Here is a 72089-nt window from a genome sequence, read left to right on the forward strand (position 1 = left end):
TGCGAATATAAGTAATATGTGTTGTTATCTTTATTTAATAAAATACGTAATTGATGACAATACGTTAGTTAATTTTTCCTTCCGTCTTTGTTTTAGATCCTTATTTTATTAAAAAATATCTGAGAGACCGAGCTTTGCCCGGAAAACATATAAAAACTCAAAAATGCGCGGGTTCCCAGAGATAAGACCTAGCTAGATCGATTTTTCGCCCGGCAAACTCCCGTATAGTAAATTTCATCGAAATCGTTAGAGTAGTTTCCGAGATACCCGGAATATATAAATACAAGAATTGCTCGTTTAAAGGTATAAGATAATCATCTGCAAACTCTGCTATTGACAATGTAATTTAATGTGTTTATAAAAAATACAAATGTGTCTGAATCCCGATTCTAATCGCATATTGATAATAAGTACTGTATGAGTGTTGGTGTCATTTAGTTTGTGTATAAGTAGATAAGATACCAACCTACTAGTTCTAAGTTTGTATTTAAGTATAATAAATAGCGTTCTAATGAAATATATTGCGTTTTCATTATGCAGATAAACATTACTCGTTAAGGTTACATTTGAGTTGCGAATGCAACAGCGGGAAATAGATGAGATAATTTACACTACCAATTTTCTTGATAAATTGAGTGCTGGAGTTACGTTCCATTCACGACAGCAATACTGTCAGCGCCAGGACGGCGGATGAAACTAGGGAATTTCAACAAAATATTTATGATCATAAATTATAAAAAAAAACGGTCAACCGATATAGTCCAGTGTTTGAGTGATTTTTTATGGCATTTGCCCTTGATTAAAACGTGTAAAAATGCAATATAAAAACTGCATTTTTGCGATAGCCCCTAATAATAATATAGTCTCTCAAACCATTTTCGTCAGTAGATAAAAGCGGCAAATTACAAAAAAACTTGGCGCAGTGGGTTATCGTCCAATAGAAAATTTGAATTTCGCGCCTTTTTCTAGTGACAGTATTTTGACAGACTATATATCAATACATTTTACTTACTATATTACAATCTATAAGTTGTATATACAGATGTTCATTGAGTAATTAATAAAATATACAATTTACAGCCATTAGTTATGTTAAATGACAGTGGTTATATATGCGGCGTAGTGCGTTCAGCATACGAGACGGGTGAGTACCCACAATGTTACTCTTAAACGCATTTTCCTCTCTAGATAATAATATTCACATTAAGGATAGGAAATTGTTATGCTTATACAGTTTGATTTATACATATACACCGTGTTTCTTTTTAAACTCCGTTAATTTCAAGGGTGCATTCCTGAGCTTATATTAAGTTATTGTCCCAAAGACTTATCGACTTATAGACAAAGATATTCTAATTAACTTAATTTTAGATTTATCTAAAATCTTATAAATTTTTGACTAGTTTTGAGTCATTACTCCTACATTTGCACTATAGATAGAATTATAAGACAAACGGCTATCGGTTCTTCAATCTTTTAGCAGCATTTTGATCTGCCGGATTTAGAAAGAAATTAACACTTAATTTGTTATATATTTTTTTTAAACATTGTCTACAAAACTCATTTTTCATTACTTGATTGCTGTGAAAGATTGTACATATGCGAAATCTACACATTTGGGTTCGTCTTTGACGTCTCTAAAAACTGGTCAGAGATTTTAATTTTAAACTCATTAACACAAAGATATGGCCAGTAAACCAGTTTTTTGGCTTAAAATTGGTCAACTTTGATGCCAAATACCTCGGAGACAGTGAACTTTGAAGTAAATATGTGACACTATACTGCTTATAGCCGTTGCTGTTAATATGATAAGGTACAGAAAACATTAGAAAATTAAGAGATTCAGATCGAAGGTCAGTAAGAACAAAAAGTTGAGAGTTCCGAACAATTAACTAACATGCCGATACCGTCCGGCGGACTGTTCATCAGTGGGCTCCTTAACTCTTATGATTGGTAGTGCAGACCGCTCAATTCTTTTAGTGTTTTGGATGGGAATCGTAGAATATATTAACTCTCATCAAACGGCGATGGAGCAATGATTGTAAATAATATTTGACCTTGAAGTTAAAAATGCAAAGTAACCGACTAAAAATAACTGAGGCCGAGGTTCTGATTTTGAGACAATAGGTATTAAATGAAAATCTATTAACACGCACCAAATCGCTTTAATTTAATTTTTCACGTTATACGTAGAATGTTAAATTTTTACAAGTTTTACAAGAAGTTGATTAGGTAGTGATAGTAGTCCAAGTTCAATTGAACAAGTTACCGTAAAAAAAAAAAAAAATTAAATTAGCACCCATTTACATAATTGCCTACTGTACGTTTTTTCCTTAGCATGTCTATTAAAGTACTCCTCGAGGTCTCGAGGAGGAGTTCCTTTGGCTATCTTCCGTCTCCGACTGCATCATCAGAGAGAGCTATTGGATTGGCCGGGGATTAAAAAAGTGGCTGTGACATAATCGGACAGACAGACGGACATGACGAATCTATAAGGGTTCCGTTTTTTGCCATTTGGCTACGGAACCCTAAAAATGGCTAACCGCGTGGCCTGAGTATTGCGTCATATGCGTAGTTATTTTAGTTTTAGAGAAAATTTACTTGTTTATATTTATCTCCTAATCACTGAAGTTGGGAAATTTGGTATTAAACTGATAAAAATTATGTCTGGTATTACAGACAATACGTGAAGAATAGATTCTGCATTTTTTTATTGTCAACCAGAAATATTCCCCGGTCGATAAGTAATGCTTATGAAGGAATTAAAGTAAATTATTTTTCTGATTTTTTGACATACCTAAACAAAATTTACCCAACGGTTGTTATGATTTATTAAGATGATAAGGCAGTAATCACTGAAGTCGGGAAATACGGCATTAAACTGATAAGAATTTATATCTAGCGTATAAACATGTGTGAGAAATATAAATTGAACAAATTTAAGCATATTTTTAATAATATATACTTGCAGACGCTTGATAAAAGTTTGAGTACGTCATAGCATAGCCCAAGTATGTGCCCACAGTAGTAGATTGTATCCACAGACATATTATTATATGTAAGCCGGCAGATTTGTATTGAGTTCTTAAACCCACACAAAGCACAAGTAATTGCAAAGACAAAGCACGCACATATCTAGAGCACTCACACTTGTAAACCGACGCTCGTTTTGCATAATTCACCATAATACACGCGCATCATTTCCATGTCTGTGTGCATGCGAACGAGCAGCGAGTCGTGTTAGCATGCGCGCACACAAAGATAATGACAGAGACTAGGCCGGAGACATCGTGATGTCGATATTAAACTATTTTCGATAAAATAATAAAAATATTCAATTACATATTCCGATTCATCGTTAATAATTATTTAAATCGATGTATTTAAGTATTTATATATTATATATATATCGTTGTCTAAGTACCCTCAACACTCAAGTCCTATAATTATTATTATTATTCCCTTTATTCATTTATTATTATTATTTATATGTCTTTTCCCATCACGGAACAATGGTGTTCCGGACCTTTGGGAGGCGTGCGCGGACCCGAAGCCAACAGGATTACGAGTATTAGCGGATTTATTAAAATATTTAAATTTATTTTATTATTTTTATTTTATTTATTTAAGGTTCACCAACAATTGTTGACATCGATACATTCAAAACGTACAAGCTAATACATGTAAGGAGTGGTGTCACAATTACTTACAGGTAAACACGGCATGCGAAACAAATATAAGTAAACAACTATAGAAGTACCAAAATTATAACTTAAATTCTAATTACTTATGTTTAAAAAAATATTTTCGGACAGATTTTATAAATTTATTTAGTAGGTCATAGTGCATATTTTTATATGAATATATGGATGAAAGTAGGAATATTACGTTGGATTCGTTGTTTTATTAGAAATTAATGGTTTTTATCGTATTTAGTTGTGAAAAGTGATCCCATCGGTATGGAAATTAATCAAGTCACTACGATGTTTGCAGGAAACTATTGCACAACTCCGCATTTTGGAAGAAAAACGGAATGTTCTGTGTCTCAACATTAGCGCATACTCGGTAAAAACTGACGGTGAACAAGGGGCAGTGTATGCGCAATGAGCCAACATCTGCGACACGGCCGCCCGGCGGCTTGTCCTCTCTCTACTAATCTATGCCCCTGAGATTGTGTCAGAAGGGAGCAAAATGACATATTTACGGGGTAGGCGTACATTGAATCCTGTACGAAGCGAAACCCAGCAAAGCAAGGGATTCTGACATTGAATCCTGAGCTTAGTGAGGGATTCAAATGTTAACGCCTAAGTTGGAAATAATTTTGCTTCCAAGTGACACATAATGCTTCTCACATCACCCATGAGGAAATTATTATGTTTCAAAATATTATTTAAGCTTAAATCAATCAGAATCGATCTTTCGCAAAGATCGATCAGCGCCCTACAGGTCTAGTTTAACAATGCCTTCAGGATGCTGTTTCGTCTGCCGCGCTTTTGCAGCGCGTCAGGTTTGTTCGCGGACGCGCAGGTAGACGGTTTCTTTACCACAGTAAAAAAGCGCGCCGCCGCGACGCGTCGCGGAGTGCTTAACAGTAGCAACAGGGGGCCTACCGCTAAAACCAAAATTTGCAAATTACGGGGATCTTTCTCTTTTGTTCTCACTAAGACGTAATTACAGTGACAGAGAAAATGCCCGCAATTGGTGAACTTCGATTTTCGCGGTTATAGCCCAGTATTCTGCCCGAGTTCCTGAGTGTGATAGCGGGTAGGCTCGATAGTCGCTATAAGCAGCACTGGTCGAATCTGTATCATTCCTTAGTTTCATATGAAATGTAAGAGATATGAGAAATGTTACCAACTACTAAACTTTTATGGATTTCTGTGGTCTGAAATAAATAATATTTATTATTAAAAAGTAGTTTGCTAAAAAAAACACTGTCCTAGAACAGAAAGGTGCCACTTTGATCCCTCCTTATTAGCTGGGTAGAAAAAGCTCTATTCCGAAAAGGTGATGTGAAAAGGCCTATTTTTAACTCACCTTACATTAGCATCGTACAATTTAAGAACGCAATTTACAAAAGGAAACAACCCAACAAGGAAACGATTCAATGAACTTCACAACAATTAAACCATCGGTAGATTGCTATATTTCAGCTTGATAACAGATAACAATCGGAATATTTTTATTAATTCATTCGCAATCTAAATTGCAGGACTAACTCGATTAAGGAAGGTTGTCTATAATCGTCCATGCGTAAGTAGTAGATATGCCAGATTATTAAGTTAATTGCAAAGAAGATATATACATTTTTAGAACACAAAGTGATTTTAATAATTTTAAAGTGATTAAAATATGACTGATACGGGCACAGGCAATATTAGAAAAGATCTTTTAGATGAAATAGTGAATAGGAAGCGAATGGGAGACAAGAAGTTCCATTCGGAGACTTCTTTGCAGCATTTTGAGGAGCCAGAAGATGAACCTGATTATGACGTGGAAGCTGACAGGGATCCGGGGGTGTGTATATATTTTTTATTGTACAAGTAACTACATATAATGCGTATGTTCAGCGGCAGATTTCTGATTTCAAATTCAATTTTTTTTAACGCGGAGAGAGTGGTTGTTTCGGATTGATTATTGAATGAATAGTGACAATGGATCGCTGGCCAGCGGAGCAGAGTGCATATGCTATTGATGCATATCGTACCCAAAGGCTAACTTTGTACCGCAAGGCAGGGTTGCAATAATTTCGCAATATGCGGAAAAGGTTGGAGTGCTTACATGGCAGTAGTCTACATTTAGGAAATGTGATTTTCAAAAATGGAATCCATATTCATTTTCTCTTTATAAAAATAAATAGTTTACCTTTTTATATTTTTTTTTTAATCGGAAATCTGCCGCCAGGAAGTTCCCCGTATTTAGCTGGATTGGCTTCTTAATTTGCTTTTTGGTATCCGATTGAGTTAAAATTTGTTATACCTACTTGTAAAAATCTTGTGACAATGCAACATTATGATGACATTCAGCTAATATGATGACGACCGATGCCGATGGAGTCCGGAGGTGGCCATAGGAATACTGTGATGCCTCGATGAGTGATGATTGGATGACTGTTGTAAGAAGAGTACAGTCGACGATAAAATCTCGTATTTTATTGATAAGAAATTGATTTTAGAATTGTTTTTGATAATGAATTTGACGACAACTGAAGTATGGGGATCATTTTTGTTGATTTTCACATATTGAATATGTGAAAATCAACAAAATAAACGGCTCGAATCCCTACAGCACAGTGCATTAGCATGCTTGAATTTGACTTAAACAAAAAAGTAAGTCGGCCTTGAACATTCAGTTGATGTAATTATGTATATAAAAATCTAAGAATCTTAACTTAGCGGAGCTTCTTTTTTGTACGCTAAATGATTCGTTTTACTTGTTTTTTAGTGTATGTATTCAAATTTAAACTCATTATACATGATACAAGTATAATTTCAATACAGTAGCAGACTATAGTACTAACTTATAGTACTTAAAGCCTAAAAGTAGCGATAACTTAAAAAAATAAAAATCCCACTAAATCACAATTTGTCCCAATAAATCAAAATTCGTTTTTTTAGGTTGTAAATACATCAGTAAATGGCTCTTCGGGGGAAGAAATCTCCGCGCGGCGGCGCACCATGTCCCAGCCGGGCCCGGTGTCGGGGAACTTCCTGACAGCCAGCGCCGCCCGCGCAGCCCGCCGCCGCCCGCAGCGCAACGTCAACTACGCAGCTGACATTGAGAGGAATGTGAGTAACGTAATCATCATAATATATATCAGTATATCACACATAAGATGTTCAATACTGGACATATAAACTTTATTTATTAATTTATTTAAACTTTATTGCACAATAAAAATAAGTACAAATGGCGGACTTAATGCCTTAAGTCATTTTCTACCAGTCAACCATAGGGCAAAATAGAAATTCTCGAATGTGGGTGCAGTGTGAAAAATAATTCAGAAAATGTATAAGCAATTTTGAATAACTATTTACAATTTTGGACATTAACAACATTATTTACAATGTTACACAAATGATATTACATATTAATACATATGTATATAGACATAATGCTATATGAAGTTTCTAAAATATTACTAAAATAAACCAAATGTGACCATGACTAACTCAGCTAAAGCTAGAGCTAAACCTCATCGTGGACATTTTATATGAAACACGGCTCAGGAGCTTCGTCCACCATCCTATTTCGTCACCTTCTAAACTTGTCATTATTGTCATATGGACCACTGTTCTGATTCGTCAACATTCCTATATCGTCACTTTCCTATCTTGTCCACATCATTGTATGGTCCACAGTGTAACTCGTCCGTATTTGGTCCACAGTGCTGGCATTGGTGGAGGTTGAAATGTCCAGCCAAGAACACTTTTCAGTTGAAAAGAAGCAATGCAAAAGTAATTGAAAAGTGCCGATGTTCTCTTATTTATAGAAGGCAGTAGGATTATGGATTGTGCAATAATATTGACGAGCTAGCAATGTGGTCAAAATAGGAATGTAGACAATCTGGGACTGTAGTCAAAATGGTAATGTGGAGGATTTAGGAAGGTCACAAAATAGGTATTGTATGCTGGCGACATGGCATTGTGGACGATTTAAAAAGGCGACGAAATAGGATTGTGGACGAAGCGGTCCTGGTGACCAACCGCGAAAACCGGAATTCACAAATTGCGGGGATCTTTATCTTTTACTCTCACTAAGACGTAATTAGAGTGACAGAGAAAAATGCCCGCAATTGACTAACTTCGATTTTCGCGGTTATAGCCCTGAGCCTAAAATACTACCTACTTATTCTGTGATATTCTCTTGCGTCATAAAAACGTGTGACAGATCGTGAATTCGTTTTTTGCTGCCGTATCATCATCTCATTGTAATATATATATAGAAAGAAAAAAATACATTTATTTAGCACAACATTAAATAAAATGATAATCACCTATATTATATAAATGTATAACATACTAAACACCTTCTTAATTTTATCGAATAGAAGGTGTGCAAATCACACTCTTTGATCATCGTTTTTATTATAAATTAAACAGGTTAAACGTCGCCAATGTCATAAACTTTTCACTCAGTTGATATATTTACTAATACAGGATAATTAATTTTGTATACATGTATAAACTTTATGCTACGTACGGCATTTACGAGTACCTACTTAAGTGGTACATAAGTACATGGAAATTACACATCTGTTTCATGTTTTTTTGTATTCCTGTGCTTCTTATTTCTAGCTTTAATAATTCGGTTTGGTAATATACTTAGGTACACATATGTAGGTACTACCGTAATATTTATTACGTAAACCTATCTCGTGGATGGTATGGATATGTTAACAAGACCGATTACATCATTATTGAATATCGATATTGAATGAACAGACTATTATTCAACGAGGGAAACAAAATGTCAATAATGACAAATTTAATTTATCCAAGCGTTAATCACAGATAACGACCTAATTAATTACGATTAACTACGTGTTGTCATCATCCGATAAATACGTCATATCATAGTCAAGAATGATTTATACCTGTCCAACCATTAAGTATACTATTTTTTTGTAACTAAAACGTTTTTTTAAATCAATAATTATTTAAATAGTTACTAGTAGAAAACAATTATAAAGAAAAGTATACATAGAGAACGCTGATATCACGAACAAGACGCAATAAAAACAAAAATTTTCATAGGTAGCTCAGGTAGCTGTGATTTTATAGTCATTTTAGAAAGAACGATAAGAAACAAAATATTACATTACGATACAAGTGCGAAAAATAGGAAATTCGAAACGAGTGGCGATAAATTAAAACATGACCGAAGGGAGTGTTTTAAATCGACACGAGTTGCGAATTACCTATTCGCACAAGTATCGTACAACGTTTTACAGTACATATGGCTCTTTAAATGTTCGACACAGTAACGTAATATGCTAATTTTCGCACTAGTGCGGTAACGTAGCATATCTTAAACCGAACTAAAAATAATTTCACTAAAAGAATAGTTGCGCCAGTAGATGGACTAGGTAGCACTCTGTAAATCTTAGAGCATAAAGTAACTGTAGTAGCCTTATGTGTCGTATTTCCGTACAAAAATGTCTGCCCAATTTTACGGAGAGGTGAAGTAATAACACATGCAAAAGAAATTTGTTAGATAAAATTTTCGATATTTTTATTTTCTTGTATAATAATAATAAAAAATAATTGAGTATTTTTTTCCCATTCTGATAATTCCATTGACCTAAATTTTATAATTTACGTGTTTCCTGTTGGGGTATTTGTTATTGCTTTATTAATGTTTATGTAATAAAAATATTCAGTATCCTTTTTTCCGATATAAAACTTTATACTTTCCGTGAAAATTATTTAGAATAGGATCGGTTGAGACATTAGACATGATTTATAAAAAAAAAACTCATTTTATTAAACGGATGTAATTTCCGCGAGGGTACGCCCGTTTGCTTGTATGGCTTTTTCATATCATATGAAGGTACAGAGCCTTCATTATGCGTGGAAAATTTGCATATTTTGGCAGCAAAATATGTATATAAATGAAACTTTGCTTTTTATCTTTATCTTGGCACTAGAAATGAGAATCTGCCGTGTCCTAGAAACATTTAGTGACCACCTTTAAAATTCACCTCCGTAAATTCATACTTTACACCTAACTGCACCACCTGTGTGCGTGACACCGCTGTACTGGCCCCATTCTTATTTCCCGTAAGGCCCGTCCTTAGATACATGTCAATGGTGAAAACGCTCTAACATGCATATAAGTCAATCCTTAGCACTGTTACAAATAAGTACAATACTTTAACATTTTTTAATAGCGTGTTAAGAAAACAAATTTTATCATTAGATATAACAAATTTTATTTCTGCTAAGCCAAAATTTACATTACGAAATTAGTGTCATGCATGTTCAAATCAGTTTCACGAAATTAGTTTTGATATAAGTATGCAAAAGTAACTTTGTAAAATAATTAGTGTCGGTTATCGCAGTGATTTTTGCACAGCGCAGGCAATTTGGCTACACTAGTTTTGACGCCGTATTTCCACTATGAAATTTAATTAGATACATGCCACAAATTTTACCAAAAAATTGCGCAGGGCACTAAAATGACTTGTAGTCATGAAATTAATGCATAGATTGCAAAAATATTAAATTAAACTGTGTAAAACTTATGTCACGAAATTAATTTCACGCCACAGAATTCTTAATGTAATTCCGGCTGCACTCTGGACACTACCTGCTTAATGTTTCATACCTCTTTGAATAACATGCAACGATTGAAAATAAGAAGTAATTAAAGTACAAAACATACCTAGGTTGCTTTTTTAAAGGAAAAAGGTTTTTAATCCTGCTGGATTCCAAATATGATATAATTATTCTTTCTATAAATTTCAATCCAGTCCAGGGTCAACAGGGTATCCTGTTGAAACATATACATTACATTAATTTAACGAAGTCCATTATTAGTAGGAAAAATGTAATGTAAAAAGGTACAGTTCCATATGAAAGAGCGGTGAGCGGCGAGCGGGCCGTTTGCAAGGCGGGTCAACTCCAGCGCAACCAACTGTGAACCTTTTGAGTCCAGCCGCCTGCGAGCCACCCTCGCCCTACCTCGGCCCCCTTACCTCGCTGTAAATATCCACAGCGGATTCACCGTGCCGCCCCAACGCCTCGGCTAATGAAATTTCAATCTCTTTATTTTGTGTTCCCTTGTAACTCACCACGTCACATAATAGAAACATTTCAATATGGCATTTTGGATGTACGAGCCCCGATGCAGCGAAGTTCGTCTAGTGAAAACAAATATCATATTCATTTACACAAACGGCTGAATGTACGAATGAATGGAAGGTTAAATAAAAATTTACGTTTAAAAAGCGTTATCCCGATCATATTGTCCTCTCCTATAATTTGCTACGTGCACTACAGTAAAGCCACCTAGCATGTGCAAATTCAGGGGATTACATTCAAATGATGACAAAAAATACCTTTATCAGAACATAAATTTCATTATAGCTACATGTTAGTCAGTAAATCAAATCAGAACATTAAATAAGTAATCGGCATAATTTTTTGATAATGACTTTTTGATAAAAGTATCCTACCAAAAACATTTTCATGTAAAATGTTGCCAAGACGAAATCATAAGGTTCGCTCTGTCAAAAAGATATCAGATCTCATGTAGAGCCAAGCAACTCTATAAGCCCTAACTTCACAAACTCTACACCTTAGTCAAAATATGTGGCTTGGCCGTTTCGTTACATGAACTATTGTTATATTACCTATAACAAAAAACCGGCCAAGAGCATGTCGGGCCATGCTCAGAGTAGGGTTCCGTAGTTACTTTTCCGTCACAATAAGCTAAAATGGAGCTTAAAGTACAGTAGATTGTTAACCAAGGGATGAACTGTGGATGTACGTCTTTTTACTATAAAGGGTAAACTTTTTGTAATAACTCAAAAACAGCTAAACAGATCATGTCCGCTATAGTTTTCATATAATGTCTTTCTTAAGCTCTACTTCAACGATTTTTTTTATATTTTTTGTACCTATGGTTCAAAAGTTAGAAGGGGGGGGACACATTTTTTTTTCTTTCGGAGCGATTATCTCCGAACATATTCATTTTATAAAAAAAATGTTTGTTGATGACCCCTATTAGTTTTGAAAGATCTTTCCAACGATACCACACTGTAATGCTGAAGCAAAAAAAAACTTCACCTCCACTTTACGTAAAGAGGAGATGCCCTAAAAAAAATATTTTTTTAGATTTTATTGTACGACTTTGTCGGATTTATTGATGTATATATGCATGCCAAATTTCAGCTTTCTAGCACTAACGACCACTGAGCAATGCCTCGGACAGACAGACAGACGGACATGGCGAAACTATAAGGGTTCCTAGTTGACTACGGAACCCTAAAAAGGAATGAATAGTGAATAAATTTTTCACCTTATGCCCATGTGACGACAGCATCTCACTGCATACGAACGCCAAACTACCTCGGCAGAAATGATGCCTTTCACCGAAGTTAAATACTCTACTTTTTATTTCGAATACGAGGGAAGTAAAATACATGTGAATAAATATAAACTTTATCAGTACTTTCAATTAACAAGTTAGGTAAAAGTATCATTATTTACGGAATAGGGAATTAAATATTAGAATGGAAATTTTCCAAAAAAACCTTTTAAAACCAAATTTAAATGCGTATCATAAAATAACAATAAAAAAGTACTTGGAATTTAAAATGCTCTAGTGCAGAATCGTTTCACTCTGTACACACTCTATATGTAGAACAATAACGACCCACTTTCAGAGCATGAGAAATGAAAAAACCTTGAATATCTGGTACTCGTACGTTTTAAAATTTCTGTTCTATTATAAGTACGACATGTATACGAGTGGAAACTACCACCACAATTTCGTTTCCAGAAAACATGGGAATTCCACGGTGGAATACGAGTATCGTAATAGGATTATATACTGAAATACAGGTAGTGTCGATCGAGAGAAACAAGCGACTAATGAAGTTATTAAACCGATTTTGCACGGCTTTCGACGTTCGCGCTCATGCACTTTTTAGTCGCCCCGTGCATATATGAAATTGTACAATTTGAATTTCGACACGCGGAACCAAATACAGAAACTTTGGTATGAAAATTCGATAATTTTATTACAATCTGTTGCTCACTACAGATATTGAATTATGTCATATTTCGCTTCTGTCACATATGTATATTTAATCGTGAGTAGAAAATGCCCATTGAACACATGTTGTGGAAAGTCCGTCACGCTGCTCCAAGCATATTCTAACAATGCGAACTAAACATATCAATTAAGAAATACACACAAAGATTATAAATTATTGTATACTTGTGTAATACATATGATTAAATTTATATAAGTATGATGCATTTTTGCATTACATAAATATTATGAGTACAAGTAAACCTATCTATTTAGTCTTAACAGTCCCCAGCAAGCTCGGCCGAATGATACCTACCCATACAAACGGAATTTCGTTCTCATTTCAAAACTATGTATTGGATTGTAATGAAACTTTTCACAATTAATGACATATCTAGTCCTGTAATAAGTTTATATAATTACAGCTTATAACAAACGAAATAGAGAAAAATCAAGTTTTGTATGAAAATCTTAAATTCGGCGTATTTTTTTAACTATGGTATCTGAAGCTACATAAACTAATTGCAGGACTAGATATACCTTATCCTATTGAAGTACAACGTCTCAGAGCAATCTAGCTAGTCGTTTTATAATGAGAGCGTAACTACGTTTGTATGAAGAACCGAGCTTGCTGGGGACCCTTAATGACGTGGTATATATTTACTTACTCCGTTGGCTTAGCGACCCAAAATGAGACCTGGCCTCCGTCACAAGACAGCGCCACTTTTCTCGGTGCTGTTTACTAAGAACGCCCCATCGATCCCGGCACTTACACTATATTGCCAGCTCAACCCTGAAGACAGGACGAGATGTCTGCATTAGCATAGTACCTGAGCTTTATTGTTAAGTCCTCATATCACAAATTCACAATACGTAATTCAGACGTGTGAGTATGGGGAATGTAGTTACAGCATGTTTTATGACTGTAATACGACTTGAACCCAAACAATTTCGGGTAAATGTATCTTTTATATGCTTCCGTCTCATATATGTATTATCTTATCTTTCAATTTAGTAAAAATAAAATGCGCCAACTTAGATATAGCAATAGGTAACATTTTGAGGGTGACATGTCATCCTGTGTGACTTCTCTCCAATAAGTTCGCGCAGATCCGCCTCCACCATGTCGCTCCAGCGATACCTGGGGCGTCCAATAGGACGTCCTCCTGCTAAGCTACCCAGGTACGCTCTTTTTACGTTCCGATCTTCATCCATTCTCATAGGGTGGCCCAACCAACGGAGTCTGTGAGCTTTACTTTCTCGCATGATGTTAGGTTCAGCCACTAGGTCTTCAATCTCACGTTTCGGCCCAGTATCTTACAGAGGATCTTTCTCTCGGCAACTAGCAGCATATTTTCTTCCTTGAGTGTTAGTGTCCATGCTTCGCATTCGTAGGTTAGGATTGGGCGAATCACGGTCTTATAAATTCGTATCTTGGTGCGTCTGTTTAGAAGCTTGAACACTAACACCTTATGAAGGGCTGCAATGTATTCTGGATCCACATCTTTATGCCCTCGTCACGATTGTTGTAATCAGTAACGGAGCAGCCTACTACCCGTACGAATCAACTGTGCACTCCTCTGGAATGCGAGCCCTTGACGATCTCCAAATGACGTCACAGCGCGAGGTGCACAGTTAATTCGTACGGGTTATAAGTACTTCAATTTTGACACCCCTTTGTACATTATATTTCCTACATCCCAAAACCTAAATGTAGGTATACGAGTATATTTAAATGAATGTTATTTCATATTCGTTTGTAAATACAAATATTATGTATAAGTATTTCACGATAGTTTCTCTGTAGCTATATCACAAAGTAACAGTATTACCATTACCTATACATATAAAAATTAGTCACAACTTTTTTTTTAACGTCGGAACAGTGATGAAAAATCAAAAACCATCGGCCCGATTCGAAGAATGAGATACAATAACGATAAGTTCTGGTTTAAATAAGTTCTCATTTACATAGATATCGTTATATGTCGTATAATTATTGACAGAAGCAGCTCGATTCGGGCAACCAATGTCACTTTGACGTTAGAAATATCGTAGATAGATCTTATTGGGATCACAGCGGAATCAAAATAAACGTCAATTTTGAGATGTCGTTATGTATCGATCTTTTAAAGATTTTAAACATGTCTTAATAATTCTTCGAATCGGGCCGCATATAAAATACCACATTTTTCTTTAGATATAAAATGCAGGTATATAGAATAAATAATCTTCTACTCATGTGTTACAGGAATCTATTGAGAAACCCCCAAAAATCATAGTCCCGGGAAGGAATGATGACTCCGGCACCAATACGCCAGTTGGTAAGTTGTCGACGTACGTCACATATTTCACACTGAGCCACTTCAGTATAGGTTTATCTTGCCTTTTTAAAGGTACTGCAATGTTCTGCCGCCGGAGTAAAGCACTAGCACATATTGTAAACACCGGTCTGGCCTAGTGGGTAGTGACCTTGCCTACGCAGCCGATGGCCCCGGGTTCAAATTCATTTATTCGTGTGATGAACATGGATATTAATATTTTGTTCCTGAGTCATGGTTGTTTTCATTGTATTTAAGTATTTATAAATATTTATATTATATATATATCGTTGTCTAAGTACCCTCAACACAAGCCTTATTGAGCTTACTGTGGGACTTAGTCAATTTGTGTAATTATGTCCTATAATATTTATTTCTTTATTTATTATTATTTATTTATTTATGCTTTAAAAAGTTTTTTGACCAGGTTTCACTATGACTTTGAAGTATCAAGACGGTTTTTTTTAGTTTGTGCTGTAGCTCCCTAGCTGCAACCGAGTAATGAAAAAACTGAGTATCGAGTTTAACCGTTGGTTTTCAACCGATGCAAAACCGAGGTCGAGTTCGATTAAAACCCGCGGTTTCGAGTTTTTAAATTTTCATCGGAAATAAAACTTTTCTTTAAATCAAGGTATCAAACCAATAATTTACGATCTCACTTAAGGTATAGGTATATGTGGTTGTCCAAGCTTGAGATGAAAAACCCACAGATTATACACGAATACCTAAACCGACTGTGGAATGATTTTTCCAGATTGTTCCCAATATTACCATAATCCCTGGCGTGATGATGGAATCTATAGGAAACTGTCGTATAGAAAACTCTTCAAATTTTTTAGGCATGAATATAAAGATTCTTGTATTTTCGTCAACAAATCAAACATTTGAACTCAAAAAGTGTCTTTGAAGATGTGGCCATGTTGATGAAGATCAGAACGGAATTCTTTATCGACGTATATTTCACATTTGGTTAGTAGGTTTTTTCAGAGGATTTCTTAAAAAGAATAAGTTTTCTAAGGAAATATTTGTGTCAACGTCCAGGTCTGACAATGAGTAAAATAATAATGTTAGCTAAATTTGACATTCCATAGCGTAAGTATTAACAACCAGTTTAGCTAGGACCCTAGAGATTACTCGGTTTTGAGTTCGAGTTTAACCGATAGCAAAACCGATATTCGTTTATCAGTTATTTTGCATTCCCTACGCGTAGCACCCTCTAGGTACAGTTTTGCGTAATATTCCTCTCTTTTTAGTCTTTTTAATACGCTTTTATTTTCTCTACTTACAACTTAAGCTTGACAAGAATATATTTGGCCCTGAAATAGTATCGCTACAAAAGGCTTAAGTGAGGCCTGTACCGAAAAAAAACTGTAAATTTCAAGCCGCTGTAATTTTGTATTAAACAAGATGACTACGGCATTCTGACCGCGATAAAAAGTCTTATTATTGTATATTCCAATATAAATAATTCTGGTTTTAAGTACGCTGTTACACTTTACAACGGTAAATAGAAGAGATCATAATTAATAAAAAACCTGATAAATATCTAAATTTAAAGTCGCTTTTGATTGTAGTTATTCTAAAAACCTTCCGTAGTTATTCTAACAACAAACTTTCTCAATCGCATCATTTGATGTTTACAGTTTTTTTTTGGGTACAGCCCTTACATAAGGCATAAATGGGCGTCTTATACGTCATTTACTCGTACACTGTACAGGTATTCCAATGAAATGTCAGTGGCATGGCATGTCAACAACCAATTTCTTAACATTGTTTATAGGAACTCTACGCAATCCTCGTCCTTTTTTGATGTATACATATAATTTATTGTATTCATTTTTAGGGTTCCGTAGCCAAATGGCAAAAAACGGAACCCTTATAGATTCGTCATGTCCGTCTGTCTGTCCGATTCTGTCACAGCCACTTTTTTCCGAAACTATAAAAGCTATACTGTTCAAACTTGGTAAGTAGATGTATTCTATGAACCGCATTATGATGTTCACACAAAAATAGAAAAAAAACAATAAATTTTGGGGGTTCCCCATACTTAGAACTGAAACTCAAAAAATCTTTTTTCATCAAACTCATACGTGTGGGGTATCTATGGATAGGTCTTTAAAAATGATATTGAGGTTTCTAATATCATTTTTTTCTAAACTGAAAAGTTTGCGCGAGAGACACTTCCAAAGTGGTAAAAAGTGTGTCCCCCCCCCCGTAACTTCTAAAATAACAGAATGAAAAATCTAAAAAAAATATATGATATACATTGCCATGCAAACTTCCACCGAAAATTGGTTCGAACGAGATCTAGTAAGTAGTTTTTTTTTAATACGTCATAAAAATTTAAAAAAAAAATTTTTTCATCAAACCCATACGTGTGGGGTATCTATGGATAGGTCTTCAAAAATGATATTTAGGTTTCTAATATCATTTTTTTCTAAACTGAATAGTTTGCGCGAGAGACACTTCCAAAGTGAAAAAATGTGTGTCCCCCCCCTGTAACTTCTAAAATAACAGAATGAAAAATCTAAAAAAAATATATGATATACATTGCCATGCAAACTTCCACCGAAAATTGGTTCGAACGAGATCTAGTAAGTAGTTTTTTTTTAATACGTCATAAAAATTAAAAAAAAAAATTTTTTTCATCAAACCCATACGTGTGGGGTATCTATGGATAGGTCTTCAAAAATGATATTTAGGTTTCTAATATCATTTTTTTCTAAACTGAATAGTTTGCGCGAGAGACACTTCCAAAGTGAAAAAATGTGTGTCCCCCCCCCTGTAACTTCTAAAATAACAGAATGAAAAATCTAAAAAAAATATATGATATACATTACCATGCAAACTTCCACCGAAAATTGGTTTGAACGAGATCTAGTGAATAGTTTTTTTTTAATACGTCAATAAATTAAAAAAAAAACTTTTTCATCAAACCCATACGTGTGGGGTATCTATGGATAGGTCTTCAAAAATGATATTTAGGTTTCTAACATCATTTTTTTCTAAACTGAATAGTTTGCGCGAGAGACAGTCCCAAAGTGGTAAAATGTGTGTCCAAAGTGGTAAAATGTTGAACAAGATCTAGCAAGTAGATTTTTTTTTAATACGTCTTAAATGGTACGGAACCCTTCATGCGCGAGTCCGACTCGCACTTGGCCGCTTTTTTTTTCCTGTATCTTCAGGAATCATTTTTGGCATTTTTCTGGTAAAGTGACCCCGCTCAAAAATGACCCCGCGTGTTTTGTACCGCGAGCGACTTTACTGTAATGCGCGCAACTTAAAACCGTCGAATATTGTAGGTAATGTCGTGCAAGATGTAGCCAATCAAAACTTTTAATGACCAATCACAACTTTTTATAATAGCAGTAAATTCTTTATTGGATAATATTCAAAGCTGCGGGCGGGATATATTCATTAAGAAGTGATAATTGTCAGTCATTCGTGTCAGGTGAGTATCAGTCAAGTTGACCGGTTTTTGAAGTCAAAAAGTCCTAAGAGCATTGGCTATATTTAATATAAAAGTACATATACAGATGAAAGAGGAGTGGGAGGAGATGGCCAAACGAGATGCTCTTATGGAAATTTCAGTAGGAGGTACAGAGGAAGCGTTATTACTCTTTGTCCTTGTCACAGGCTCACATTTTTTTTATTCTTCACCATGAATTTAGTATGGGCTATGGTGGTTAACAAATAACCGGACTAAACTACGTAAGTTATGTTTGGTATATTGTCAGCAGAAATCTTAAAACATGTTTTTAATTTCGTCGCGTTGCGTATGTTTTGTCCCTCACTGGCGCGTTCCATTCGCGCGTTCGTCGCTGTCAGTCGATATGGAACTAGTACCTATATGATAATCCAGATGGCAATACAATAATTTGGTATTATGCATAAAGCTGAGTTAACTGTAAAGCTCTTATTTCGCTGTGACGAGTGCAATAAGGCCTGTACCGATAAAATACTGTAAATTTCAAATGGCTGTAATTTTGTTTCTAACCAAGATGACTACGACTTTCTTACCGCGATAATAAGTTTAATTATGATATTATATATTCCAATACGTTACACCGGTAAATAGAAGAGATCACTGAAAATTGGTCTTTTCCAAATAGCAAGAAAATTTGTAATTGTAATTTGCGAAAACGAAGCATGCCTGTCATATTTATCGTAAAAACTGGGGTACATATGCGGTTAAAGTGGAACGAACTACGACAAAAGTCAGTTCAGTTCTTCATACAAAGGTTAGGATAGCTAAAGTGATCGAAAATTTCCGTTTTTTAATTCTAGGCCAATTAGAAAAATCACAATTTTCTTCGTACCAAAATCACATTTGGTAATCATCGTAGATCAGACCAAGATCACCAAACATCCTGGAGTGCCGTTCTCTCACCTGTTATTGAGCTCAAATCAAAAGTGTATTAAAAGAGAAGAATTAAACAGCCAAAAAACAGTAATAATTCCAGCAGGGGGATGGGCTGATGCAGGCAAATATGAAAAACGAGTCCGTAAAAAGCTGCCACTGAATGTGCTAGAAAAAAGCTGCCTATCACTCGTACAGAAAAAATATAATAAAAAAACTGTCAATTATCTAAATTAAAAGTCGCTTTTTATTATTCTAGAAACCTTAGCTTGTTCTCAAACGTATCAGTTTTTTTTTTCATTTAAAGTTTACAGTTTTATTTCGGTACACCCCTTACTTTAGAGATGTAAAGTAAAGTAGGTAATAATACTAATAATAGTATGTATGAAAATTTTATGTTTCAGGCGATCGAAACAGTCCACTTCCATATAACGGCACTTACAAAAGCAATGGCGACGTCAAGTCACTAAGTAAGTAACAGTAGACTTTATAGTAAAATTATTACATGAAACCATTATTATAGCACCCAATTACAGCGTAGCAATCAGGCATCATAGAAGAAAGCTATGATCTCAAGTGATTTAATGCATAATGTTTACCACCAATTGTCTACTCATTTGTTTATCTGCATTTTATTTGTACATAATATAGTTATTTATCGATTTTGAATACTTAGTTAAATAATATTTAAAAAAATATATTAGAAAAAAAAAACAATAATGTAAAATAACCTTAATTTAACACTTAATGAAAAAGCACAAGTAAAACTAAGTAAATGTTCTATTGCTAGCAGAATATTATTCGTATGATTATTGACCATGGAGTTGAGACACTTGTCTTGAGCTTCAAATGTCATCTGCACGGCTAGCACATGATGGGCGCGACAGTCGACAGGCGAGAAAATGCCGCGACATAGAGCTTTCTCGCGAATCGGTAGCATAAGACGCGCGCGACAACCCGCTGTCTCGCGGACAAATGTCAAAGCGACATAATTCTGTCGTTTGACAGTTCCACGCGGGATACTCTCGAAACTCGTAGCACAAGTGCACTATGGGAGAGAAAATATCCCGCGTTTCAACGTCAAAAGGAGAGAAACTGTCTTCGAGGCTAGAGGGTCGCGAGAAGCATATTTTGTCGAAGTTTTGTTTACTTTGGTCCTAAAAGAAAGTTAATTTTCTATATTTTGTATTTATTTCATACTACAGCAATTTTCTGTGTAAGTTTAATATGAATCCTGAGTTTTATGATTTGTGCGTTAGCTAGGTAGGTAAGGTGTACGTGGTATTGCTTTATAACATACCTATTAAGATACCTATATCTATATCATGCCGGTAATAACAAAATGATTGTATTTTTTCACATTTACTTGTTTGTTCTCTTAAGTTAAATGAAAACCCGACAGAAAACTTAAAAGCCTAAGATTGTGCCACCACATCAACAAAGCCAACAGTTTGATGGCGAATTGACTGGAGGGTGAGTAATAGAAATTACTTTGTGGAAATCCGTATTAATTGATACAAAAATATTACTTCGCTAATCCACGAAATAATTAAGTGCTAGTCAATCAGTGCGAACCCGTTACACTTACACGTGTATTTTTACAGTCAATGCATGCAACCTCCCACCTAAAAAATATATACGCAAATAGTGAAATAAACCACCACCTAAGTAAAAAAACTCGTCACGTGTTTCAATTGACTGTGGGATATAAACCGCGGTCTCGGGGTTTAATTAAAGGCATATCCGGGTACCAATGATTTATAATATGTGTACAAAAACGCACCACCTAGAGAGGATGGGAGAGGATCGTGCTGTGAGAAAAGCATATGTGGGGCACCCGGGTGGAAAACGTCCGTCTGGGCGTCCCAGATACCGCTGGAGTGACGAAGTTCTAAAAGACCTGTTCGCCCTCGGGATACCTAACTGGCGTGAAGTGGCGCAGGATAGGGCAGAGTAGCGCTCTCTTGTGTCAGAGGCCAAGATCTTGTTTGGGTCACTGACCTAGTGAAGTAGTAGTAGCAGTACAAAAACGCAATGTATTTTAAAACTTTGGAGAAAGCCTTCAGAATGGGTAAGGTAACCTACACCTACTGTACTTAGGTACCTATTACTTACCCTAAGTAGGTATCTAAGTACACTTTTGTTACTATATCTGCGTATAACAAAATAATGCAAAATAATGAATCTGGCAGCCCAACTCAACCTCCACCTTTCAAAAGGCCACGGCCCTAATAAGAGTATTCTGTAGTACACTAGGTACGACTCCCACCGACTGGCTGGAGTCAGGCCGCACCGGAGCGCATTTTTAATGCGATAGAATCCGTCCGGAGGCGTCTCCGCGTCCGCGAGCAACCGACCGGCTTGCGGCCACATAAATGTGAAATGCGATCCGACTCCGCCCGTTCGGTGGGAGTCGTAGTAGTCGTACTTAAATCTAAAAGAGGTCAGAGTTGGGTCAGAGTAAATAAAATAACTTAATGTTTATGGAGCGTTTATTTAAAAGTTACATTATTTGAGATCGTGCTTAATTTTCTTTAGATAATTAACAGATATTCTGACATTGTTTTGTGTATTTGCAATATGAGAAAACTTGAAAAACTAACGCTGCATCCATAGATCGCTAAAATACAAAACACGCAAAAATAACTCATTGTTTTTAACATTCGAGTGTCGTTGTATGGAGTAGGTTCCCAACTTGAGCCCTTCTATGTTCTTCGTGGCAGTATGGCTGCGCCCAGCAGCAGCATGCTTAGGTCTATACCTCATCATCGCCTATGCGCCGTGTTTGATGACAGACTTGTGCATGTCATCAATCTATCTTCGAAGCCAGCGGTGCAGCAACTAGCCAGCCACAGGGAAGATATGTTGGGGATTATCATGAGATCTTCAGTCTTCTTCGTAAAGATGGTAGCTTATTAGCCAAAACTTTCGGGTAATCTCAATTATCTTAACAAAACGCCAATCATTTGTAAGGAGTTGTATTTAATTATTATGTAGGTAATTATCTTTAGATATAATAATGTATTCCAACTTGTAACGACAAAGCGAATCAAATTATGATTGACACATTGACATTTCCGACTTAAAAATAATATTTGCTATTTCTTTAATCTTAATACTGCGTGAAGGAGATAACGTTATCGTGACTAGGGACGCTCCGTTTCTAAAGCTGACTATTCATTATTTTTTCGATTATGTTAGTACCGATTCAGTGTTGCCACGAAAGAAAAGTGTGTTCCAAGTATAAATGGCCACACTGGCTAAGTCGCGCGCGGGATGGCTCTCTCGCGTGGAATTCTTTTCTCGATCTGCCAACTTGTGCTACCAAAATCGACAAACTGACAGGTCGAGATAGAAATTTGTGACACGCGACTGTTGTTTCTCGCGGCGCGAGTTATCCCGCGTGTAATCATGTGCTAGCCGTGCTGGCAAACCAATTTTATTTATCTGTAGGAAAAGACGGCAATTTTAAAAATAAAGGCGCGAAGATTAGATTTCCCATATTAAACAAATTCAATACTATATTGATAAAATAAAATTTTACATGTCAGGTACATTGTGCTTATAGGTAAGTCTTATTATTTATTGTAACACTGTTTGAGAGGCAAAGCTGAGTTAGCAAACCAGTTGTTTTTTTTATACATAGTTTTACTCACTTGGTATAGTGTCAGGTCTCGATAAAGGCATCGATGGAATAGTACGCGTCAGACACCAGTTTAGATTTGTTTTCCGGGTCCGTGTGTCTATTGACTAAATGGTTTACCAAACTATAACAAGCATATAGGGTAAAGGCACCTATTACCGTGGTAGTTAAGGAACTTTTCAAAAGAGATCCAAAAATTAAGGGTATCAATGCTGTCTAACAGCCAGGAATATTTTTTTTTCATCAGAGCATTTAATGAACTTTCCGTTTCACACGTTTTTGGATTTATTTTGGGTTATTATATGTATTAAAATATTTTTTGAAGCCAAAATGACCAAATCTTCTATTACCGTGGCAAGGGACAGGCTGTGATTCTATTATCGCGAATTGAGCTTTCATTACCGAGGGTACAACTGGCATGATTTTTCTGCACTCGTTAACAGAAACCAAACTCAAAATTCGAAACCTAATACCGAGGGTTAAAACAATAATAACGACGATGGGTTCTGTATATTATTTTTGTGTCATTAAGTTTAATAATGACACAAAAATAAAACTATAGGAGTATGTTTAAAAATAAGAGATATATTCGAAGAGATTATAATTACACTTAGGCACAATCAAATACTATTAAATAGTTAACTTACCAAGTACCCACGAGTACCTGTATAACAAGTTATAAGTTGAATGTTTTACATGTAAAACAACAAAAATTATTGTTAGTAAAGTTTTACTAAGGACGTATATGACAAATAGGCCTGCCTGTTATTAAATAAAGTAATTTTTAAATGCTATAAAGATTGATAAGAGTTTGTCTTACTGACATAATTAGCTGCACAAAAAAAACAAGTAAGTAATATTTTCTCATAAGGCACAGCGTAAATTTTATAAGCTGGACGTTTACCACCTGAGTGAAAGTTTACCACAGTGAAATGGTAAACGTCCACCTTATAAAATTTCGACTATACTATATAAAAACATGAAAATTTTTAATTCTAATATTTTTGATAAGGTAATTAAGTTAAATAAAGTCTCTCACATATTATGTGTTATAATTTACCCGTTTATAACTAACAAATCACAGTACTTTTCTTATAGCTAAAAAAAATCATGTCTGAGATTTTGGACTACTGTATAAATAAAATTATATAAAAAAAAATCTAATCGGAATTGTCCGGCAGTTGGGTACCCTTCCTTGTCAGAGTAATAACTGAATCAGAAAACAGAAGAATTTAAATCTGATAATGATAACTGAAGTCTAAATTTTATCAACGAAATCTGTACTTGCGGTACCCTAAATGCGATATTTCAATACAATACCAAATAGTCACTCGGTAATAGATAACTCTTTAAGAGCCTATTACCGACCCATTCGATATTTCTCTGGGTCGGTAATAGATTTCTATACATTCTATTACCGAGGGTAATCTGATCATACCATCGGTAATAGGCTTAATTTGGAGTTTAATTAAACCTAATTCCGACCCATAAAAAGAATAAAACACAGATGTTTTTTCAAATCAAATCAAACACGTATATTACAAGCTTCTTGTAAAGACAAAATCACATAATTGGCAAGTAAATTTTAGGTTTTAACTCAAAATAAAAAAAAAGTTGACAGATTAAGGGTTCCCATAGAAACAAGGAAATCGGTGCTGAAGTTTTTGTTAAAAATTAAGGGTTAGTTGAATACTTTCCATACCACGGAAATAGCTCTTTAATAGCGTGAATAGATCAAGATTGGAATAAATAAAAGAAATAATAAAACTGATAATTTGTACCAAAACTAAAGAGTAAATAACAAAACTACCACTTTTTCTATTACCGTGGCATACCACGGAATTACTTACCACAGAAGTAATTGGCGCCTATCACCGCTGTATTTTATTTTCAATTTTAAACGTATTTCCCGGTCAAAAACTAAGTTAAAAGTAATTCAAAATCGTGTAGAAAACAATACACAACCTCTTAAAAGGCATTGCACTAGTTTATTTGCCATAACTATTACGTAAAACACTAAATAAGATTGGAGTGCACTTACCTGTGGTGTCACGCGTCTGTATGGAACAACCGGTTCTTGCGCCGCCGTCGCACAAACTGCCGAATCGCGAGTTTTTTGTTACACTCACACAAATGCACACTAATGGGCACGATAGACCAATGAATGAGCTTGTTTTGTGTATGCTTTATTTCTTAGAGAATAGATCTGTTTGCTTGCAAAATGCGTATTTGTAAACACCGCGGTGTTAGACGTCGATTTTGATACCCGCGTTAATAGCCGCCGTTACCCTAATTCAGACAGCTACCGGCTTTATGCACCCGCGAACGACATGCGTGGCAGTGCGACGCCGCGCAAGCGCTCCGTGATCACCATGGATGCACAGTCCATCCGCTCCGTGGAGACGCACGCGCCGGCGCCGACCAGCCCCGAAGATAACAAGCGGCTAACAAAGTCAGTCCAACAATGTAATATAAGTAATAACTTAGATAAGTCTTTTAATTACACTTCATTTGATTGCAACCATAGTGTATGTAGTTGGGTCACTCAATTTTTTAACTGTAGGTTTTTGTGTCCCCAGAAGAAAGTATTTGATTTTAATATTTCTAAATTATGTAATTGTTTTATATTGTATATCAATATAAAGCACATGTTAATGCCGTACTAACAATACCTTGTAACCAAAGTAAAAAATATTATACCTATTTTCATATATTTTTTTATCAGTAAAAAAGTTGTCATTATGAGTAAAACAGCTGGGACGGTAACATATGCAGTTGTATATTTGCATACTCCAGGCTATAAATTCTAAAACAAAAAGGCAAGGGTCAAATATTGAGACCTACTTTGTGCTTATCATTTTTAAGTAGCTAGTGTAAGCTAAAATGCATTACGAATATTAAAATTTCAAGATTCTTTAAAATCATACAAACCTTCAGTAAAAAGTAGAATGACCCAGTTACAACTTAGGTTTATAGAACTTAATTTTCTCAAAGATATTTTTTATTATAGCGAGTGCGTACTCTGTGTACTCACTTACAAAGCACTACTAAAACTTAAGGGATATGGGAGCTAAGATTTAAATATTTTAGGTGAACATATCCGTCTCGCTAACGGCTCCTAGATACAAACAACGCCAGGTTTGACGAAAAATTCTGCGTAAAAATTTCAGAAAACGATGTTTCGTACTCGACTGTTTCCTCCTCCAAAACTTAACCAAATATAACGAAATTTTGAGATCTAAATGGTAATGAAATTATCTGTGTCGGACTGTTTTGTTTTTTAAGCTTATTTATGTCAGTTTTGAATACCTTGCTTCTTTTTGCGGCCTAGTAAATTAGGCCGTTTTTGCGAATATTTGAAGTGCACTAGTGCCTTAAGAAACAAAAATATCAAAATAAATCAAAACAGTCCGACACAGATATTAATAATAATAATCTGTGTTGAAAAAATCATTGTTCGAGCTTCAAAAACCATGGAGGAAACAGTCGAGTACGTTTGTACGGAGAAATGACCACTCCTGTGGCCTCTTAAATATAAATAAAAACAACAAAAAAAGTATGTTTGGTTGTTACACAAAGCAAAGTTTCTTACGCACACAAACCATAAGAAACCCCCTTAGTGTAATACGTACAAATCGACTAATTACCTATTACACAAACAATAATAAAACAATAATTAGTTAACTAAGTATAGATAAGATGAGTTGATAGGGAAGGATCTACAAGTTGTTACCACGAAATATACCGGTTATTATATATTGTATTTTAAGAATATGTAAATAAGGTCTACAACAGTATACGCGCGATGATTTTGTTTACTACTTGACGACGATACCTTCTATTAGGAATTAAGAAAACCAAAAGGCTGGCCAAGTGTGTGCCGAACCACGTATAATGAAGGTTCCGAAGCAACATACTTACTAAAGCGTATCTTTGCGTTTCTTACGGCTTTTAAATAAGAATCATTTAAAATATGTTTTATTGAAAGTATTATGTCTCTTTCCCCGTAATTTTATCATATTATTCTTTATACGCCTGGTTCAGAAGTGAATTTTGGAGCGATTGTTTCTAAACATACTGGTTGAGTTAGTAAATGTTTCTTCAGTTATTTTATAAGTTTTATAACACTTTGATATTAGCCTTATATTCCTTTTTACGTTTTGTTACAGGTATTAAGCGAAAGCCTATTTTTTAATGTTGCAAAACTGAGTAACGACTTACAAAACACACCTTCATTTCAAATTATATTAACATACCTACGCTTTATAGTTAATGGCTGTGACATACATACAACGTATGTATATAGACGGACATTATAACAGAACTCAATAGGTGTTTGCCATTTCAACCACGGAACCCTAAAAACCTCTTCTTTTTCTTTGTTGGGATTATTAGTGCGATTCCCTAATATTGTTTGTAAGTATTTCATATTTTTTTCAATTCGTCTCAATTATTTTTTCTTTTTCAGTGAATATATGAATATCATATTAAGCTCAATATACGCCATATTATTAGTGACTTTTGGGTTGATTGTGTACTTATCGGAGCCATTCGTCGATTTTGTAGATAATGCATCCACGGTAAGTTAACCTACAAAATAATCTGTTAATTTTCTAATATACTTACGAGTAAGTAATAAAGATTGCTATTATGGAGGTATTTATAATTTTATTAGGAAACCAACTGGGACCTGTTAAATGCGAGTTCTATAAATGCCTTCCTGAGAATGAGTTTTTACTCGTATCTGCAAACACTCCACCTCGTTAAATTCATATTCAATCAAAACGATTCCTATTCTACGCGGAAGAAGATAGATAGATAGATGAATACTCTTTATTGGCACACCTCAGCAAAAAGATACAAAAGAAAAGAAAAGAGCCAATTAATTAAATGTAGAGGCAGATAACAGGCGGCAAGAAGCCGTGGGAGGAGGGTATAAGTTTATTTTTAAATAATTTTAACTATTATTACGAAACATATACACATTGTGTAAATAATTTGTTTTTTTTTTTAGTATTATACACTGACGCTGACCTGCATAGGATTCGTTTACCACTTATATTTGTTCATCGATATAGGCCGATACAAGAAAATTGCCTTGCAAAATCAAAGAACTAAAGGTCTGCATGAGCAGAAGATTGTGGAGTATTTTAGGAAACAAGAGGTACGTAGCATGATTTGAATATTCCACTTCGCTGCTATTAGTTCCCCACATTAAATGCTATAATCATTGTCTCGAAAATATAGCTTAGTAGTCATAGTCATAACACTTCTACAATAAATGCATACATAATTCTTTGTTTGAAATTATTTTACATATTGAGGTGTGCAACAGACTAAGTATAAGTAGGTATATGTTTTTATGAAATGTATTTTTCAGGAAGAATTTGGTCCAAGTACGCCGGGTACGCCCGGCTCCGAAGTATTCAAGCCGCCGCCGCCACTACTCATTCCCTTAAAACATGCTTATTGTTTTAGTCAAGGCCGACATTCCGGCAGTTTCTATCTTAAACTTGGCGCTGCTGGTAAGAAGAAGAACTCGATAGTAATTTGTTTTACAAGGGGGCAAAGTTGTTGTTTAACCGCTCGTGCTATTATTGAAACACGAGCCAGCGAAAGATATCTAAATTGGACCACGAGTGCAGCAAGTGGTTCCAAAAGTGGAAACTTAATCGTTGCGGGGCTTTCAAGGCACGAGGGTTAAACAAATTTTGCCACCGAGTGTAACAGAATTTTTCACCATACCAACGCGAGGAAAATACTTATTGTAAAGTATCAAACAAAATCAAACCAAATTAAACCCAAATGACCATAATTTAATATTTATCATTAAAACTCATCATTTAAAAGTTAATTCTACCAGCTAACATAAAGAAACAACTCAAAATTTGCATTAGTAATCACTTTGCCACACACGTGTATACCGCAACTTACTCATTAGTTTTTGAACAATCAGGAGAGACTTTACCAGCTGGTGTGGTGAAAAACAATTTACGTTCAATAAATTTATAAGATAAGAGTATATGTCCGGAATTTTTAACCTCTGAGGTTTACTGTCCTAATACTAGTATTAATTACCTACAGTAAAAATCATTATTAAATCGAACATGCTTTTGTTTTATTTCGTTCGATTCTAAAACAAAACAAATTCTATTTTATAATACCATTGTTTCTGACTGACAATGTTTGTTTTATGGTGGGCCTCTTGAGGTTAAAGGGACTGCAAATATCGAAACAAGCTTTAGATGCTGGCGTATATTAATATAGCTTGTGAAGAGTTGAGTTGCTTGTAAAGTAAGCTGCAGAGATCTCTATGAGTTGACTAGTGAAATGTGACTAAGTATATTGTTTAGTTTTTTCGATACTAACAGGCCAATTCCAAGAATATAATGTAATACCTACTGATTTACTGATCTAACATGGATCTGACATAATTCCAATATGAGATGGTTCCAATCTCCTTTAAACCTGCTGAATTGCGCAATATGTCAACCTTCAACCAAAAATTTCACTTTTGCACTGACAGATCTTTTTATTTCAGATCAGCAGACCCCGTTATCAGTGGTGAAAATTCATTGAAATAGAATCATAGGGTTGTCACACATTATTCATTTAATTCGTGTACATTTGACACACGGGTATAAATGTCGCTTAAAACATTTTAAGATGAAACTCATTATTTTTTAGTTTATTATTGCACTGTCACCGAATCTGTATCTATGTCACGAAATGTAAAAATACACATATGTAATATACAGGAAATAGGGAAAAAAATGAGTTTCAAGATGTATGATTCCCAGTTTTACATATTATATTTCACTCATAGTTACATCTGTAGGATAAAAAAATTAAATTTTGTCACAAAAAAACTATCAATAACTATTGGAGAAAAAATTATTTTCTATTGCACAGTTTTACTAAAATTACAAACTATTTTTTCCGCGTCGTATTCGGTTTATTTCCAGTTTTGCCATTAGCTCCATTTTAAACTGAGAGAATTCAGCACGATTATCCAGGAAGTTCATATTTTTACCGAACATAAAATTAAGTAAGTATATGACATCAGACATATTTTGACAAATAAATGTCAATTTAGTACCTAAGTATTATTATAGAGTTCAACAACCAAATGAAACCTTTTTTAAGGCAATTGGCTTCACATTATATAGCGGCCGCCCCGGCTCCGCACGGGTATTCAACATTTATTTTTTAAATATAATATAGCCTATGTTCACCGGGGATAGTGTAGCTTTCCAACGGTGAAAGAATTTTTCAAATCGGTCCAGTACTTTCGGAGCCTATTCAATGCAAACAAACAAATCTTTCCTCTTTATAATATTAGTAAGATGAATGAAATAAGTAGGTATATTGTTTTCATCAAATATTAGGTACCTATATTAAAATACAGGTGTAAATATTAATGTAGTGCCAGCCCTAGTATTTTCAATGTTTCTTCACCACTGATAACGGGGTCTGCAGATCAGTAGCATATTGGAATGAGATTTAATAACTAAAACTTGAATTGGCCTGTAAGTTCTTGTGTCGCAGCTTGTGAAGGTTTTGTAATAGTCGAATGCGTTGTCTTATGATTTTTGTGTCATCCGAGTTCAAATATTCAAATTGATTTTTCACTTTTTCGTCTTTGCTAACATTCCGGTCGTATATTAGAAATCGCATGTAAGAGCAAGAACATATTTTTTTTTACATTTTGATCAATATCCAGGATGTAATCGGCATACGCGCGGAAGCACAATATTACTGCATATGTCTGACAGGACGTCGAACGATCGGAAGCTGTGCACATGTAATATCTATAAGTATACTTTGGTACCTTGGTGTAGGAAGGCACGAACGAAGCATTTAAGTAATCCTCTAGCTCATAGTTGACGACGCATAAGTTTGAAAAATAATAGTTATTTTGTAATTGATATGTAATTTTCATATTTGTATTTATTTAATAAAACATTTAAAAACAGTTGAACCCAATAAACGTGCAATAATAATAAATATAATATTTTTGATGAAATGTCTATTTACCTTGCCATATTTTTGACTTGAGAAATGACTAACTAACCTCACCAAAAAAAAAAATTGAGTATATATAAAAACTTTTCCGATCGTTTACCGTTTATTCTAATTGGTCCCAGAGCTGGTGTCCATAAAAATCTGCCCATTTTCCTTAGTTCACTAGCTTTTTCGACGCAGCTTCTTTGGTTGCCCTGTGGTAATAAATAACAATTGCTAACTACGAGCGAGCGGTGGTTAAGATTAGAATAATTAGAATGAATTGTTTATTTAGGAATTGTCGACTCTTTAATTTTAGGAAAACGAAAATAATTTTACATTTAACAAAGGTTATGTTTTTAGTTTTTTGACTTAAATGGGTCCGCAATTAAAATTACTATTTCATTGTTATTATTTATTTAGGTATAAACCTAAACCGCTAACGATTAATATTACATAAATAATCTATTTTTTTTATCGAAAGAGCGAGCGAAGCGAAACAACATTCAACTTTGAACACACGGCTGGCTAGGGGCCGGGCATTTCGATGTTTTTAAGCTGAACTATCAGAGGATAGTTTGATGGATAATAACTTAAGTGAATTTGTTCTAAATTAAATGAAATTGGGTAAACGCGTGCCTGAGGGCATTATATTTTAGTCGGTATCCTGCCTTTTCGCCGAAAATTGTATTGCCGAATTTCACTTGCCAACCAACTTTTCGCAGAAATGTCATTAGGCAGAATAAATTTTCCTAAATAGTTATTTCGCAACCATTTCATTTCCTAACCCCATAGTTGGGAAATGAAAATTGCTAGTACGCTAGGGCTAGGTGTGGTTGGATTATGAAAAGTTGGGAAATGAAATTTCGGTGAAAAGTTGGTTGGCAAGTGAAATTCGGCAGTACCATATTCGGCGAAAAGGCAGAGAACCATTTTAGTCATTAAATTATAAGCAGACTCGATCAAGGAGTAGAAGAGCCTTGAAGACCAAAAAGCTATTTGTGAGGGGTCTTGCTATTCTGGTCATCATATTTGCTATAGAATAAATAAGTAAGTAAGTAAACACTTTATTGTACGAGAAAAATAAATATTACATCAGATGGAAAATAAAGTATGGTCGAGTTTAGTATCAAATGAAAGTGCTCGGTTTACACATTTAAATATTGTTTTTAAAATAATCAGCATGAAGATAAAAACGAAATAAAATAAACATACATACTATAGGACATTTGGCATTAATAAAGATTACGACCTACCACAGAATACAGTTTATTTTAATATCAATGCTGACTTAAATCTATCAGTTAAGGACTAAATATTGCACGCAATAAATTGCACGCGGTTCCCGATCCTTTTCCTACTAAATAGGTGGATTCAATTGATCTATCTTTTTGGCGAGTTCATCCGCGAGTTCTCAGTTCGGGACAAAATACTAGTTTAAAATAGTTTTCTTATTATTCCATTGCCCAACTCAAATACCAATGATAGTGCTATCTCATTTACTTCTATAGAAATAGACAGTGAGCGCGCTTTCGGTATTGACAGTGTGTTTGTCGATGCAAGAGTTAGTGAGAAGCGAGGGGTTATGCACAGATGTACTTAAGTAATAAATTAATTTTCATTATGGTGCACTTGTACAGGTTTCGCTATGGGCCACTTAGTCCACTCTGTGCTACTGATCGTCAACCAGGTGGCTTACGTAATCGATGACAACGTAAACAACGACAAGTGCGTCAACTACTCGCAGATCGCGCAGGACATCGTCAGCCCCATCTACTGTTTCCTGCAGCTTTTCTTCGTGTTTAAGTACTCAAACGTCATCATTTTAAGAAATAAGGTATTTATACATTAAATTTCATACAATGATGGATTTTATTTTACTCACGTCAGATGTAGCATAGACGAATAAAAGAAAAAGGCTACCAAACAATGTATTTGATATAAAATTACGTACCTCCAATATTCAGGTTATTGCCAGATGGCGCCATTAACGTAGCATTGGTTCCATTCATTTTGTTCAACGGTTAGGCTCTCTGGTTTCGGGTTCGGGTACCGCAGCGCCATCTAATAAATGAAAGTTGAGTTATTTAAAAAAGGTTTTAGTTCCATCCATTTTATTCGGCGTTTAGATCTCTGTTTATAATTACTCAAACTCCGTTCAATAGATAGCGCTGAGTATATAAAGAACGTGATTTTGTGAAGAAATTTCCAGTTTTCTTGTGTTAGTAGAAATCCGATAGGTACAGAAACCCGACATGGTATAATTTCAACTAGAACTATTAGCAATATAAACTGAAACTTCACGATCAGTTAATTGATCCCTGACAAGACGTGGTAAGTTTGTAACCTTCCAGACACTTTCGCCTTGTAATCTAACCTTGCATAATCTAGGCTTTCTTTATACAAGTGTGATGTTATTGAAATCGCTAATGCATTTTAAATATATCCATACGTACAACCATACATCCAGCTGCAAAATTGGATTGAAAAGGGTGGTTCTGATGGTGTCCCTTGTGTTCATAAATTTATTACTTTGTTACGAGTACGAGCTTATTTATCACAATTAGCACAATATAGACATGTATAACATATATTAAATTAATGATTGCGATAAAAATTAAGATGTTAATACGCATAATGTGATTATTTTATCACTACACCTTATAAAACAAAGCTCCCGCTGCGTCTGTCTGTGTGTATGTATGTTCCCGTCCCGATAAACTCATCGCTTCTAAAAGGATTTTCATGCGGGTTTCACCTATCGACAAAGTGATTCTTGAGGAAGGTTCAGGTATACACGTTGTAACATGAGGAAACCGAAAGATTTTAACAGTGTATTCCGGATCACATTTAGAGACATATCATATACCTAAACTTTTCTGGATTTCGTCTAGTTTAGAGTTAATACCAATTTAAAAAAAAACATCTTCTGATTCTAACTTAGTGCAAAACGTCTTTTAGATGGCAATGATGCCATTATGGGATGACGTCAAAATATCCTTATTGTTAGATGTCATAAAATGACAAGTAACCTTTGCAAAAAGTAGGTTTCACTAAAAAAATCGTACTAATTCATTTTCACTGCCATTTTTACTATAACATTAACTGTTTATATACAAATACATAAAAAAAATTGAAAAAAATACAAAAGAAAAAAATATTCTTCGCGAAATTAACAAATAGGCCTACAAATGTGCATGGTTAAAACCTTTCAGGTTCCTCGTGTTACGCCGTGTATAGTTAAAACGTGTGTAGCCGGGGCGTGTCGCTAGTATTTTTAAAGTAGCGCGGTATGGAAGGTAGAGGCAAGGAATAGAATCTCCATAGGCAGAACTGTTGCAAAAGTATCCAACTGTCAGCTATAAATAATAGTTCCAAATCTCTCCAGAGTAGCGCTAGAGTATCTAAGAACCTAGGCGTTATTGACGGAATTTTTCAAGTATTCTAGATATTGTAGCGCCACTTATTGGTTTTCTGTCAGACATTTCTGGTACAAGAAGCTTCTATTCCTTCCATATAGCGCGGGTAGCAGCTTGTGACGTGCATTGACATTTTACAAGTTGATTTTTTTGGCGACATTGTTTTTTTTACTAGACACGTCAAAAAGAAAGATGACGTTCATAATCTAGATTGGGAGACCCGTCACAGGACAGTATTTTATAAGTAGTATTTTATAAATAACGGTGCCTTAAACTGATGTCATCTGACATATCAGACTTGTGACTATGGACAGTAGAGAAAGGACGACAATCTCTTATGGTAGAACTGTTGCAAAAGTGACCAGCTTTCAGCTTTAAATAATAGTTCCGGTGGCGCTATGTAGGCGCATGGGTATAACATCATTAACATCAACCATAGAGGTATAATAATATACAGATGAAATGGGGGAGGGGCAAAAAATAACTCGACCAAGTTGCGTAGGTTGTTTTTAGTATGTTGTCAGGAATATTAAACCGGGTTTTGAAATTTTGTCCCATTGCGTATCTCCTGTGCCTCACGGGCGTACGCGTATAGCTCGTCTATATAAAATACTAGGTGTATGACATTTCATTTCGATGTATTGTGAGGCCTATTTAATGTTTTTTGATGGACACTTTTCATACATAGAGATTTTGGTCCTTTTTAAACACTTCATACTTTGACGGTCGAACGAAACTGCATGAAAGATTCTATCAATTCATATTTTATACTATTATGAATGGCAACACTGAATATCACGTAATCAAACGGCCATCATTTCAATTTTAAAACTCTGGTGTGCAAAACTGTTCCATGAAGTTAGGTTTTGTCAGTGAGCTAGTCACCGTTCACATTTTTTTAGTCAGGTTTGTGATTTATTTTCTATTGTTATACAGGTTGTAATAAAAATAGTGGGGATCCGTTTTCGGAAGCCATATTCGATACCTTTATACTTGCATAGTGTTCTGAGTAGTGAAAAGTAGAAGAAAAAAATTTGTCACGCAAAAATATTTTTTTTTTTAATGGGGCAGTTTGTCCAAGTCGGCCAACCCTCCACACAAAGGCAAAAATTTCCGCGTCTACATTTTTTTTCTACTTTTTCCTAATCAGAATACGATATCAAATATGACCTTAAACGGAACCCCACTATTTTTGTTACACCTGTATAGTACAAGTACATGTTTCATTATTTCCGAATATTCTGATGATAACTTTATCATGATGTTATGTTACATATAACTACATAAAAATGTTAGCAATAGTAACACTTCTTATATATTACCAATAATGTTTTAATGGCAATAATAATGTCTATAAAAATAAGAAAGCATCGGTAGCATGCGTTACATAACTAAAGTAAACACGTATTTTTTTTAATATACCAGTTAATAATTTTTCTCTTTTTATGGAAATATGACAACATTTTCATAATTTGAATGTAAAATACTGTTGAGTAAAGAAATACTTAAAACAGTACATTCATACATATTTCAACCGTCACATAGGTGACAGGCTTTGATGACTATGTTAGTTAAATAAATTAAAAATAAAATAAAACTTATCTTAAATGTGTGAAATAAAACAAAATCTCAAATAATTTAGAGTAATTTCTTGACTCTGAAATTTTGGATATCAACAATCCCACAAAAAATCAAATTAAAAAATCGGTGTCATTTTAGGCATGGTACACGATTCAGTAAAACGCCCATGAATGAATTCATCCATAAAGTGGCCAATCAATTTCGCAGCTGGATATACCTAAAAAAGTATACATACGTCTGAAAATATCGATACGAAAAATGTGCCAAAAATATGTATACACTACCTTAATATACCTATGGGCAATAAAGTCGTGTATACATATTTTTGACACTTTTTTCGTATCGATATTTTCAGACGTGACCGTACATAGTACTCAGTACCCACATAGTGTGTCAATTATAGGAAAAGTGCTTGTATAATTACATTATCACCCTAAAGACAAATTTTTGATACAAAAAGGTCACTTTTAATGGGCAATCAGTTAGCGAAACCTCCATGCAAAATAAAAACTACTTTTACCTACTTACAGATCAATGCTTGGCCTGCCTGGCCCTGAGCCGATGAAGACGTATTTAAAATTATGTAATATTTAAACTCCATAAGAATAGTTTGAGTTAGCTTCGTTACTCAGATAAGACTACTTAACATACTCATTGTTGCTTAGCTTATCGGCCTTAATGAACCATGTACATGTCTTACGTGAGCGAATAGAATGCGAACGCGAAGCGGCGCGGCACGCCTTTGATACCAATGGTAGTGTCCTACGTGGGCGATCTCCGAATGCCGTTGTCGCGTCGCATTCGCGAGTCATCGCTCACGTAAGCCACGTTACGTCACGTTATGATGTTCGCTGGTCGGCAGGGTTTGGCTAGCTACGCCTTCATGCACATAATCGGGAGCAGCCTTTGCTTCTGGATCGGCACAATCGTCCGGGAGACATTAGTCGCACTCACTATCTACGCCTACTCACAATATGGACCTGGAGGGCCATATGAAAATGCCACTAATTATCACTCAGGTTAGTTCGGTTGTACTCTCCATATAGGTATTTATAAGATAACTGTTGCAAAGAATGTCAAAATTTTAAACATCACATTAAAAATCGAGATAAAACAAATAAATAAATAAATAATCTTCAAACCTAAACCTAGATACGTACCTATATTTATTTTCCTCGAACACGGCAAAAAATATAAAAAAAATGGTTAAGATTTAACCAGTGTGGTTATAAATATAGGTATAGTCTGTCAAGTAAAGTATGTCAGTAGCAATATACAGAAAATTAAAGTAGGGCAACACTCAAAATGCAGTATTGCGTTGGTATTGCGCTAAGAAAAACAGCAATGTACATCGAAGCAAAACATGTAATTATCATAACCTCAAATTTTACAAATAATTACAATCAACGAGCGTGATTGTATATTGTAGGTACCTTGACTTTGCTTAAGTTTATGCACAAGCTTATTTAATATATTGGTATTTAATGGTGACAGCAAAAATTTCTCTTGAAATAGCAACGATTCAGAATGTAAACAACTATTATGGCTGTCATTCACTATTTCTTATTTTTTATTTATTACGAGCATTGGCAATTTTCATTCACTATCCACATTCCACAGATAAAAAACAGATGTCACGCGATTCTGGAATTATTTAAAAACAGTGTTGCTAGCCCGCGATTTTTCAAATTTGCCGCCTTTTGCTACTGACAAGATTTGCTTGACCAAGTACATACTTGGTCAAGCAAATCTATGTGTCTAACATATGTTTGCGATCCATAGTAGCATCGAAATTGCTGAACCTATTTCGAGGGGTATCGATACACTTCCTTGTACTAAGATATGCAACATAAATATGTAAATAACAACCTTCCAAAAAGGAGTAGGTTCTATGTTAAATTTATTGTACACTTTCATATACATGCTATACTTAATAGATAATAAAAAGAAAGAATCATACAAAGAAAATTTGAAAAATAAGCTTTACCTATTATTTCTTGGGAAAATTGAAATGAAGTAAGTAGGTACATCAAAATTATATTTAATTTCATATTTATTTATTTTAATCTTTCATATGGGCGAAATGTGGATTCGTAGGTATTGAATTCTAATTTAAATTAATTAGAGTTCAATACCTACTGCGCAGATCCAAATTCCGGTATATCGAGAGGTTAATGAAGGAAATCATAAGGCGGTTTATAAATTAGTTCACTTAATCACTTAACATTTTCAGCTTCGAGCCAGCAAAGCAGATTATTTGACGTGAGCAGCCTGTACAACAAAGAGTGCGTAGGATCCACTGCTGTCATGGAAGTGATTGAGAGCTTCTCGCCGTACCTTTACCCGTTCAGTGTCGAGTTCAATATCCTCATAGGTATGTACAATAAGATATATCAAAAAATAAAAAAAATAAAACACATAATGATTGCCTATTGTACTGTTATTTTATTAATATTATATATACTTGCGATTGCAATGTTTCAAAACGATTCGGCTATTAAGAGTAGATTAAAATCGACGCTTGCAATTTCTTTAATAAAGTTAATATGTTAAAAGATCAACACTGAGATCATTTTCGATTAAAAGCTGAGTCCCTGCTAAAGAAAACAAGTTATTCTGTACTCAATAGTACGAGTAGATAAGGATTTAATGAAAATACAGGTTATGAAATCAATATACCGGAGTTTTTGTCGTCATAAAACGCCAACACGTAACCAAATACACTGTGTGTTCTTCTAGTTTTACCAACATATTCAAGTCGCTTATTTTTTCCCTTTTTTAAACCCCGATGCAAAAAGAGGGGTGTTACCTATATGTTTGAAGCCAATATGTGTCTATCTGTCTGTGGCATCTTAGCTCTTCAACGGATGGACAGATTTCGATGCGGTTTTTTCTTGAAGTAAAAGCGAGTTTCCTTTTTAGCTGTGTTTGATAGGAATCGAACTAACAGTTTGAAGAGTATCAGCTTTTTTCCAAAATAATATAAGGCCTTTTTTGCATAAAATGGCTTTTTGGGCACATAGCTGAGGGTTTTTTTTTTAATTGTTGGTTTTAATATTTATTAATTTAAGTACATTATCGACTTAACGAATTATTTTTCCAATTTTCCAGTTGCCATATACTACATAATTTGGAGCAGCATCGGTAAATGCGACAACGAGGACAGCGGCGACGGCACTTCTAGCTTGGGCGACAACAACACCGTTTGCCAGTAAGTATACCAGTCATCAACGTTCAATATACCTTTTATCCTCAAAACTATCCATATTTCTAACATAACTCACGATACTACCATTGACTTATACAACGTGTTACACGAGCCACTGAAAGTGGGGTGGGTACACGTTGTATAGGTCATACTAAGCAACATTTACTATGGGAGAGTCAAAATTTCGGCTTTGGTTTCATAGTAAAAGTTGCCCAGTGTGACTTATACAATGTTTACCCACCCCTTCAATGGCTGGTGTAACACTTTGTATATTACCTACTTCGTAAAGACGGGCCTTTCGGGCACTACGAATTGGGCCAGTTAGTTGGTGGGCAAATCGCGTTTGTGCACATGTTCGTTGGCGCGGTACTGAACTACTGACATTTTATTTGACGTGATGACGTACCTATGCACATTATTGCAATAGGTATGTATGCAATTTATAGCGACATTTTCACGGGGCCATATGAGTAGGTATAATCTTGTTAAGCTTTATTAGTGTATCAAAAATGCCACCCTACTGCTATTTATAATTTCAAAACCTAAAATTGAATTTTTCTGACTTTATAATGTTAAAACTATATGGCGCTATTAAATAAGAATATGCCTAAAATGTTTTTATTATGTTTTAATAGTACTTTTGTGTACAAGACACTGGGCGTTAAAGTCTGATTTTATATTAAGAAATCATAAATAGCAATATGTGATAGATTTTATTCGTTTATCAAAGAGTATTTGAAATATAGGTGGAATGTCAAAGAAAATTTTGTAGCCACAGTTAAATTTACTGCCATCTTTAGACACAAGATTAAAACTTTTAGAACGCCATTTGACTTAGATCCTCATTCTTTCACGATATGTGTTAAATTTGTTAAATGTCGACAAGTGGCGCCATCTTACCGGGCATAATCCAAAGGTTGTGGCGAAACGACGAATAGGTTGACCGTCTTAACTTAAATTAAATATTTATATATAATTAATTATATTACTAATAGTACAGAAGGTTGTCTCACCTGGGCGCGTAGCCAACGAAACGCAACTGTCACTGTCGCACTAATATGAAAGAGTGATAGAGTGAAATGACTTCGCTAGGCCATGGAGCGTTAACGATTGGCACGTTGTTGGCTACGCAGCCTATTGTTTAGCTGCTCAAATTAGACAATACGTCGCGTCGTTGACATAAGGATTTATGATTTTCTTACAAAGTACTATGTATAAGCTGTAACCGCAGATTATGGCACGTTTTAGTTTTTAACAGCAGTGTTCAGCTTCTTTAGCTATTTATTTTCTGCAGAATCCCGACCGCAAACGAAGACAATGACTTCACAAGCAACATTGTGATCCACGCGGACTGCCACGCGTCCAACCGCGGCATGTTCATGGGGCTGGTGCTGATGGTCTTCGTCGTGGGCATGCTCATCGTTGGTTTCGTCTTCAGCAGCGGCGGCGAGTTGGTTTCTTTTTAATGTAGAACCCGTTAGAAAATCTAGTATCTTTTGGTTTAAAATGAAAATTTAACTGCAGTTTTAGCACTCTTCATATTAAATTTATAATCTTAAATAGTAATCGTGCGCAGATTTATTCGCATCGAGTGGGGAAACGACGTTTACCTTAGTGTCCCTTTTACTTAGGCCTAAATAAATGGTTTGCCCCAGTCTAGACATTTCGATGAACATATTTAGTGTCAAATTGTATTGCATATGTTATTTAGTAAAACGGGACATAACCGCGTACAAATGTGTTCAATTCCGTTGTGATATTGACGTCGACTGAGACTTGTTAATAGTCTTTCTCCGGCACCGCAAGTGCAATGTCGCGCTCGAAGCGTTTGAGTTAATTTTCAAGCCCATACGCAATTAAGTCCTGTTCAAGTGAATAATAATATGTTAAAAATCGTGAAAGTACACACCTTGAGTTGCTTTTGTTTAATATTTCAGGGGAATTTTGGAGATCGGATACTTGATGAATGACTCGACCAAACTGGCACTTCATGTGGCTATGTTTATTGCGGCAATATTTGCCTACTTCCAGACGAGGAAGTTGGATATCAACGAACATCCCATTTCTCTTCTTGACGACATTTTACTATTTATCTGCATACCCGCCTTCTTTTTGGAGACAGTACTGTCTTTGGTGGCTACGATCGCCTTACTTAACGTTGTAAAAACAGTAGATTTGATACTTATGGTGAGTTATATTTTTACAACATTCAACTTGCAAAATAATCATTTCTGTTTTGATCTCTATTTACGAGTACAGTCAGCATCAAAAGTAACGGATCAAATAACGCTCCATAAGTGTAGATACTTTATATAACAGCTTAACAAAAACTGATGTCTTTAATATAGAACAAATGAGACTGTAAAAGATATACTTTGGAACGTGAATTTTAGAAATTTATCTATATTTGGAAAAGTTATCTGAGATGTCAGATACTTTGGGCGCGTTATTTCATCCGCTACTATTGATGCTGACTGTACTTATCCTCCAAATGGAACTGATACAAATTAAACTCGGTTGAATAAAAGTATTACCAAGTTGAAGTTCATCAGAATTATCTAGATACAAATAAATACAAAAATTATTGCCTTAAGTATAATGTTTAAGGTAAAATATTAGATAATGATTATTTATTTACGATTTATCGCGTAAAAATGAGCAATGAAGGAAATAAACTAAGTTTAAAAAAATATTTTCAAATAACAACAAGTGTGACTAAATATGCCTCCTGTGAGGATTGAACTCACGACCCCTGGTTTACGAGACCAGTGCTCTACCACTGAGCTAAAGAGGCGATGAAGTCGATCTGCGAAATTAAGTCAGAAGATCGGCGCGGCGCCGACGGCTATATAAGTAGCAGTAAGAACAATAAACACATACTTCGTAGACACAAATAGGCCGACACCTGTTAAACATTATCATTATTATCAATCAAGCGATTTATTTTTCTAATACAATACAAAGTTTTCAAGTTAACACGCAGGCTGCAGAGGGCAGTATAGTTATCGACAACCTTCACATAATTCATTAAAGATTTATTGCTACTACATTAAAATTATGAATTTTGTGCTACGAATTATCAGTTACAGAGCATTTTATTTCACGTATGGATTAGGATGCGTCACACATCCTAATCCATAAATTACATGATATAAGTTAATTGACTAAATGATTTCAAGCATTCGATCACAGGTAATCTTTTATGAGAGAAATTAGTCATTTTGCCATTTTAAATCTGATAATAGCACAATAATCACAAAGCCAATTTTCTCAGATATTGTTTCATTATACTTAAATTTTGAATATTTGTAAAGAAAATGTATATATTTTTTTAAAGATGATCCAAGTGGTGTTACAAACGGCGCTACTAGTGGACGGCCTGCGGCGCTGCAGCAACAGCCGCAAGCTGCGGCGCAGCAAGCCGGGCCGCGAGCTGCTCATGTTCCTCATCATCGCCAACGTGGGCATGTGGCTCCTGAACACCTTCTCCTACAAGAGCCCGGAGAGCCTCGACGAGCGGTACGCGTACTACGGTAAGGTCACTTGGACCATTCTCGGCCACATCAGCCTGCCGCTCATCATGTTCTACCGGTTCCACTCGAGCGTTTGCTTCGTGGACATGTGGGACTCCGCCTACAAACCTGGGTCAGAACATTAGAACAAATGTTTTTTTTTTTTTCATAAAAAAGAATACACTATCACGGTTATGTTATGATATGAATAATGAGGAGTGCGTTATTATCATAAAAGTAAATTCAATTTCGGTGTAATTCACGATCGCCAAATTCATTATATATAATTTTACGTTAAAATTAATAATTGTTTTAGGAAGGTACATAAGGTAGACTTGTTACTGGAATATTATAATGCTCTGTGAAAATAACACTGGTACCTACGTATTATTATTCAGGTACAGTATTATTATATGTTGTGGCAGTAATTTTCATAAGAAAAACCCATTTAAATCAGAGTAGAAATATTGTTAAAAAGGGATACTACGGTAAGGTCACAAGGACTATACTCGGCCACAGATCTGAGTGTATACAGTCAGCAGCGGAGATCATTAATATTCTAAGATTACTGTAACAAAATAACATAGACTCATCTACTTAGTCAGGTCATAAGTTCTGTCTGATAAAAAAGGTTTTTACTGATAAAAAAGCTATAGGTACAGATCCCTTATTTATTATTCATATATATGGGTTAAAAGCTTATTAAATGCTGAATTACTTACAATATAATTTAATGTAATTTGCTGTCTCAATTTTACATATTTTTTTATAAAATTCGCAAAAATGTTATAAAAAAAACATGCAAAAAATACGCGACCTGTTCAAGGTAATTTGGATCCCTATTTATTTATTTTTCTTTTTTACATGGTTAAATATTACATTAAACAACAACTGGATCTTCTTAAAATATATAATTCATGTATATTGGTATTGCCAAAATTGCAACTGTACGTGTTTTTCCAAAGCTACTCGTTGGATGGCAGTCAAAACTTAGCGTGTCACTGAAAAGTACCCTAAGTTTGAAGGGTATTAGCTGAAGTACATACTTGTCAAAGAACTAAATTCTAGTGATAAAATAACGTTCTAATAAAGTAGGTTCATACAAATAAACAATTATACCTATTTTTGTAAAGTAGAATTTTTCAAAATCTAGCCAAGTATTAACGTCTAACGACATTCCCAAAGTAAACAAGTAGTAAATAAGGACACGATCTAAATTTAAGACTAAATTATATTACGTTTTGATTAGTATAAAACAAGCTTTCAAATCATGATAAACTTTTGTATAAAAAGCTTTGTATTACATTTTATCAGTCAAAACCTTTGGGACAAAACTTATGACCTAAGTATGTATACGAGTTCCACTCGAAAATATTTATACATGTGCGGAGGTCGGTGGTATTACGCTAAAAGATGCCACTTTGCCAGTGGTGTACAACGGGTTTCATAATTGATATAAGTATAGGATTACAATTGTAGTTGATACCCCGCAATCCCGCAAAGTAATATCTTTTGTCTATGGCCCGATTTACACATTCGAGGAGCGCGGCTATCTTGAACGCTCGCGCGCTCCTCATATACTATTCGTGCTTGAAATTGGAGACCCTCCGAAACAAGTCGCGCGAGTGACTAAAATACGTGAGTTAACCCGTAAAATTAGCTTAATGTTAGTATGACTCACAATGGTTTCTAATTCGAACATTGATTAGTGTTAACGGCGAGTTCATACAACATGTGAATCAATCTGTAAATCGGGCCTAAAACAATCACAACCAAAGTTTTAGTTTGATTCGCTCGATTAGCTTAGTTTATTTAATTTGTTTAGATGTTGTTTTAGAACATGGTTTAGTTATAAGAAAACTCATTTAAATACATTTATGATAATAAATAAAAACGTATTTTATTAACCTTTCATTTATTTTCCTGCTAAAATGGAATCCGAAAAGAACAAATAAAATATAGGTAAACGGTGAGGTAAACGGTGAATTGGTACTAGCCTATTTAGTATCAATTAATACATCTATTTTCAGCGAAACTAATCAAGTGATCTATTTTAAATAAAATCGAAAGAATTAACAAATGTTTAAAAATTGTACCACGCGGTTTGTAGTTGTCACCGTTTCCTTAGCTTATACGTCTAAAGTTAATGCCATCAAAAACATTTTCATGTAAAATGTTGCCAAGACGAAACCATCAAAAAGCACTGCACTATCAAAAAGTTATCAGATCCCCTAGTGTAAATTTATTCGATAGCGAAACGTGACGTACGCGTTTGTGTTAAGTCTCATTTTGTATGCGATTTAGAAACAGCGCGCCAAGCGGGACGTTTTGGAAACTCAAAATCCCATACAAAATCAGACTTAACGCAAACGCGTATGTCACGTTTCGATATCGAATAAATTTACACTAGGGGTACAGATCTCTTGTAGAGCAAAGTTTCTAACTCTACAAGGCCTAACTTCACAAACTCTACACCTTAGTCAAAATACACCTACACCTAAACTCTACACCTTAACTTAGTCTTAGGCTTGGCCGTTTCACTATCGTCACATGGGCGTTAGGTGAAAAATGTATTCCCTAATCATCATTTTTTATTATAAAATACTTCTTGCATTTTTTGTTATTTGTGTACTAATAGAATAGAATAGAACTGAAATAATTTACCTATTCGTAAGCACAAACACTAAATAGAAAATTATACAAGACAGGGAGACATAAAACGGAGAAAGTGCCACGAAACGGCCTCATCTCAGTATGTTGCTGGCGACTTCCCGCGCTACTACTATCTTTTATTTCAACTTCCTAGCACTTCAGGAAGTACCCTAAGGGTTTTGATGATCATCAGTGAGTGAGTCAGTGACGAAATCAGTTCTTTTTAGATATGAATAAAATCTTAAGTATAAGATCTATGCAATTTAAATAGTTTATGCTGAATAAATCCACTATTGACATTAAATTCCGAGAATTTTGTTTATCTGGTATAATCCAAACCCAAGTTATGAGGGTTCAAAAAATGACGAAGTGCTTCGAGAAAAAGTAGGTAGTGCCCTTGCGCTTCGCTTTGCTCGTCTTGGCGTCAGATATAAACAACGCGGTCAATATCCAATATTAGGTCGACCACGCCCCTGTAACCACGCAGTAAATGGATTGAGTAGTTACTCACGATATGCGTTTGAGCATAACCACAAAGCACGTCTCAATACGACGGCGTCTTAGCTGACCAACCCAGAGAGCGAGTTAATTAATGCCTCTACCCTGATGCAATTACTGAATATTAGGTTAAGTACTACTACCGAGGAGCCAGGGCGCACTCAGCCACGATACAAACTAGTTAAGTACCGCAATCACAGATTAGAAGGTTCGTTGAGGTGAAAATTCGGCACTATCGAAAATAAGAATTTTCGGCCTTTTCTTACCATGAGGTTGGCCACCACTAAATGCCATTTCATCGTTTTCGCGTATACCAATTGTTTGTAGGGCAAATTAAGTGAATCCGGATCCCGGCATGTGTCGTTATTTTTTTGCTTGCAAGGGAATAAATAATAATATCGATTGACAATTGTATTGATTGACATTTGTATTGTATTGTAATTGTAAAGTTTTAGTTTTCAAGTCGCGTATCTGTTACAGTATTGTTTAATGTGTACGACCAGGACGGCGCACACCGTGTGTACCAAAGCCTGTGTACTTTATCCACATACTACACATACTCGGGTGAACTTTACACTATGGCTTTCGTGAAAGCATTTTTAATTTATTGGTAGGCTTAAAAATTACAGGCTTGTTTAATGGACAAAATGGGCATTTATAAGGAACAAAGATTGAACACAAATCAGCCCTATTCCAAATCAAGCCCTAACTGTTGGTTTGTAATTTTCTATTACAAGATCTAGAATCTAATAAGCTTTAATGTTGCTTTACACTATACCTTCATAGAGAACGTAGATTAAGCGAATTTTTCCAGGATGGTACACATTTTCCAAGATGGCTGCGATTCCTCGAGTTCCCCAAATGTCGAATAGTGTTGGTATGAAAAAGGGGCCCTTAATTTTAATATATACCAAATTTCAGGACTGTTCCAGAGATTTCGAGGTTGATCCTATTCCGATTGTGCTGTTTACCTACATCTGTAAAATATGTACAGTCAGCATCAAAAGTAGCGGATCAAATAACGCTTCATAAGTATAAGTATACCATTCTGTAACTGCTTAACAAAAAGTGATGTATTTAATATAGTACAAATAAGACTGTAAAAGATATACTTTTGAACGTGAATTTCAGAAATTTATCTGTATTTGGAAAAGTTATCTCGGATGTCAGATACTTTTGGCGCGTTATTTCATCCGATACTATTGATGCTGACTGTACTACCGACAACCAGTCGCATGATTCATGAAAACAGGGCTTCATTATAAATAGATAACTGAAGCATACTAAGACCTTTGTTGTTGACTGAACTTACAATGAAAATCACAACACAAAACATATTCAGAGTTTGCAATATGTGTTTCGTCAGGTGAATACAAAATACAAGTAGAAATCTTTTAGATCGATAATAGCTACTGGCAAACTATTTATTGAGGGTATTGTTTGTTTATTTTTCTCTTTTTAACCTTTAAGTCTTTATATGTGAGTGAGATTGAAATTACGAAACCGGAGGCCAATTCAAACCCACATTTTGATATCTAAATCATGTCCACTTGTTATGATTCGCGCGTCCATGTCGCTCGTACTTCTTCGTACATATGATGGCGCGAGCGAGACGCACAGGCGAAAAATAACAAACAAACATTATTTTGATATCAAAATGTAAGTTCGAATTGGCCTCCCAATATATTTAATGAATATTCTCAATTGTTATGCGACGCGCCCCACGCGGGAACATATGAGCCGCGAGTGAAGGCACGCTCGAATCACGCGGATCTGCGCTCGGCTGACCAATGCCACTGTTGTTTAATTGTTTCCGACCTTCCCTGAATAACGGCTGCCTACTATTGACGAATTTCAACCACATGAATAGCGACTACAGAGGCATTTTGGATGCTCCAGTTACCTATGCTTGGTAGTCTCATCTATTTATGTGAGTATATTTTATTTACTACGAGTATATCTACAATTAATATTACCGAGTTGTTTCCCATTATACTTTAAATATATGATCTTTTTTATATTATTTGGAGGTATAATCCCGCTAAATTGATACTCGCTAACGTTATATATAAATAAATATAATATGTAATTGTACTTATAACGAGTTGATAGTTACTAGTCGCAATGTTAGACATACTTACGTTTAATTAATTGGAATTATTTAATGTCATCCCGACCTCCATCCCACATACTTATATGATTATTACTAAGATACTGTCTCACCTTAGCGCTTTACTATTGCATTTTATAGGAGTCTGGAATCCGCTGTCCGAATAAAGACATTCGGCCCGATTTGAAGAATGAAATACGAGAAAGATAAGTTCTGGTTTAGATAAGTTCTCATTTGTTGCATAATTGACAGAAGCAGCTCGATTCAGGCAACCAATGTCACTTTGACGCTAGAAATATCGTAGATAGATTTTATTGGGCTCACAGTTGAATCGAAATAAACGTTAATTTTGACATGTCTTTTAGTTAACGATCTTTCCAAGATCTTAAACGTGTCTTGATCATTCTTCGAATCGGGCCGATTGTGGGCGACACACCTTTTTAGAAGATGTTACTCCGACCTCCGCCCACGTGCCAACAATAATATTGGATTAAGTAGTAGAAATTGTTTCAACATTTTATTTCCAATATTATTTAAGTAAAAGTTACAGCTAATTTTGGAACAGTGTCAAGTAATGCAGAATAATTTGAAAAAGTACCAATATAATTCATCCAAAGGTATAGTTTTTCCCTAATTATTTTCTTATTGACTGCTATTTATTATATTGCACACAACTGTAGGTATAAAATAAATAAACGCAACTATTGTGTTTCACTTACACATTTTATGAAATCGGTTCCTACTTAATATAAGGCCAGTCAAATAATACTTTTGCGAATAATACATTTTTAGTTAACCGGAAATCGTTTTAACCTTCATTTGGTCCTAAATGTAATCCGCGTTTGTGCAATCCCCGGAGTTCTGCATATGTTTTTGCTCCTTTTTTCAGTTTTTGCTTGTTACTCAAAAACGGTATGTCCGAATTCCGAATTCCGAATTCCGAATACGCTCTTATTGGCCCTAATTAATTTAATTGGCCTATATAGCGATATTGTTGTCCATCCAACTAAGCTAACCCTGCGCAGACTTTGTTATGACAAATTGTGTGCAAAAAGTCACTTAAAACGACATCTTTTTTATGTGTCGTTTCTGGTGGCTCTCCACACTCTGCTACTGCAAAATCTGTGCAGCTAGTTTCGTCCGACATGAGTTAAGTGGGTAGGTACCTACTATTATCGATATTTTTTAAGTAAATAAACTATATAGGTATAACTTATTACTCTTTTACATAATAGAATCAATTTCTGATTATAAACTTGACAAAATATCATAAAAATAAAACTAACCCAACTTCTGTAATGTACAGTCAGCATCAAAAGTAGCGGATCAAATAACGCTTCATAAGTATCTACCATTCTGTAACAGCTTAACAAAAAATGATGTCTTTAATATAGAACAACTAAGACTGTAAAAGATATACTTTTGAACTGGAATTTTAGAAATTCATCTATTTTTGAAAAAGTTATCCGGAATATCAGATACTTTTGTCGCGTTGTTTCATCCGCTACTTTTGATGCTGACTGTACATCTCAATAACTGCTTAACCGCTTTCGATACGGTTTTAAGTATTCAACGTGTGAAATGTGTTTAACTTTAATATTACTTACATACATACTTGCAAACGGTACGTTAATAGTGTCAAACAAAATTCTTTTCTGGTACGTTTTGTTATAAAATATTTGGTTTATCTCAAAGTCAGTTGATCCGTGAAACTTTTAGATATTTTTTAACAGACCCCATATAATCTCGGCTCCTTCCGGCATTGAATAATAATTTAATAATGCATTTTTTTAAATAATGTGTATGACTAATATATGTCATATACTAAAGCTGGCATTAGTGACTTTTTCTTTAGAATATAACATTTAATTCAGTATACAATAATCAAATTATATGCTTAAAATACTGTGTATGAGCTCTCACCCACACGCACGAGCTCCGGCTTAGAAACGTGTCAAAACGTGCAGCCATTTCAACCGTTCACCTACCCATAATACAATATTAGAAGGATGAAACATTAATAGATACAATAATATTATGGTATTAGAAACCAATACAAAGCCTTCACGGTCCTTAACGAGTCGATCTCAAATATATACACGTGGGTTTATGTATGAATATAAATGACTGAATAATTTCAATAAAGGGAAATATTTAAAACGCCAGCTCAGGTGGTCCTGGCCATTAGCGTGTCATGATTTAATTGATGCCCCTTCGTTTTTCATGTTATTTTAACTGAATTAATTAATTACGTTATAAAAGCTTTTCCAGCTTTTTACTAGTTAGGTACTTAATTTTTTTAGGGTCCTCTTATAATAGTAACTGCGTTTATTGAAAGGTTAACTCAAATCCAGTACTGACACTCATATATGACCGGAATAATTCTAGATACATTTATTGAATGGACAGTTAGGATCGCTCTGCGTGCACATATGGTTCAGGACAATGAGATATTATAATGGATAGCGGTCACGCTCGAGGCGCACGCGCAGGCAGTATTTTGAACGCTTACCGAGTACTCACGAGACTAGACTCGGGTGATCTGTGACCTCGAGATCCGTGGCAGTTATTCGGAAATCGAGGTAACAGTTATACTGGTTTTGCTGAATCGAATACCAGGCTAAGGTTAGAAAGCCATGAAAATGGTATTGCAAACCGGAAGGGCGCGACGACGGAAGCGCCCCTACGACCCGTGACACTGCGCACACGCGCTTTGTTGCCTGATCGAAGCACACGTGATATATGGACCAATTAGAAAAAAAAACAGTGATTTGAAGGGATAAAAGTGATATCATATACATTTAATTACCTTGTTTTCGAAATCTGTGCATACTGATATTTGTAAAGCTTTAGGCTTTGAATGGGATAATTGACTATGTGTGTAAGAAATAATCGAATCAGTAAAGTATTATATACATTACAAAATTTATTTTATCCGGGTTCTATGAATCCACTCCGGTCGCATATTTTCTTTTTATAAGCAAGTAATCACACAACAATAAAAATACAGTGCATTTGAAAAATTGATTAATTATTTTAACACATTCATCAAAAATGTATTGCTTAAAGTGAAGCTTCATCGCAGCATCCTAGCAGTTTAAAGTGGACTTATGAAAATTTCCTCAAAAGATTCATTTTGTAATATGTATGTACTTAGGTATATCACCCAATTACATACATATGGAAAAAACATCAGACGCGAAGTGGCACAGATTGCCATAAGCCGAGCGGAACTAACGTGAAGAGTCTCCACGTCGGTCTATTAATAGGACGTATAAATGTAGCGCCGCGTTGAGGGTGCTCCGTCCGCTGGAGGACCCTACAGCTTCAAGGTAAGCGACTTATTATCCCACTCCATCACCAATTGCACTCGGCAACAGCATTACGTTCAACTTCAACAATGTAGAGACGTGTAAACATTAACACTTTATCTTTCATTATTGCACAGAGTTTCCGTTCTGGCATCGCTAAAATTACATCTAAATTTTATTATAATCTCGCACGTAATCAAGTACGTTATAAAATAGGGGTCCAATTTTAAAGCTTGCTGCGGTACTGTGACCCAGAAGACAGAAGTCCCAAGTAGGTAATATAAAAATGTATCCCGCCGTAGCGTAAAAATTGCCTTTAGACTTCCTTAACTTTGCTATGTCTATAGGAAAGAGGCGAACGAGTTAAGCATAGGTACTATAAAATGGGTATGGCCCTTAAAGTTGAATATATTAATACTAAATAGCATATACGCAACATAATTATTAGGGATGTTGATAACATTTTAATACACTTTTCATTATATACATAGATAGATACTTAATATTTAAAAATATATACATTAAAAAAAAAAACATTAATTTTACAAAAAATTAAAAAAATTTCGCGTCTAAACGCTCCAAGATATCATGTGATATAGTTAGACGACACGATGTGTTCAATAAACTGCTGTCAAACTGTCAGTCATAGGCATCGATCAAACGTTGTAGTATTTAATTTCTAAGATATTAAGTACATATACAAGGTGCCCGCGAGGTAGTGTTGGTAGCAACTCGAGTCTTTTGAGTCTAAATTGAAGAAATCGACTTGTTTTTCCGAGCCTCCAGAGCTTAAAAAAGTTCTGAGTCTTTTGAGTCCCGAGTCGAGTCCTTTATTGAGTCTTTTTTGAGCGTTACTCAAACGGACTCGAGTCTCCGGATAAAGACTCAGTCAACAATTTAAAGGTTTTACCGAAACAACAGTAAAGTAAATAAGGTTAACAACGCATTTCGAAGTTATTTGTAAAAAAAAATACAAGTTCTCCGAAAAGGACTCAAGTCTCTACAAAAGACTCGAGTCTCTAATAAGTTGAAAAGAACTAGAGTTCCATCTTAATTATGAGAGTCTGAAAAACTGAGTCGAGTCTTAAAGCAGAGGACTCAAAGGACTTGAGTCTTAACCAACACTACCGCGAGGAAATGGAAAGATTTTAAAAGTATATTTCGGATCGCATTTAGATACTTAAATGTCATATAAACTTTTTCTAATTCGCTTTGTTTCAGAGTTCATACCAATTTGAAAAAAAATCGCCTTTTTATTGTGTGTCAGTGTATAACGCCTTTTGGTTTTGTCCTTTGGCGTTGTCGCCACTATCAGTCAAGACGTCCTTATAGACAGTTATCAAAGTGTCAAGGAACACTTTGAATACACTAGTTTTACCAATAAAAAAAAATACCAATTCATATTAATGCATACATTTTACAAGAACATGTACTTATTATGTATGAAAATAAACAAAAAGTAAAAAAAAAAAAAAAAACAAAACAAAAATTTTTTTTTGCGGAATTTACTTAATGTATAAGATTTTGTCCTTCTTATGACCTCAGGAATACGTGGTTAAATTGTATAAGCTAAAATAATGAATAAAAAGTTTAATAAATCAACAGTTCGGAATAATATGATATATTTTAAAAGGTATGCATGTTATCTTATACTTTGAAAAATGTTACTTACAAAGATTCTTTTCACGTACCTAAACTCTGTGGCACAAAAATCCTTGTTCTTACTAAAGAAACTTGTCACCGTCAAATAATCTACTTTTGATAAATTTGAACGAGGCATTTCCTGTGATAAATCCAGGCTCCGTCGTAATATTCGTAATAATTCAAACACATTTTGCACTTAAAGCAGATAAGTCCAAAAAATATTGTCAATAAACATACTGTTTGAAATTTTTTTGGTTTACACAAACAACCTACCTGCAAGCACCACCTGTGTTGGAGTTACCTGCAAGGTTGTACATTTGGTCAGGTTTAACGACTTGTCTATTGTTGGCACTTCACTTGGCTCTATAATTTGGCAAATATGCGTGGTGCATCCTCAAACACAACCACGCGAAGTGCGCTTCTCGCACTGTAACGTAACGCACTCCGATTGGCGTTTGCAGTCACGCGATACTCGGCATTATTTTAAATACTTTTTATTAATTTTTAATTAAGGTACTATGCATATTTACATTTACAAAATATGGTCGAAAACAAGCATGCATGCATTCAAATATTCCCTGCAAATATATAACATTTTATACATTCGCGATTCATGTCAACATCCCTATGAAGGGGCCTACTGATTACCAGTTCGTCGGACGATATCAGCCTGTCAGTTATGTAAGATTGTCAGCTATAACTGACAGACCGATATCGTCCGGCAAACTGGCAGTCGGTGGGCCCCTTTATTCTGCTTGTATAATTATAACAGCGATACTCTTAACTGACCATTAATAGACTTTGTAATAAGGTTTACAAATGTTCAGTTACTATGTGGACGGAGTACTTGCAGCCCCGACAGTTATTAATTACTTAATAACAATGGAAACCGTTTGGTTATATAAAAAATATTATCGATTACTACTTGAAGGGTGGCTAAACCAAGTTTTCATACGTCTCTCGTTTACATTAGGTAGCAACTGTAAAATAGTTGTTATTAGGATTATTACGCACAGAGGTAACTATTAAAACATGACCCATTGATGTGTACATGAAGTAAAATGTGGGCTTTTATCTGTAAGTAGTGAAAGCATTTTACACGTCGACAAAATCACTTCAACGGCCCACTTTGCAATAGATTTAATATATCACCATGGCTAAAAGCAATCTCCGCCCAAAAACCTTGTGTATTTATGTTCCTCGGAAGAAACACGATGATAATATTTGTATTTTGTAAGTTTTGTTAGGAAGGTGGCAAAGAACGATAAACATTTTAATCACCTCGTTGGATATCAAAAGGAATTATGAAAATTACACATGCAAACTTACCTATCTCTAATGAACCTCCTTAAAGCGAAGTGATTAGTTGAACCCAAATAGGTTCATGTGATCAGTGTGCTGTGCATAATGGGGTGGGCCGGAAATAATGTTTAAAGGCGGCACTGGCAAGACGGCTACCCTTGCCGGCCGCCAGATTACCGACCTACAGTCTACACGAGTACACGTGTTCGCGACTCACTTATTTGGGGTGTAAAATTGAATTACTTTGGGGAACAAGAATTTCGAAAATGCTTTTAGTGATGTGATGTTGCTTCATAAATGTCCCTCTGCGGTTTGTTCAAAACCAATTGTGTACATAAATTTGTCATCTATGTTTTATTCTCGTATGCACCTACTTATTTTAAGCACTTCAGCCTAAATGGGTCGATCGAATTAAACGTTACAAATTCCATTAGATACGTTTTACTTGTGCCAGTTACAAGAATATTTTTTAAACTAATATTAGTACAAGGAGTTACTTAGTTGCCATAGTTAGTGGATCAATTCGACTATTCCCGGAGTAAGTCGGGCCGATCAAAGACGCGACGCCGCTCGACCGGAAAATTGCCCGGGCTCAATGAATATTATTAAACTCTTCAATAGTTTCCTTGTACTTTTATCTTGTTAGACGAAAACAATAGACATGCTAACATAACATAATAGTATTTTATGCAACAGTTACATAATAAAGGTTCTTAAAATTAAAGGGCCAAAATTACAAAACGAAGTTGAATTTTGTAAAGACAGGCCCGAGAATTTTAAGACCTAATTATGTAGCGTTGCACACAATATTTTTTCTAAGCAGCAAACACCTAAAATTATAAATGTAATCAAATTGGTTTGTAAATCTTTACCTAGAAATCAGAACTTAAAAAAAAAAGACAGTTGCATTATATTGTAGGAATCATAGACATAATTATATATTAATTGGTATTAATATTCCAAAGAAACCTGCTGTTAGGATCCTATATGTAGACAGGGGCGCCGGGGCCCGCCGCCGGGGCCCCACGTCACGCGCCGCGCATCTTATAAATTGATTTCGATCTCACTGGCAGTCATTTCGACGACAAATAAGAGTGTTGGAGTAGAAAAATAATTAAACATTATGAATAACATGAACATACCTCATCGTTACTAGATTTAATAAATGCCCAGTGTGTGAACAAAGTATTGAAAATAGATCTACCTTATATTACCTAACAGTTCACCATTATTTATGATATACGATAGTACTTACATACATAAACCGGTATAATATACCTAGAGATACGAGTAATATAACAATTTATTTATTGTTTGTGTGTGACATAAAATAAGGGTATTTAATTGAAGCGCTATTTTTATTGAACCACCTGTGCTTCCCACAGGAACAGAATAGTGTTCAAAATCACAAACGAGGGTCTAAAAGAGGCATAATTTGCTTTAATCACCGAGGCACGGAGAAGGCAGCCTCGTAATCCGATGGCGCGGCGCGACGCGGGCGCCACGCTCCGCCGCTCATATTTAGAGATATGTGCCGATCCAGCGGATGCCCAGTGAACCGCGAGAGGATGTGAGTTATTAAGTGGTATACTTTCAGGTGATCTGTCGAGTGAGAGAATCGTGCCGGCGTCCCGCTCCATATCGGAAACACACTGATGACATGGAATTAGAAATGTTGTGGATTTTAGATTAAACACGAATTAATAAAGTTATATAAAATACTAGCTTTTGCTCGCGACTTTGTCTGCGTGGATTAGTGCAGATTAGAGCAGATTATTTGAGCAGATTATTTTTTATCCAATCTGCTTTTATTGATTCCCCATACAAACAGCTACCCCCATATCACCCCCTAAAATGATAGCTAAGTAATTGGTCAAAAATTTTCATTATTTCTAACGAAAAGTTAAATAATAAGTCCTTTTTCTTCCACCCTCCTTTTTACACCCTTACAGGATGATTTCGGGGATAAAAACTATTCTATGTCCTTCCCGGGACTCAAACTATTTATATACGAAATTTCAACTAAATCGGTTCAGCGGTTTAAACGGGAAGAGGTAACAGACAGACAGCCAGACTTTCGCATTTATAATAATAGGATGGATTTATGTAGGTAAACGGTTGTTTGAATAGAGGTACGAAATAAACTGTATCTGTCTTCATTCATACTGCTCAAGAATAATATGCGCACAAAACACATTATACTCGTATTTCTTTTGTTTTTTTGTTTTTTGGGTTAATGGTAACGTTAATAGTAGCGAAATAGAATGTTAGATCTATATTATTTTAACCATTTAAAATATTTTACGGCATCACGAGGCAAGTACTAGATAGCTATTTTTTATTCTACGTTATAATTATAATAACACGGTAACGTAGCGTAGGCCCTGTGTGGCGGAGACCTCTACTCTAGTAAATAGAAATAACCTACATTAGTTAATGGCAATTCGTGGATGAGTTTCGTGGAAGAAGACGAATCCACAAATTGCTATTACTGCCTAGGCATTTGTGTCTTCTTCTGCTTCGCATCGTCTGACAAAATCTAAATCTATATATATATATATATAGTGCTTTTCTCCAAACATACGGGGAAATAAGTACCCGTACCATGAGTCACTGACAGTGTCAAAACTGACATACCTATACGCTATCGAGAACGTAATTTACTTTCTATACATCTCGCTCGCACTTATATGCGAGTACGAGCGAGATGCATAGAAAGTAAGTTACGTTCTCGATAGCGTTTATGTCAGTGCCGCACTGGTGGTAGCCGCAAAGGTAAAATAATCATTATTCACTCATGTAGAACCACATAAAAACTTCAGTTAAGTTACAGCACTACTCATACTGTCATGCAGTACCATTTAATATTCGTTCATTAATTATAATTGTGCAATAAAAATAATGATTGTGCAATATTAGCTGTACGTGCACGCCTGAGATCCCTAAAACAATATGAAAGTTATGTAGTTTTTGATTTTATAATACAGTATTCGCACGATCATACACGACGATCTTGTAAGAACGAGACATGTAAGGTCGTTTACCTTTTTATCTCATGCACTCTATCCTTTAGCTTGCAATGATAGCTTATCGTGTAAATGCGGCCCGCGGCTATAATAATTGGCTGTTTGCATTTATTTTTCTTAGTGGATACAAACATGTTTTTATGTTTTACAAAAGTGAAAAACAATAATGAACTTTTTTAAATTGAGTTTGAATATAATAAGATTTTCCCGTACAGTTTTTTGCTACAATAAGGTGAACATTTCCGAGAATATTGGAGAAAAGTCCTTTCAGTTTTAAATCTATTTGGTACCAGTCAGCTTGCTATTATTAAAAAAATAATAAAAAGTAGTGTCCAACCGAAGTTTCCGTTTTGGTTCAACAGGTTTCGGCATAAAAATCGTATTTCGGTCGAAGGTTCGGTTTCGGCATTCGGCGCAAAAACTGCCGAACCTTACGGTCGCACTGAAACATATAACCTTGTACTTTCGTATCTATTTTTCTTACTGTAAAGAGTGTTCAATTTACTAAGCGAACACCCAAAATGGATATATAAATCAATTAGTTGGTCTGGAAACATTTCATTTATATAAACGTAATAAAACGAAACCCAAAGTACATACTTACCACTCTTTTTTGAATTCATTAGCTCCACTGCCTGACCAGCATAATGCGGCACTTGTTATATCAGACCAAAACAAAGCAGGGATAGTATGCTCCCGATGGATGGTAACTATTAATAGTTATTCGTTTCATTATTATTTTTTAAATTCGCTACCAATAAGTTCCTTTTGCAAAATAGAACGCACTTTTTAGGCCACTGGAATAAACTGGCTGTCAGGAAAGAACTTTCTTCCCGAATTTATCTGTTTTTAAGGATTTCTCCTCATTTTCGTACATTTTGTCATCCATTAAAATGTAACGAGATTAATCTTTTTCATTCTTCATGCCCTGAAAGAGGGTCATTGTTGTTCTATGAAGTGTGCAGAAACGTAACACTTGAGTACGATACTAAAGTACGTTTTTTTTGTGATAAACAATTGAAGTTTTATTTTAAATAGATTTGTTATACAATTTCCATTGTAATATTTAAGTCCTCATTCCATAAACAACGATAATTTCGCCTAAATTGTTAATTGAAAGTACCCTCTAGAAATACTTTAAAAGATTTTTCAACACACTTGCTCAAAACGACGTTTTTTTTTCCACCGATTTTTGGCTTATAATCCTAGATATTAAACACGCGTGCTTTTTCAGTATATTATAACACTCGTGCTTTTTCATTATATTATCCGACTGCGTTAAGAAGGTAACTGATTGCTAATAATATGCATGGAAACGGAGCCTTCTTAGTCGAGTAATATTTTTTTTTAACCAACTATAAGGTTTCAAATGTTAGTTCAAAGAGGTTTAATCACACCAAACATAATTTATAGATTAAATTGTCTCGTAAATTACATTAATGAATAAACATACATTTTATTGATTTGATCTCCATCCGTCGAATAGAAATACGAAAATATTAGCTTTTTCTTTTTTTTTCATTGGCTGTTTGTCGATTTCGTTCGCGCTTTTGCCTTGCGCGCGCATTGGAATCGTGCGTAAAAAAAAACGCGCCAGCCATTTTCCGTATTTGTCATAAAATTGGAATAGTTTTGCATGTTTTTAGTTTATATATTGACGAAAATGTCATTTTCAAGCATTGAAAATGAAGAACACATAAAATTGACGCTGCCAGCAATACTAATAGAGGCAAGAGACGAGAATGATAGCCTTTAACCATCAAAAGCGGGTGAAAAATAATTGGCGGCATATGAAACTTTAATTCAATGGAAAATCAGCAAAAACGTCCAGTCTTTCTTGGAAAACGTGTTGGTAGCTTACTTCAATGAACTGGCGAATAAGTGACTACAAGCCCAGCACGCTTTGGTGCAATTATTCGATGTTAAAACTGTAGGTAAGACACCATTTTGAAAATTGTAATTTTACTGTATTGACAAAAAAAATCTAATTTATAAGTTTCGTTTTTTCCTCGCTAGTGTGTTGAAAAACGTCGTATGAAACGCGTGTGCTATGGTCATTACACACATCGGCTTTCTTATTGCGCGCTCGCTTACAGCTCACCTCGTGTGTAATGACCAACTTAGCACACTTGTATCATAATCTAATCTTAGCCATGTTTTTTTAAACATGTGCACTTCACTTTCCTCGTATTCGAAAAGAAAAGTAGTGTTGAACTCGGGTGAAAAGCATTATTTTAGCCTCGGACTATTCAAGCGCCAAATTACCACGACTGAAATAAGTGCCTTTCATCCCTTGGTTAACAATCTACTATTAGTAAAATCCTGTACAGGTAGTAGCGCTTCTATGCTTTTTATAGGTCCCTGTATTGTATATTTTTCTTATATTTTAAACTGTCCCTATGCTAACGTCTGCTTTCTGGAATTTCGCGGACCGATAAGGTATTTTAAGAATTTTACTAACTTCTGGCGGCTTTAATAACTACGGGACTAAAATCTTCAATTCTATGTTGCTCTCCAAAGGTTTTAAATATTTAATTTGCGTTTGACTTAGAATTTAGCAGTGAATACTTGCCTGAGCACCATGATTTCACAGCTAATTTGCAATGTTCTACATTAATTCGATGCATTGGGGAAAATATTTGACTGTTGTGGAACAAATATGTAGTAATTGATGAATAGGAGCTTGTTGCGAGCTGTACGTTAATTGTTTTTAAATTAGCAAATTAAAAAAGGTGCATGAGTGTCCACTCAGTAAATTGAACAGGCGTTATTGGAGTTTGGTCGATTGTGACCTTTAAAAAATAAAACTTAGAATAGGTACATTTTATTTTACGTTTTTTTACTTAACTTTTTTTTTTGTACCACTTGTGCGAATTATAGGTATTTACTTTTTCATGGGTAACGGTCCAATAGAAGTTTCGGTTTCGGTCCAATAAAACAGAACCTTCGTTTTCGGTTTCGGTAAAAGAACATGTTTCGGTCGGATACTACTAAGAAGCACGTAGCGCGCCGTACAGACGTTTTAGTTGAAAAGATAAGATAAAAAATATGTTTATTGCACAGGAAAGGACACAGAAAAAGTATACATCGGTTGTTTTTAAGAGTTGGTGCATAACTAGATTGACAACAGAGTTTCCAGGAGTCCCCGCACTAGGCTAGGCCTGTATCGCGGGAGACCAGAAGTACATATAAATGTCATGCATGTCAACGAAAAACGAAAATTTATTTATTATTAGATCTGTTTCCGGTATGACACTGACGACAAATCAGTATCAGCTTTAAGCCAGTTTCGCTGAATCTTCTATTGTTTTACATTTCCCCGTAGTCCTAGTACAAGGATATCAGTTTGAATAAAATACTTTTTAGGATTTCGTACCAAAAAGGGAAAAAGGAACCCTTATGGTGCGACTCTGTCCATCTCTGTCTGTCTGACACATCGCAAAGTATCTCAAGAATTACTAACGGTATAGATTTCAAATTCGGAATAGTTATGAACAAAGCTAACCGAGACGCACTGAATGTTTTATTTTCTTTTATTCACTATTGAAACTGCCCAGTATGAGGGTTAGGTCTAGTAGGGGAAGTAAGTCCTTTGAATGAAATTTATCGGGCTACGGCTTTAGATTACCAAACTTTAATAGGTAACGTAAAGTTTTAAAATTGTTTAACCTGGGGGCACGGTAGTGCCCCTGCCAAGACGAGCAAAGCGAAGCGCAAGGGCAGTACCTACCTTTTCTCGAATCGCTTCGTCGTTTTTTTGAACCCTCATAACTTGGGTTTGGATTATACCCGATGAACAAAATTCTCGGGATATAATGTCAATAGTGGACTTATTAAGCATAAAACATTTTAATTTCATAGCTCTCATACTTTAGATATTTTTTTTATACTACGTCGGAGGCAAACAAGCATACGGCCCGCCTGATGGTAAGCAGTCTCCGTAGCCTATGTACGCCTGCAACTCCATAGGAGTTACATGCGCGTTGCCGACCCTAACACCCCTCGCCCCCTCGTTGAGATATTATTAATATCTGAAAAAAATCCGAGTTCGTCACTGACTCCCTCACTCACTGATGATCATCAAAACCCTTAGGGTACTTCCTGAAGTCCTAGGGAGCTGAAATTTGGTATGTAGGATAGTATTAGTACACAAACAATAAAAAAAATTTTTTGCCATAAAATGTAATTTTCTCATTACTTTTTAAACAATCAAGGCTTTTACCAGTTGGTGTCGTGAAAATTATATTGCCACATCCATTTCAAAACAGTGCAAATTAAATATGGCTTCACAGTGATTCGCAAGCACGGTCCCGTATGCGGTTCATCCATTTGAAACGGGCTTGTGATGTTATTCATACCATATCAAACGTTTACCGAGCATTATATGATTCCCACACTGTTTGGATTTACCTATTATCCCCACTCATGAACACGGCGTGGCCTGTTTAGCTGCTCACTGTGGCTAAATACTCGTATTCATCATTGTATAGCTGCACTTCTAAAAAACTTCAACCGACGCCCACGCCACGTTCAGGTTAAACTAATTCAAGTCTTTATAACGATCTACTTATTTTATATGGCGCATATTTATATTACATAGCAAATTATTATAGTAAAGCACAAAGAAATAATAATAAGACTGTTGGTCGTCTTTTGCAAATTTTGTCTCGAAGTGAGCTATCCATGAATGTGTTAACGGGCTGAGAAATAATAAGATAACCTTTTATATTGTAAGGTAATATATTGGAAACATTGTTTTATTGTATTTCTTTCTAACCGGTAATTAATAGTAGGATATAAAGAAATATGTAAACAGTTTAATAGTTTTGAATTACGATGATAAAAACTAAAAAAATATGTACTTAACCTAGGTTGCATTGTTGCGTAGAGTACCTATCCGTTCGAAATATTTTGAAAAGCTGCTTTTATAAGGAGCCTAATGTGTCTCTTGGCCTTTTTCATTGAATTATAAAGTAATTAGGCACACTAAGCACATGTAGCAGTGTATCAGGGTACAGCCGGAACCGGCTCGCACGGCCGCTGTGGGTAAATCAATATCCGGTAGGCGCGCCAGCCAGTGGCTACCGCGCGCCGACCGACCACAACCACTAGCCACTTCCGAGATGCGTTCAGGGCTTTAAATATCGCTTCCCCTTTTTTATGAATCTTTGAAATATCAATAATTGTTTTATATTAACTACGAGGTCTTTCAATCCCACTTGGATCATATTTAACCATATGCCAGGTATTTTATTCCTTTCCGTTCCTTTTGTTCCATTAGCATTCCGCACACCTTTATAAGAGTAACATAATTTATAAAATAGATCGGTGCGATAGGTAAATGTTGGAAATTTAGAGACACTGTTTTGTATCTCAAATAGAGATCGAAAGACCCATTTATATTAGGAGAGCGGTGCTGTTATTTTAAAATTTCTTACCCTACTACTAACCTAACCTACACAATCAAGTTAATATCAAAAATAAATTTTTGCTACACGCTTTTGTTTCCGAGTCTTAAAACATGACTATTAAAACTTTGAAACCTTTCTAATGAAGCTAAACTCAATATATCTATTAACTCGGTCAGGCACCGGGAAATGGTTCGAAACTCGAAGTTTTATTTTATGTGCGTATCAGGTTACATTATAAGTACAGGTAGTTATAACATACAATTATACATTTAGACACACTGAAACTTTGTCCAGTCACCGGAATGTTCTGAGTGTGGTAAATTAGAAGATGTCTATCATATCATGATGGAGTGTGTTCGGAACGAGGACAGAAGGAATGATCTTTTGCTCCAAGGCATTCATATTAAGGAGTTGGACGGCTGTAACAGGATTTTAGCTTTCACTCAATCAAATAGAGCTCTGTTCAGTATGGTGATGGTGGGCATCCGAAGACGAAAATAATGATCTGTTTAGCTTTTAAATATTTTAGTGTAAGAACACTTCTCGATGTGATTTAAATATTGTAGTAGACATGGTAGGTGTTTTTGTACTGTGCGACAAGTTTTCATATGGCTTAGGTAATCTATTTTTGTACCAATTTTGTAGTTAGATGTTATTACTCGCGGACCCAATAATTATATATCAGTCAACAGATATATTTATGTCAGTATCGTATTTTAAATAAAGAAATAAATATTAAATAAATATTTTAGGACATTAGTACACAAATTGACTAAGTCCCACAGTAAGCTCAATAAGCCTTGTGTTGAGGGTACTTAGACAACGATATATATAATATGTAAATATTTATACAAACTTAAATACATAGAAAACACCCATGACTCAGGAACAAATATCCATGCTCATCATACAAATAAATGCCCTTACCAGGATTTGAACCCGGGACCATCAGCTACATAGGCAGGGTCACTACCCACTAGGCCAGACCGGTCGTCTTATGATTTATGGTCGGATTTTATGTTTAATTATTGTGTTTAAGTACTGCGGAATGGAGTAACAAAACAAACCAATCAACCAAAGCTTTACTGAAACGCTTTTGCGCCTAGATGTGATTCATAAGAATGGGCTTATCTGCTCTAGTATTCTGTCACACCCTGACATGACTAACTACGATACGAGTAATTTTGTTCCCTACTGTAAGTTTGAAAATCCGCAAAGTAGGTGTATGTCAATAAAATAAACTTTAAAACCATTTTAATGAAAACAGCGTACAGAGATCAACTAACAGTGTTTCATTAAAAGTTTCATTGCTCCGTAGAGTTGGAAACATGTCGAATGAAATTTTCTTGCGATGTTCAATCCGTAATACGAGCATTCGAGCAAAATAACTACCTATATTAAGCTTTGATGCGAAACGCACTTGTAACTCAAACTAAGTAACGAGGAGCAAAATGTTTTCTCTATTCCAACTCTGTTAGCCGTTTCGCCGTATTTTTGTTCGGTGGTACAGTCAGCATCAATAGTAGCGGATGAGGTTACGCATCAAAAGTCTTCATATATATATATCTATATATTCATCTTCAATCAGAGCGAAAATGCTGAAATTCAAGATGGCGGCCATTTAGTCCAATTTAACCTCCCGATTCCTAATGAAGGGCTTTTTAGATTTTAATTTTGATCAGAACAGAAAGGCAGAAATTCAAGATGGCGGTTGTATTTTTTATTTTTTCAGTTTTGACCTCAGGTTCATAATAAAGCGTTTTTCGGATCCTCAGATATCGATTTTTATCTTGATCAGAGCAAAAATGCATAAATTCAAGATGGCGGTCTTTTTTTTTCATTTTGGCCTCAGATTCATAATAAAGGGCGTCTCGGATCTTTAAAAATTCGTTTTTCATCTTCATCAGAGCAGAAATGCAGAAATTCAAGATGGCGGCCGTTTATTCCAATTTAATCTCTCATTCCTAATAAAGGGCTTCTCAGATCCACAGATATTGATTTTTATCTTCATCAGAGCTAAAATGCAGAAATACAAGATAGCGGCCGTTTATTCCAATTTAACCTCTCATTCCTAATAAAGGGCCTCTCAGATATTGATTTTCATCTTGATCGGAACTGATATATTTGAATGGATGATAGAGTCACAAAATCATTTAATTTCTAAATGTTTCATTAAATTTTTAGAGTCAGACCAAGATCCGTTGGCAGCGATTTTGATAGCACACGGTGCAAGTGTTAAGTAAACGTCATAATTTCATAGAAGTTGACGATTAAAATAACACGTGCCCCGTCTGGGCTATCAAAACCGCTGCTTACTCGTAGCATAGCTTGGTATGACTCTAATTTCGTTTTATTTGTAGTTTAAATAGTTATGGTCACTAATAAATGATTACCATATTCCATTTCTGGACGCAGCCATAAAGTTCGACAACCAACAATGACAATCCTTTGTGACAGTGACACTTTTTATTGTTATTATTATTATTATTTCTATTTAAAATATAGATACGCGATAATCCAAATATTGTGGATATATGTCGTTGATTCGAAATCCTTATTTTAACACGCTATTCAATTTGAGGGGACTCGAGACTAGGGCACCAGCGGAACGAATCAAATGTTTGACAGGTAAGAACAGTTTGTATGGGAAAAGAATATCGTTGTTTTCACTATTTTCCTCGCAATTTTTCCATTTTTTCTCACTGTTTAAACCTTTTCTAGACTTTCACAAATAATCCAATACCAAAATTAGCCAAATCGGTCCAGTCTTTCGGAAGTTATGCGATCACATACATTATGGCGATTCATTTTTATTCAATGAGTTTTACTTTTAAAACACTAACTTTTATAATTTATTTTTATTGTTTATGTAAAAACAAATTAATTTGGTTAATTTAATAGCCGTTTAAAATATTTTTAGACAATTTTCAATCTTGGCTCAATGCCGGATAGGCCTGTGCCTTCGCGGCATCGATGCCTAACCTGTCAATGAATGACAATATGCCGGACGAATGTATGAAAATAATTTAAGAATTATTTCGCTTAAAATTTAGTTTTTCGTCGCAAGTGTCCTGCGGCTGTCGTGCATCTAAAGACCTCGCGTGCAAAATATCACTTACCCCTACACAATGTACGGTCGCGGAAATTGATTCTTTAGCAACTTGCGGTTCAAGTAAATTTGGCTGTATATGCAAAGGAACAATGTAGTATCTACTTATTCATAGCTTGCGAGTGTGTATAAAACTGGGCAAACTCAATCGCCATGGCTCCATAATGCGCATGTCTCACGTGCAAGGGTCGGGTGCGAGAGGACAGGCAAGGCATACGTCGGTGTAATGAAGATTTGAGGATAATCGAAAGAGCCTCGGTAGACGATTTATTTGCGGCGCGACCGTCCGGGTAATAATGCCTTTAACAGCGCTTCCGGGCGCCTGCACGCCTTTACATGGCCAATGCACTTGCCGGCGAGCTGTTAAGTAGTTAGTACGAGGGCGCTCATTTTGGTTATTTTTAAGTGGATGTCTTACTTGATTTACCTTTAGCCGAATTAGTTTTTAAAACTTAGTAAACATGTACTAAAAATGTACCTATTTTTAGTTATTTGGTATATCAACAATAATTAAATAATGTATATATTATTTTATAGTATGAACAGTAAAAACAAGTTCTTTCATAGTTCGTGATCAGTAAGCTTCGTCATCTACTAAAACAAAGCAGCTACAGGCTTCGTCACCTATAACAAATGATGTGATTCGCAACAAGCTTTGTCAATCTGAAACTAGGCCAAGTCTCCCCCCCCCCCCCCCCCCCCGTACCGTAGCCGGCTCAAAAGTTCCCATGACTGAAAATGGCAAAACGGAACCCTGAGAGCGTCGTTAATGAAGTGTTGGACATAGGTGTATTTTATGAGCCGCTACATAGTCCAGAAGTTAAAATAAAATAAATAATTTTTTACCTACATGTGACTATAACTAAAAATACAATACTTTTTGGTCAAAATCAACATATGGAATTGTGAAGTTATTTGACAAGTTTTAAAACCAATATTAAGGTTGTTATGTTTTATTGAATTATTTAGGAAATCAATTTTAGAACAATCCAAAAGTCCAAAATAACGTTAAATTAAGTAGTTACTATTTAAATTTATTTTTATTGAAATACCCCGTAAATACCCCGTTTCGAAAACCTATGCAAATGCCATACAAAATCGAGTAAGGTGAGATGGGTAAGAATAACATAGTTTGCTTGAGCTGCAACACAAACACTAAGATTTTCACATAAAGTGTGCCCCGGTGTTCGTCTTACCCCATCTCAACTTATAGTGCTTTAGTTGGCAGAACGGCAAGTAACTGGCTTAGTAACATGTAGACGGTCACACAAACGAGGCTTGGCCACAGCATCGCTTCAAGTCATGCTGCTCGCTTGTTGATAGAGTTTCTACCTCACAAAGTGTTTCCTGAACATCCTAGCAGCTTAAGTATATCGGAGTTACTTTAAAGATACGTAGGGATTTACTCTTACTTCATAAGAGCATCAAAATTTAACAACTAATTTAGTATATTTTAAATTCCATAAATGTAGATACTTACCCCATAGTGTTTAACAAATATTCTTAGAAGAGTAATATAAAAATAAATCTTTTTACGTTTGGCGCATTAACTGGATATCCAGTCAGTAAGCGGCACCCGACAGGCGCGTCAATAAACATGACAAAATAGGCCCATAATAAATATGGAATAGGGTTTCCAATCAAGTCTGCTTGGCGCCCCGCCTCGCTGCGGTAGAAACGTAGACGTAGCGACGGGGAGAGACGATCATTTTTACTTTCAAATGACGACCACTAACGTGTGGAATGACAGTTAAGAAAAGCACTTTTTGAATGATGTAGTGAAGTTTAGTATTTGGATAGATATTTTTTTACTTGTATTTAACTCATTTATTAATTTCATTTGTAACTAATAATGTACCAATTAATTTTTTTCAACTCTAACAGATGACAATACAATAATTTGCTACAATCGAGATGATGGAGCCAGAAGATATGCAAATAGTGGAACTTTTCATTTGCTCTAGATTGGGCTCATTATGATATGTTCTGACAAGTCCAATTCTGCATAAACTTATTTGTATATAAGGTCTGCTCATACTTTATTTACTTAGCTAAGAAGTTTATCTACAAGCTATGAACTTATAATTTGTCATAAATATTAAGAAGAAATAGTTATTTATGTCAAGTATATGTCTGGGGCATTTGTTTGGAGCTATATTTAGCTAGGTGTTATTTTCAGAATAGGTAAAGATAATAAAGCCTAGGCTTTCGAACTTTCATAATCTGTTTCAATCTAGACACGCGGTAGCGTGTCCAGCCAAGTTCAAACAAAAAGTGGCTGTGACAGAATCGGACATGACGAATCTATAAGGGTTCCGTTTTTTGCCATTTGGCTACGGAACCCTAAAAAGGAACTGGCGGTGCAACAACCGTGTGTGTGTAATATTACACGAACCATTTCAAGCTACTTTTGATCCCTTCACAACTTAAAACCTCTTTAACACACATGAAATTTGGCACCTTTATTCATGCCCCTGAAATAAAAAAAAACATAAACGTAGCTAAACCAGTTATTGATATATTAACGTTCAAAAACAGGCATTCTGTGACTGACTGACATTAAAAACATATCAAAAACCTAACCATCTTCCAGATGACCTAGAAATTTGATATTTAGCAATAAAGTAGGCTATTCGGTGTTCATAGGGAAGAAAATCTGAAAACAAAAACTTATTAAAAAATCGATTGAAAAATCATATATTGATTTAGATCAAAAACCTAACCCACTTCCAGATGATCTAGAAAGTTGAAATTTGGCACCAAGGTAGGCTATTAAATGTACATAGGGGAAAAAATCTAAAAAAAAGAAAATGATTGTAAATTCTTCGGCGAGTCAACATCGACACATATTCTTAACATTGAACTTGGCTCTCAATTCACATTTATATTTTTGTAGGGATATGTTATTACTTGAAGCGCAACTCACTCGCACCAAGGCCCACGGCCGAGTGATGACAAAATGAGATCAAATCGTCATCAGTTTATAAGTTTGTATCGACCTCCATAAGGTGAGATTGTTTAGGCATAGGGATCCAATTTAACTCAGCTGATTAGTTACCTTGAGCATTATTTCAGTCCATTTACGTAAGTGTAACCGAAAATTTCCGTTCACTGAACAGAAATGAATATGGAGCCGTATCAAGCTAGCTCTGCACGGACTTTGCAATGATAAAGTGTGTAAAAAACGTCATATATCTATAAGAAAATTATTACTATTCTGTTTTGAACTTTGCAACAAATTATCGAAAAATCACTGATAGGCCTCCTGACAAACGAGAACAAATACCTACATTACTGTCTGTTGTTGTGCTACAAAAAGCATCTGTAGAGCCGTAGCAGTTCTACGCGTTCGTAGCGCAACGCGGCGCTGCATGGGTACCTGCCCTCATAATATAGACGACGCCCGACCGACGACGCCTTCAGAACAAATTTTTAAATTGCCTCCTACCTAGCTGCAGACACTTGCGACACTGATAAATTATTCAACTTGTAGTTTTTTTTTCCTTTATAATCAATGCATTCAATTATACATGATTTTAACGTACCTAAATTAAATTGTTATAGCTGCTTTAAAACAATCTTAGTTTGCATTTATTACTATTGGCTAAGGCTTCCAATTGGTTAAAAATTAGAATATTTGCATAGTTTTTAGAACTCCACGTATTACTATTTGTTGACAACCTCAGCTAGGTATCTTAGTAACATTAGGATGGTATATATAATGTCAATAATATTATCAATATGGTACCTATACCTACTTATCTAATTGTTAAATGTTTTTATATATTGTTAAAATTTGTACTTCTTCCAATTGTTTTATGATATAGGAGGCAAATGAGCAGACGGATCACCTAATGGTAAGCGATTACCGCCGCCCATGGACACCTGCAACGCCAGAGGGGTTGTAAGTGCGTAGCCGGCTTTTCTTGAAGGTTTGAAGGTCATATCGGTCCGGAAATACCGCAGGCGATAGTTCATTCCACAGTTTAGCTATGCGAGGCTGTAAGTTTCTGGAGAAACGCACAGTTGAGGACTGCTACCCATCTGCAAATTTAGACTAATTTCTTTTTTTCTGATGCAATAGTGTGAACTCAATATTTAAATTGATAATAGGCACATGCTCTGATTGCCTTCAAGAGGAGGATCAATTATAATAAGTGAGCTCCTATAGTAACTATATGACATGTGCTGCTGCAGTAGAAGCCACACCGTTTTTAAAATTAAAACGCTTTATTTTCTAAAATTTCATGGTTTAATAAAAAAGTCTCAACTCCCTACTACATCTAGTCGGTAACGCACTTAGTAACAGGTACTTAGGTCCTTTAGCGATATGACCGCTGGTTGTGTTACCTCTACTTTTAAGATTGTGATTTGAATCATGTCTTTTACAGCGTCGTGCATTAAAGAGTATTGTAGTAAATTTTAGAGAGATAAAATAGAAATCCATGCGGCTGCAAGGTGTAACTAACTGTTTAGTTTAATAGTCGGAGTTGTATTCCACACGAAGCCATTGTTGAACTAGCCTGATAAGCGGAACTAAGTACATCAAGATATCTAACTTGCCAACTTTGTATCAGCTACAAGTAGCCTGCTTTTCAAATATCGAGTTCAGGTCTTTAAAGATTTGAGTTTAATATTTCTACATTGGTCAATGCATACAAAAATATGCAATTCTCAACCTACAAGATCTTGACTAACCCCAATTTCTCTAACGGAAGGTTACCGGTTAAGCAAAAGGTAAATTAATTGAAGTATCTATTTACATATTATGCACTTAAAAACTAACCCTTTGAGCTCTCCTTGAGCTTATTGTTAACATTTTAAAGCATGAATGGACAGACGTAAATATTTTATGTATTTTATTATGTGAATTACAACAAATTAAGAAGCGGTGGTGGCCGAGTGGTTATGACGTCCGACTTTCAATCCGGCGGTCGCGGGTTTAAATCCTAGCTCGTACCAATGAGTTTTTCGGAATTTATGTACGAAGTATCATTTGATATTTACCACTAGTTTTTCGGTGAAGGAAAACATTGTGAGGAAACCTGCATACATCTGCGAAGAAATTCAAAGGTGTATGTGAAGTCCCCAATCCGCATTGGGCCAGCGTGGGGACTATAGCCCAAGCCCTCTCACGCATGAGAGGAGGCCTGTGCCCAGCAGTAGGATGAATATAGGCTGAATTATATATGACTATAAATATAGTTATAGGCTGAATTATATAGTTCCCTGCTACCCATAGGTTGTCTGGAAGAAATCGCTTCATAGCGATAAGACCGCCTGTTGTTACCTAACTTTTAAGTGTTTTTTTCATTTCCTGTCTATTTTTAACTGTATGGTGCACAATAAAGAATATTTACTTAGTGTAATTCAATTTATTTCACATGGCGGTTTCCTCGTACAACGTATCAGCATTGCGATTCAATGAGTAAATACCACCAGCATCCTTGGTACAATCCCTCAAGGGTCCATCTTAGCTTTAAGCTAGTTATTAAGTTAGTTTAGTATTTGTATAGTTTCTGAATACCCCTGTATATATATATTTCACATTAGATCAGAATACTTTGATTTTCCTTATCTACTCAGTCGCTAGAGAACAGAAAAGCCATTTGTTTGCACAAATATTTAAATCCATATTTACATAATTCAGGCTCCACGGGAATGATTCCGTGTAGTTCCGTAATAGACAAAATGAGCGTATCCCAAGATCCCGCCTACAAATTGAAGCGTGCTACAGTCCTATTCTGCTCCGGCCGCTCAATTACCGTCCAACTAACATCACTTGCCCAACATTGCCAAGTCAAATATTACATTCCCTGGCTTTAAAAAACAGTAATTCTTTACCAGAGAGCTATCGATAACATATTATTCCCAATAATGGGGACAATACAACAAGTCACGGCATTGTTTGGTAATATTGAGCCTCTTTACGGAAGGTACAGCACTTATTGCATCATATAACAGAACTCATAACGGCCCGATTCGAATTTTAAAATACGTCAAAATATCTAGATACAATATGAATTAGATAATGTCAGTGTCAAAAGTGACGTTTCTTCAAGCAAAAACTCGTATCTCCATATCGTATCTAGACCTAATATTTGACGTACCTATCTTAAAGTTCCAATCAGGCCGTGAGACAATCAAACAGTTCTTTCTTTATTAGATGCGATTTTATTATTTAAGTGCCCTAATTGTAAGTATGGTTCTTTAGCG

The 72089-nt window shown here is 35.3% G+C and overlaps 1 protein-coding gene and 1 non-coding gene across 2 annotated transcripts; one reads left to right on the forward strand and one right to left on the reverse strand.

The window, feature by feature from the left end:
* Positions 1–4452: 4452 nt before the first annotated feature.
* LOC133516986 (proton channel OtopLc-like) lies at positions 4453–43172 on the forward strand. The gene is made up of 15 exons (XM_061850085.1): positions 4453–5517; positions 6618–6788; positions 15014–15086; positions 19848–19913; positions 25385–25538; positions 27555–27666; positions 28101–28250; positions 28467–28611; positions 32731–32927; positions 36953–37109; positions 38324–38464; positions 39202–39301; positions 40593–40748; positions 41236–41485; positions 42636–43172. The coding sequence occupies exons 1-15, from the start codon at positions 5353–5355 to the stop codon at positions 42954–42956; spliced, it is 2358 nt and encodes a 785-aa protein (XP_061706069.1). The 5' UTR covers positions 4453–5352; the 3' UTR covers positions 42957–43172.
* Trnat-cgu (transfer RNA threonine (anticodon CGU)) lies at positions 42021–42092 on the reverse strand. Its single transcript has one exon. It is a non-coding gene; the product is annotated as a tRNA-Thr (tRNA).
* Positions 43173–72089: the final 28917 nt, after the last annotated feature.

The sequence above is a fragment of the Cydia pomonella genome, chromosome 4 (genome assembly GCF_033807575.1).
Source record: "Cydia pomonella isolate Wapato2018A chromosome 4, ilCydPomo1, whole genome shotgun sequence".
Lineage (NCBI taxonomy): Eukaryota > Metazoa > Arthropoda > Insecta > Lepidoptera > Tortricidae > Cydia > Cydia pomonella.

Excerpts from the sequence above, each read along its gene's own strand:
- LOC133516986 (XM_061850085.1), top strand. The coding sequence starts at position 5,353 with ATGACTGATACGGGCACAGGCAATATTAGAAAAGATCTTTTAGATGAA. Across the intron at positions 5,518-6,617 it reads AAGCTGACAGGGATCCGGGG|GTTGTAAATACATCAGTAAA; the intron begins GTGTGTATATAT and ends TCGTTTTTTTAG. Across the intron at positions 37,110-38,323 it reads TGCCACTAATTATCACTCAG|CTTCGAGCCAGCAAAGCAGA; the intron begins GTTAGTTCGGTT and ends TAACATTTTCAG.